This window comes from Pagrus major, chromosome 21, assembly GCF_040436345.1.
Source record: "Pagrus major chromosome 21, Pma_NU_1.0".
Lineage (NCBI taxonomy): Eukaryota > Metazoa > Chordata > Actinopteri > Spariformes > Sparidae > Pagrus > Pagrus major.
Genome location: NC_133235.1, coordinates 432,417 through 504,505, shown reverse-complemented (window position 1 = coordinate 504,505; position 72,089 = coordinate 432,417). Strand labels below are relative to the sequence as shown.

At 40.2% G+C, this 72,089-nt stretch overlaps 1 protein-coding gene and 2 long non-coding RNA genes across 3 annotated transcripts; all 3 read left to right on the top strand.

Moving 5' to 3' along the window:
* The first annotated feature begins 10,634 nt into the window (after positions 1-10,634).
* On the top strand, positions 10,635-11,702 carry LOC141016332 (uncharacterized). The gene is made up of 4 exons (XR_012180601.1): positions 10,635-10,705; positions 11,046-11,159; positions 11,273-11,493; positions 11,618-11,702. It is a non-coding gene; the product is annotated as an uncharacterized lncRNA (long non-coding RNA).
* Positions 11,703-35,224: 23,522 nt separating this feature from the next.
* Positions 35,225-35,609, top strand: LOC141016289 (uncharacterized). Its single transcript, XR_012180595.1, has 3 exons — positions 35,225-35,273; positions 35,354-35,424; positions 35,504-35,609. It is a non-coding gene; the product is annotated as an uncharacterized lncRNA (long non-coding RNA).
* A 23,677-nt stretch (positions 35,610-59,286) lies between these two features.
* On the top strand, positions 59,287-60,600 carry LOC141016422 (general transcription factor II-I repeat domain-containing protein 2-like). Its single transcript, XM_073490777.1, has one exon. The coding sequence runs from the start codon at positions 59,287-59,289 to the stop codon at positions 60,598-60,600; it is 1,314 nt and encodes a 437-aa protein (XP_073346878.1).
* The last annotated feature ends 11,489 nt before the right edge of the window (positions 60,601-72,089 follow it).

The window sequence follows — 72,089 nt, the reverse complement described above, 5'->3', positions numbered from 1 at the left end:
TGGCAACATAAAGCACAAAAATAGACACAAAAAAACAATCTCTCTCTATGAACCACATGTTGCATGCATTCGCCAATCACAATCCTCTTCAGAATCATGTCAGTTTACAGTTATCATATTGCCTCACCTCTTGTACTTCGAAGAGGGCTGGCCATTTTTCCTGGACCTCATGGATCAAGGGTGTGTTACGAACAATTTCTTGTCTTCTGTAAGCAAATGTCTTCTCCATTTTCATTCTTATCACCTCCCTGCTATTCCTCCTCTTAACGTCAGAAGTAAGTTCCGCTCTAAGCTTCTCAAGGGACACATCATTTTCCCCTGTAGGATAAGCAGGGAAGTAGTTCACCTCGGATCTCTTTGGTTTTTTTATTCCAAGAGCAGGACTTGTTTTGATCCCAGGTGTCCGCTCAACAGAGTTGATCATCACCTCAGGACACCCCAGTTTCCTCAAGCGAGAACGGTAGAGTGCCAGTTTATTCTTCAAGCTACTTTTCCACCCAGCATATCCAGTGAAAGAACTTTCTTCAGTTAGGCAAGGGTGCCTGGAAATGAGGGCCTTCCCAACCATGCTAAACTGCTTGTCAGTGACATAAAGACCATACTTGACTATTTCTTGAGTTAGTCCATGGAGAATGTCTGATTTCAGTTTAGGGTCTGCATCTGCACAAAGCAAGGTACCTTTCTCCTTGTAAGCTGCATTTGCCCTCTGAAGTTTCAATTCTGCATTATAAGAAAACATAGGGCATTGGAAGGTGGGAGGCCAAAGTGACCTTGACCCAGATGGCTCAGACTCTGGTGAAGAGATGATGTCAGTGTCGACACTGTTAACAGATGGGGATGAAGGTCCTTCAAAATTCGAAGTGGTGGAAGGAGCAGCAGTTGAGATGGAGGGGCTACTAGCATTCATGGGAGTTAAGGCATCTGGAATTACCCTAATTGTCCCTCTATCCTGTAATTCGTCCATGGAAGTCAGGTTCATAAAGTCATTTCCAAACAGCGAGTCCATGAACTGCAGTCTAAAATTTGACATTAAGCCACACTGTCTCTGTACTTCACAAATCAGGTCATCAAGGGCTGTAGGTAGTCCTCTTGGGAACGTCAATCTTTGACACGTGTTGTCTGTCAGGACGATTTTCAGTATGGCTGGGGAACTCATGATCACATCAGTCTATAAAGAGGATAAAGAAGAAAGTATTAATACAGTTGAATAGAGACACATTATGCTTGTTTATAAGGTAAGTGTTAACACAATCCATATTGCACAAAAATTCAACTAGAATGTGAAGTTTAGTTGCAACATAAAAAGATAAAGAAAAAAAGAGACATTTATATAACCAAGCAGATTGTTAAGAAAGTTGACTAACCTTTAATGTGGATATGCCTTTTTAAAGTAACCATGCGACTCGATCCAACTAAGTAATCAGCCAATGGATAAGGGTCACAGAGTTCAGTGATGGCCACAAGCTTTAATTCTCTAGCTGGTGACACACTCAGTTCAAAAGCTCTGTAGTGCTCATTATACCACCCACAAAGCAATTTCAGAAAGAGGAACAGCTCTTCATTTTCAACACACATCTGAGTGATTTCAGCAAACTCTGTCAATCCACTGACTGATCCATAAGTTACAATCATCCCTTTGTTATAGTGTATGCCACTACTGGATGCCTTATTGGCAAGATGCACCACAGATGTACTGGGAAATTTTGACCTAAAAGCCTGTACCACTTCCTCCTTCAGGACATTAACTGGTACAGTGGACACATGGGATACATCAAGGGTAGATTTACCATATGAAGGTGAATTCATGTGAAAAGCAAGCATAAACTGTTGATGTTTCGAAGCCAAAGTCAGTGGTACATTCTTAAAGCAACTTGTGTGCTTTACAGCCTGCTTAAAGTAGCCATGTTTCGCTTCAAATCGAAGCGTCCAGAGTGCGACTAGAGGGCCGAAATTCCTCATCATGATGGGATAATGCTCAATTAAATGGTGCTTTGGAAGGAGTTGGAGATCAGGGAACAATTCCTTGTATCTGGTCCTGTGCTCAACTATTTTGCTGCGAAGGTACGAAATTGATTCATCAGTGTGCACTGGGCCAACAACGAGCTCAACAATATCCTTTAAATCCATTAATACAAGCCATGCTGGCTCATCTTCTGGAACTATGGAGCCAATCAAAAATGGCAGGAGCCGTAAGAGGCACCAGTTCTCGTGAGCATTTCCCCCTATACTTGTCCGACTACATGTATTCTGTGGCAGCACATGGGGTTTGTTCGTTTTATCTGACCACTTGTAAGGGAAAGACAAGATGGCTTTATTCAAATCATGCAGTGTAAAGAGCTTCTTTGAAATCATTGACCTCAAGCAGTATGCAAGCTCCACTGGAACAATCCCTTCAAGAAGATCATGTGCAACATCTGGAGGAAATCCAGACACAACATGAAAATGAGATAGGGTTTTCGTCAAAACACACTCTCTTTTCACTCCACAGCAATGCACATTAGCCTCAAGAGCAGCTGTAACATGAGTCGCATAACCCTCTTTCGATCTGAGGCTGAAAGCACCAGATGCCACAAAGTCAGATTGTGTTTCAGAACGTTTTGCAGTGCAAAATCGACAGAAGTATTCGCCAGAAAAACTCTCAATGAAGCCTGCAATACTATGTGCACCCAAGTTATCTGCCACAACACAATGCACTGTGCCTTTAAGACACTTGCCTAACAAAGGCACATACACACCAAAGTCTTCTAGTATTTTCACATCTCGAAGGAGAGGTTCCAACACTTTGTCAAAACCATAGGTTTTTACATCAACAATTTTGCAAAGTACCGTCAGAAATATTGATGACAATGATGAGTGGGAGCCAGGTGGTAGGTTGCCTAGAACCCAATAAACACCACAAAGCTTATGTTTGTTTCGAGAGGTCCCCAACGGATTGCAAGTCTCAAAATCGTCAACATAAAGACGCAGTGATAATCTTAATTCATCAGAATTCAGAAAAGCATTACTCTTAAAATACACACCGTCTTCAGGGGACCTTAACTCAAAGAAAGGCTCAAGCTCAGTATCCTGCTGTCCTCTATGGTTGTCAATGACCTTATCAAGAATGACTCTGCAATTCAGTGTGTTCTGCAAAGACTTCAAAAGTGGGACATACTGGAAAGTGTGTTTTTTCTTGTGATCTAGTGTGTAGGTAACTGGTTCAACAACGCCAAATTCTTCCTTATAGTATTTTTTACGTTGGTATGTAGTACTGAGTGTGCCACCCTTTTCAATTGCTTGATGAACTGGGTTAGATATCGCTGCTGTGACTATTTCAGTTATCACTGAGTCATCAACCTGGAGGTTGTGACATTCAAAGATTGTGCTTAACGATCCCCGAAAGAGTGAGGCTGATGCAGTGTTTAGTAAGAAGTGAAGTTCCTGTAAAAAATCATCAATAGCTGTACCTGGTACATGCACCAAATGCTCCAACTTCAATAAAGCTGCAGCAAGCTGCTTCTGAATTGCACTTGGCACTTCACTGTGCGTGACAGTGTGATCTACAGGTGGAAGACCCTCTTCCACACTCTCCTCCACCTGACAATCAAACAAATCAGATGATGAATGTGAAGGTACAATAGTATTCTTCACAATTTCAGGTCTAAAATCAGCTAAGGTGTGTGGATTATGTTGACGACTCTTGTGAGACTTAAAGGTGCCATAAACACTTGTTTGAAAATTACAGTCAGTGAACATGCAAGCTCATTTTTCCTCAGATGTGTGTTGATGTGAATGAAGTACTCCCTTTCATTGGGCAAATTGCAACAGTTACATATGTGACAAGAGAAAGTGGCCAAATCATCTAGAGTCTGACCAACTTGTGTGGAATGCAATCTACTTTGATGAACAATCAAAGCATTCCATGTTTTAAATGTACACGGGCAATCTGAATATGTGCAGGGGTAGTTAATGGTACGGCCAAAGTGGGGATGATGGAGTTTGTAATGGGCAAGCAGGTCAGACCTGCTTTCAACAGCTGCTGGACACGCCTTGCACTGCCACATTTACTGTGAGAAAGAGAGAAAGAGAAGGGTATTACAACAAATGAACACAGACACACTCATAATATAATACTAGTAACATAACAAACACTTAAAAATGTATAAACTCAATCAGCAATTAATTTACTATGCCTTGTTCCATCTAATAATGCAGGCACTGTTGAGTTACTGATAGGCAATAAATAACTTTCACCCAGTGTTTATTGAAGATACAAGAGCTAAAAATGTCAATTTAATACAACTGCCTCATTTTCACAGCAATCTGTGCATTCGCGGTGCAAAGTTTTTGTCAGTTTTCGTTTAACATGCAAGTAATGCATGCAAATGTAACAGATTAGATGATGTACATAGCACACGTATTCAGCGCAGCTTCCATGTGACAAAGCTGTCCAACGGAGTTCTTGTTTTCCATGCCTGCTGTTGCGCGTGTTCACTTGAGAGCAAGAGCTGCAGGTTTGGTTCACACTGGAGAAAATTTACACTGACCTATTTTTTTTTTACAAAACCGAAATGTGTAGAGCACAAACCTGAGCAAGTTAAACTTTTACACTCACTTATTTCACAAAATAAAAGCATATTTCAGAGATTTTAATGAGTTTTCAATGTGGACTTTCCCCTCTTGGTAGCCAGTAGACATGCCTTGGCGCCTTCATCAACTGGTTAGCTAGCTTAGCAACGTTTGCACTTGCTAGGTTTTAAATTAGCCTAACTGTTTCGCAAGAAACAAATACATTCGCCATAAAACACACGACATGATAAAATGCACACGAAATGCACACAGTCGGCAGTTACACCACGACAACGACCGCCGAGCAGAGTTATCCCTTAAATTCCAATGTTATATCCTATTATCCTAAAGTATGTGAAAAAGTGACGTTAGCTATAATGTTACTTGAGATAGGGCAAGTAACTAGCAGGCTAACGTTAACGCTAACTGTTATCTGCTTGCAAAGAACACATTGACTTGGTCGGTGAGCTAACCTTACTTAACTGAATCCAAGATTAAGAATCAAGTGCTTTTACCTTGTACTGTAGGAACAACTCTTCAAATCACACCGCCGAAGTACCACATTTGAAAAGAGACGAGAGAAAATGGCGGATAACGTTCCTTCGTCGTTGTCGTTGTCTCAGCTCTGACATCTGCTCTTCTCGCACGTCCACAGGGCGGAGCTACCAGACTAAACAAAACATAACTTTTTTCTTCTCTCCCAACATGACAAAAACTTATGAATTTGATATGCTCTAAGAATCACTTGGGTACACATGATTTATTTATGTTCACAGGGAAACAGGAATAAATCATGTGATGTACATTCATTGAATTTATGCAAGTTCCAAAACCCCCATTTTGCCTGTTTTTCAGTGCACGTGTGTTTTACTCTGAATTGAGTCGTGTACATTGATGGTTTTTTCCTGCTGTCAGTGAGCAAGCACGTGGTTAGCAAGCATGCGTGTTTTGTTTCACCTGCTATTTGGTTAAGAAGCATGCATGTTTTGTTTCACCTGCTATTTGGTTAGCAAGCATGTTTTATTTTGAATTGAGTCGTGTACATTGACCGTCTTCAGTCAGTCAGAAAACTTTAATTTTCCATGCTATTGCACACGCGTTTTACTTTAGAGTCCTTTGTATACTATTTTTATCTGCAGCTGGGTTAGCAAGTACATGGCTCTGACGGTCGTTCTAGTCCCAGTGTGATAAATTGGCATTATACAAGCTCTGCATTGCACTAACGTTATGGATATGGCATGTACTTAATTTGTTGCTGCTATGTAGAGTTTGCCATTATTTTTGTTAATATGGCTTTACACAATCAGAGCAGCATAGTCAACATCACGAGATTGTAAAATACACATTGAATAAGTCAAGGTGGACAATGGATTATATGTTAAGGCTTTGTGAATAATTGTAGAAATGATATTAAAAATAACCTTCTTGTGTCATGAAGGATGCAGGCTGTGCGTGTAAAGTCAGGGAAAGACAGAAGTACCTCTGTTTTGAGGGCCAAGTGACCTACACATCGTTTTTGGAATGTGGTGAGTGGAAAACTTAACGAGTTTCATGCAATCTATTAAACATATGAAAATAGTCAATTTTGGGGGATGGTGCAGATATCAATAAATGATTACTAAAGATGAGATATACCTGTAAGAGGCCAATTATTATCCAGCTGCTATACTAACCATTTAGGTTTATACATCTCAATTTATTAAATTTCACTGTTTCCCTTGTTCTGGTGTTTATTTTAAATAGTGCGATTTTATTGTGTTCACAGCTGCCAAGAAGTTCAGCATCCCAACTTCGGACTTAAAAGTCTTTGACGACTCAAAGACTGAGGTTGATGAGTAGGAGGTTTGCCTTTTATTGACAGGATAGTGTAGAGTGGATAGTAAAGGGGAGAGAGACTGGGGGAATGACACACTGTACAGATCAGCACAGTCAGGAATCGATCCGGCCATCACTGCATTGGGCATTGCCAACATGGGACAGGTGCTTAACCACTCAGCCACTGAGCATCCCAGTGTCATTCATTCTTTGAGTCTTGGCTAGCCTAACATGTTCTGTGTAAGACAAGCAGATAAATCTGCTAAATTGTTAGTTTGCTATATTTCAAATAATCTTTTTGTATGGTATTTTTTGGTAGTTACTATAATACTCTATACTAATACAATTATAGTAATTGTATGGTGTTAGTGTTAATCACACCAACTAAATGTTCCCCACAATCCCCACTGGAGCATTCCAGTGGGGATTGTGGTTGCAGAGGACTCTGATAACACAATAATATTGCAGCACAGTCCTGCCACAAGACGGAGAGCTGACAACACCTCTCTTGCCCAAGTAAGCTATGCTGATTGCTATACATCCTTTCAGAAAATTTACACAAATTTTAATGTATTATCCATTGAAGCACAAGGTTGTGCTGTCTTACCTTAGACACAGCTCTGCATATTGTTGACAGTATCTCCAACATACAAGTGTAGTGTGCTTGCAGACAAGTGTTAACATTGATTTTATATTATTGTATTTTTTACTGTCACTTAGATGATTGAAAATGTTCTAAAGAACAAACCTGGAGGAGAGAGGATCATCAATGAGTATGCTCGGACAAAAAGCCTAACAGATAGCAGACGGCGTGACATGGTCAAGATATTGGTTGCACATATGACAAGTGAACATGGGTATGTTGAAATATTTATTTCATTCACAACTAAAATGTTTTTTTATGCACCATCCACGGCTAGTTTGCTGAAGGTGTCATTTACACTCCAATTAGAGCTGGGCGATATGGGAAAAAGTCATATCACAATATTTTTTTTTATATCAGACGATATCGATATATATCACGATATAAAACAATTCACTATTTTGTGAATTTTAAATGTTCCCTGCTACTCTTAATTGAGATATGAAGATATCAGAAGGTTAATTTTTAATTAAATATTTATTTTCTGTCAAAGGTGAACATGACATGTAACACACATCTTAAATCTTTCAAGTTTAAAGGAGAACATAAACAAAACAGACATTATTTTGTCAATGTCAAATGAATAAAGTAGTATCAAAATATAATTAAATTTTCAGAAACTCTCCTTTGTATACATTGTTTTAAATATTGTTTTTTTAAGAACAAACAATAAAATAGAACAATAAATAGCCAAAAAAATGTCTTATACTCTCAGTGCAATTTCAAGCAGCTTTCAAAGACAACATAAATAAAATAGACATTGGCTCAAGTGTTATCAGATGCTCAGAAAAAAGGCACAAGAAATCCCAATGAGTGCAGTACTGTCTCTCAGTGCTGTCAATGTTTTGGGTCAGACAGACATAAGCCAACACTAGATTGCGGGTGAGGAAGACAAGTCTATCCACTGCTTCCGGTTTTAAAGCTGCCCTGTTGCAGGTCACAATATTACCCCCTGTGCTAAATACCCTCTCAGAGGGGGTGCTGGTCGCCGGGATGCACAAGTAGCGCTTTGCCAGGCAGCTCACTCTTGGGAAGTTTTTTTCATGGATTTTCCACCACTGCAGTGGGTCCATTTCACTGTCCGCATCTGGTGCCAGCAAGTACTTGTCAAGCTCACTTTCCACTGTCTCTTTGTCAGTAAGTCCTGTGCTGGTGGTGGGACATGATTTCTTAAAGAAACTGCCCAATGATTTTCGCTGTTTCTTCTGGGTGGGTAGCACTGCAGCAGCTTCTGCCCCTTCTTCTCCTGGTCCCTCTGTTCTGGCTGAAGTGGACGGGTCCTGGTTTCCCTCCAACATCTCAGACACTGCTCTCATTTTGATGGCATCAATCTTTTCTGGCTTGGTGTATTGTACCTTAAAACGTGGATCCACCAAGGTTGCAACATCAAGCAGGTCATCTGTTTTCTGGTCAGCATACTTTTCGTCCAGGTATGCCATGACTGTCATCTTCATGTCCTTTGTGAGTTGTGATTCATCGTCAGAAGTTTTCAGAATCTGTGTTTTGAAGAGATGCAGCATTGGCTTCAGGTATGACACACTCACATAACATTCACCAGAGAGTGAATCAGTGAACTCCAGTAGAGGATTCAGGGCCTCATGCATAGCCTCCAGCACTTCTAGGTCTTGCCAGGAGGGAACCAAGTGCCTGGTCTTCTTATCTGCACCCAGTACCTGAGAGATGGCTTTCTGTTGTTCCAACACCCTCTCAATCATTTTCTGACGTGAGCCCCACCTGGTGGGTGACTCTGTCACCAGCTTGTGTTGGGGTAGGTGAAACTCTTCCTGAGCAGCAGCCAAGTCTCTCTTCTTCTTCCACGAGAAAGAGAAGGAAGCCACCACTTTCTTACAAACACCCACAGCTCGCTCCACCCTCTTGTCTTTTCCTGCTCTCTCTGAGGAAAAAAGATAAACAGCATAAATTAAACTGTTGTTATTTTACAGTATATATTGTTCCTGTTTTTGTGTCTCTTGTTTAAATTGATATTTTACATATCCTTGTTTTTTTATACTTCTTGTTTACTATTTGTTATTTCCTTATTCTCTCTATTTTTGCTATCACTTTGTTGCTGTATGCTAATGTGGGATTTCAAGCTCATTCCTCCTTATTTATTTGAGCTGGACATTTCTAAACATTTCCTTAACAGTTCCTAGTTTCTAAAGTAATTAGGAACTTAAATAAAACAATTTAGGAATTGAAATTTACATAAATATTCAATTAATCAAAAAAAAAAGATTACTTACAGTAATGTGAAAACATCCAACAGTACAATAAGTTAAATGCTAAGTTAACATGCCAGAATTTAATCACCCTGTCCAGATTTTGTTATTGTTTGCATATTGCAACACTGTACATACATTTATTTTTTATATATGATATTGATGAAATTACAAATTATTTCAGCAGAGGCAGGGATATATACAGCAGAGGGGGGCTTACCAACAGCTGAGTGAAGTCGATGCCCAAAGCATTGCAGCCGAGTCCAGTTGTTGAGGGATGTGGCCTTGACTATATTCGTCCCACTGTCTGTTGTGATGCAGACTTGTTTGTCTTCACTCAAGCCCCAGGATGCAAGTGCTTCTGACAGTCCTGCAGCAATTATTTCACCTGTATGGTCTTCCGGAAAGTACACCGTTTGAAGGCATTTGCTTATCAGATTCCAGTCTTTGTCTATGAAGTGGGCAGTGAGGCTCATGTATGGCTCAGATGTGCGACTGGACCACATATCTGACGTGGTAGCAAAGTGTGCTACATTTTGCAGTTCTTTCTCGACTCTCTCTCTACACTCATTATACATCTGTGGGAGTGTGGTGTGGGAGAAATGTTTACGCCCAGGTAGTTTGTAACGAGGGTCCACAACTTTTAGCATCCACTTGAACCCCTTATTTTCCACTGTGCTTATTGGTAGCATGTCTTTTGCAATACAATAAGCTACTGCATTTGTTATATCACGGTGTCTCTTCGATTTTTTGTCATAAGGTATGACACTGGATAAAGGAGACTCTATGGTCTTCTGTTGCTGCTGCACAGGCGTTGTTTTGGGGGGAAGACTAGTACTTGTTCCGGGCTGTGTTTGTAAAAGTTCTCCGTGCTCAAGCGGGTGGCGCTGCTTCAGGTGATGGAAAAGATTAGTGGTATTCCCCGTCTTTGTCGGAACATGTGCTTGACATAATTTGCAGTGCACACTGCTCTGTTTCGTGTCGGACTTTAAAAAACCAAAATGCCTCCACACCACCGAACTTTTCGGGCCCTTCTTGTCAACGATGTCATCCCTTACGTCTTGGGCTTCCGTCATTTCCTTCGTCGGAGCACTCATTTTCTTTTTTTTAAACTGCTGCAGCAGCACAAACAAACACACCGCGACTAGCTGCTGGCATGGCTCTATTCCAGCCACGTGATTGGTTCAGTGCGGCGCAACTCTCGTTGTCATTGGCTATTCGTATTGTCTGTCAAAATATGGACGAATGTAATCTATCGAAAATTATATCGACCATGTTTCATATCTCTATCGAGGAAAAGTTTTCATTGATAATTATCGTTATCGTTTTATCGCCCAGCCCTAACTCCAATACTTCCAACGGTGCTCATAGTGTCTATCTGTGTAGGACAAGTCCTTCAAGGCGTGTCAAAGAGGATTACGCAAAGGGGATCATCAGCTTGTTTCCATACCTGGCTGATCCAAGGAGCAAGTTGGGTTATGTAAGTACAGAAAACAATAAATTCAGCATTTACTCTTCACTTCTAAACTCAAGACATTTTTCAGGCATGATGTATATCTAGATTTTTTTGCTTGGCTATGGTTTGAGTAAAACTAAAGATACTAACATTTATGCATGTCCACCATCTCTGCCATCTTTCCCTAACTCTTACTTTAAAACCCTTTCCTGACTTTGAGTTTAAAACCCTTTTTTAGTTTAGTACTCCAGTCCTGAGCAAGTTCAGCTCAGCTGCTGAAGTTTTAAGATTAAAAGTGTGAAGATATTTTCTCCTGCTGATTTAAACATATTCAAAATATTTCATTTTGAATAACACCTTTTAGGAGCATTATTACAATGCAGAAGATGGGAGTATCTGGCTTGGAGACTGAAGTTTGTCCAAAAGGAAGCTTCTGGTGGACAAAAGAAGGCCATGAGACTGTCAAAAACACAAACAGGTATGTGTTATTGTTACCTGGAACCAAACTGTACACATGAAAAACCTGGCAGAGTTCCCAAGCCTTATTTATTAAATCCTAGGACACTGTCATGTCCATATCCACTGTTACAGGGTGCCCAACAGCTGATCGAGACTTGAGAGAGGACAGTCACCTAATGACAGACATCTTGTGCTCTGAGGCCTTTGCACTGATGAAGCATACAGCTGATGAAGGAATTGTTATGACTAAGATGAGGCAGACCTTCAACTATCGCCAAAATATCATTCATGATCCAGTGAAGTCCTCTGACATCTTTCTGGCCTTCCCGAGATTCCTGGACATAGAAGTATTAGTACGTTGATCTTAAACTACCTTCATTGTAACTTGTAAAAATTGACTTGCATGTTGGAAAAAAGTGACTATTAAAATTGTATGAGTTAAGGAGATTTAACAACTTGACCTCATCTATTCTACAGATTGAGCAAGATTTTACTTTGCTGTTTGATGATGCCATCTCTGCAAAGTTCCTGGAGAAGTGGCCCACTACATACAAGAAAAAAGTCCTCGAGCAAAGCTGTAGTCTCACACAGTCAGATGACCTTCAGTACCTCATTCAGAATGCGGAATCCACAGCAGAAGTGGAAAGTGGTGAGGCAAAAATAAATGCATTATATTGTTGTTGTTCTGGTTTGGTTGTGATAAGATTTAATGTTTTAGGAAAGAGCACTTGATGTAGTTAATTTCATTGTATTTTGTATAAATGGGAGCATAAGAAGTGCAACACTGCCACCTGCTTACCATTTTCGGTACAGCAAGTAGTGATTTGTTTTTTGTATTAAACTTTATTATGGAAGTGTTTTTTTGTTTTTTTCTTTATTACTTGTTCTTTCAGGATGGGACCTGATCCTTGTACACCTGCTGCCACCGTCACCTCATGGCCGCAAGAGACCAGGAAAGCTCTCCGCCAGACAAGCATGTGAGAATCTTGTGAAGTTCATCAAGGTAAGGCTGCAATACAGGAAACATCACTAGCTATATCACGCTACATGTTGTATTTTTGTAGTTTTTTACTGGATGAACAATCATAATTTGCATATATCAACATTTCTCTCTCTTCCTATAGCCAACACTTATTTTTTCTTCAGTTCTAAACTTTGACCTTTTCTCACTTAAGTTGACACAACACTAATGCCACCTTGTGGTCTGAATGTGCAACATTACAAATGAAAACTTGTGTAATACATTAACTTTATTTTTAAACACTTCCATATGAATTGTGAATCATGAACTATTATAGTGAATAAAAGATACAAAAGTCATTCCAAACGTTCATTTTATTGCAACTAGAAATGCAACTAGCTAGTAGTTTTGTCCCTAATCCTAACAAGTCTAATCATGTCATGTTATCTGTATGTTTTTTTTTTTTTTAGATGTTTTTTCCAACTATTTTCAGATGGTTCATTTTAACAGCAGACTAATGAAACTCTTTGTGTCACAGACGGGGACCAGCATCCAGGGGCATCTCGATGGCATCACAGAAAGCCTTCAACCATACCTGCTTGCAGTGGGAACTCAGAGGAGTGTGATTCACAAGTACTTTATTGTCATTGACAAACATGCAATACCTTGTAAATCATCCGGCTCTCTTGCCTGTTTTGATGAGCTTTTCAAAGCTCACTTTGTCTTTGGTACTTCATACAACCACGATCTGGTCAATGTGTACAACTTCCTGCAGACAACCATTTATGAAATCGATATTGATACAACCAAGGTGAATCCTAGAGTTGCAGAGTTGAGGGCTCGGATGCTGCGTTGAGTAGATTGTCTTTTTTTTCTGTGAGGGCTTCACTACAGAATTAAGGTGATCTGAAATGTTCTGTTTTATTTGTAAGAGCTCTCAGGCAAATGCTAATTCCCTGACAAAGCACTTGAAAGTGATCCACGGTCTTTGCTCTGGTTTCTGATCTATTTATTTTACCTTTAAAAACCTTGCAGTGTATAATGACTGAGTGTAAGAAGTTATATAGTGAGTGAAATTCAGTTATATTTATAATAAAGTTAAATTCTATTTAGAGTCAAATTCAATTCATCATAAATTTTATTTGGAGTAAAGTTCAGTTCTATTTATAGTAAAATTTAACTCTATTTTGAATAAAATTCAATTCTATTTATGATAAAATTTAATTCTATTTTTTTTGTGACAAACTTTTTTTTGAACATTATATTACAAACATAGTGCCATCGCCCTGTCATTAAAGATTCTTTAAAGGAAAAGAAAAAGAAAAAAAAATATATACATATATATTGTACACATAAGTAAACAGAAAGAGGGGAAGTAAGGGACAGGAGATAAGTCGACCTACAAAGATAAAGTAAGCAAGAAAAAATAAAAAATAAAAATTTCCTGACCCACCAGTGGGAAAAATTTAATTCTATTTTGAATAAAATTCAGTTCTATTTATAATAAAATTTAATTCTATTTTGAGTAAAATTCACTTCCGTAAAGAGTAAAATTCAGTTCTATACTAGGGTAGAGGAGTTTTTATTTTATACTAAATGGAGTGAATTATTATGTAAAGTATTTGCACTAAATAGAGTAAATTTAACTCTGAAAGTTTAACTCTGCCATGAGAGTAAATTTTACTCCATTCAGACTGGGACCAAATGTTGTCTTTTTTAGAGTAAAATTTTATTCAATTTGAGTAAAATTTACTCAACCAATTTTACTGTGTACCAAATTATGTAATTAACTTCATAAATGTGTATACTGTAGTTTTGTCTAACCTGTGGCAAGGTGAAAGGTTCTGCTCTCTGCTCTTCTCTTTGGCTGGCATCTTCATTACTTTCTTGAGAATAACACAAGTCCATTATTCATCAAAAACATAAGATAAAGAGGGGGAGAGATGGGGTAGGGACAGAGACAGAGAGATAGTAGTTGTTACAATAATATTGTAAAGTTAGTGAGAGAAAGGGAGAGAACATTTAGCTTAACAAGTTCAACTCAAATATACATACATGCATAGGATACTGTATACAATACATATCAATCTTAATGTTGTATTAATGTTCATATTACTGTTATTGTGTACTGTCCAAATATTTGGACAACTTGTATTTTGATGCTTTGGCAACATTGTTGTTGAAACGTTCATGCCAGTAAAGCCTTTTGAATTGAACTGAATTCACTTCACAAGGTGAATAGTTAGCTAATTAACAGTAGTTGCTGTAAATGCTGTAATGTTACCGATCGTTTCAACATGATGTTACATCAGCCTTAAGGTCTTTAAACACCAGGTACGTTATGAATAAACAACACGAAAAACACCCGTGCCAGCTGTGCACATTTTGGTGAAGCTATCCTTTCAGATTCATAACTGTTGCAGTATGTCCACAAATGTCAGGACTTGAATGATATTGGGTATGGCAGTCTATAAGTAATATAGTATCTTATACATAACTGTTAAACAGTATACCTTAAGCTCGTAAGACAGAGGACAAGAACCGGGCTTATGGCGTTATATTTGAGTCAAAAGTCGCGCGAGCGATAACACATCTGCACACGCGCAGATTTCAACTGCCACGCGCACTTGTTTGATCTTTGCGCGCATATTCAGCAACAGAGTGAAGCAGAGGCAGGTGCGAGCGAGTAAAAAACGACAGCGACATGCACAACAACACTGTGCAGCTGCTTTGCGTGCGCTGGCTCGCTCTCTCTCTCCCCTGTGCTCTGCTGTGGAGCTCTGCTCACTGGAAGCAAGGACTTTTGACACTTTGGGGGTTGAGACCAAGGCTGACCCCGGCCCTCTTATAATTGGTCATTTTCCAGCCCCCCACGTGGGTGCCTTTTCAGTTTTCTGCTGATGACAGCTTCCGTCACAGACAGGAAGCTCAGTGGTAGCAGAGGCAAATTGGAAGAAGAAGAAGGAGAAGAAGAAGAAGAAGAAGAAGAAGAGCAGTAATGGCGACACCTGAAGATTTACCGGTAAGTAACAACCTTGCTTATTAGTGATGTTGAGTCAGAAGGGTTCCATTCGTTCTCTCTTGGTATTTCTCTATCCACCTTTCTCCCAACTTCACACAATGGAAGCCGTTTTTTATCATCAGGTGGAACTGTATGTTTACGTTTCGATGGTTTCAGTAGCTGTCATAGTGGTGGCAAACCCATGGATCTAACGCTGGCTTTTAACTATGTATCAATCCCCAGTCAATTCATGTTTTTTTGCTTTACAAGTATTGATGAGGCGCCGTTAGTTTTCAGCTCTTTTAATATATCGTTCCATCGTCCTTGCCAACATCAACACCGTAAGAGCTGTTACGTGAACACAAAATATATACAAATCAATAAATGTAGCTATATACAAATTCATAACAATACAATAACAATAACAATACAATAACTTTACAGTCACTATCACTAAAATATCAGAAGACACAACAAACGATACCTTGTTGCCATTTTGGCGGGGAGCTCACAAGATATTGAAATATATGTAGCAAAGCACACTCCTTGCTTCCTTTTCGTGTACTCTCTATGACAGTTAACTTTCTCCCATTATATCTGTAGTTATGACAACAAAGTTATATGATAAAGATTCGAAACAACAAAATAGAATAATGATACTACTACTACTACTACTACTAATAATAATATGGATTAGAATATATAATTAATTGTAAATAAAAACATGCACTGTTTTATATGTCTTTTACAATGAACATCATACAAATGATCATACAGTAGTTAAAAGTCAGCGTTAGATCCATGGGTTTGCCGCGACACGGAGCAGAGACCTGCAGTCCGGTGGTGCAGTCTGTCTCTCTGAAGCAGAGGATGGTGGTCGTCTTCATTTCCGTCATTTATTGAGGAAATACGGTAACTAACCATCACAATTAATGATGTAACATTAAATAAAACCAACATAGCGGTCGGAAATACTAATATTATTTATTGTTATTTACTAGTAAGCCATGTTCTAAGCGAGATAATATATAGTGAATTGGCCGAAAAACAACTCCCTGAAACCCCATTACATATGTGTGTTTACAGGGCATGTGTTGTCTGATATGAACTTCTGTCTTTTTTATATGTATGAAATGTTTTATGTGAATAAGGATCATAATTTTTAATGCGATCTTTAAAGTTCTGCTTTCCATGTCAACAGGGCATCCTAAGACATGAGATGATTTCGAGGCTCAAAAAAAAGTTAGAGTCAGCTCTCTCAAGAGCACCTCTTGACTTGGACTTCCTGCTGTTCACATGTCGACAATAGCTCTATCTATTTGAAGCACTGTCAAGGCATGTAAATATCTCCCCAGAACTTGTACTGCCCTTACAGGAATTGCTCAGGCATTGCAGAATTACTGGGTGTTTCAGCCAGTATGGTCAAGACTTTACAGACCAGGAGCTGGATGAGACAGTCCAACAAATAAAAGCTGAAATGCCAGCAGCAGGCTACCACATGGTGAAAGGGAGGCTGAAGTCACTTGGAATACATGTGCAGTGGAGGAGAGTTGCTGCATCAATGCACCGAGGAGACTCACTTGGGATTCTTTCCAGTTCCTATAATATCTGCAACACATTGTTGCTCATGTCAGAAAATGCTTGCTTCCCCATATTAATATTTGACTATTTAAAATAAGTCAGTTTGTAATACAACTTCAGCATTAAATACTGGTACCAAGCATGAATAATTAAAATTAAATTCATTTCAATCAAATGCAAGGGTGTTTTCCATGTTGCTCATACTGAAGACATGAAGAACATGTTCACATACGATGATAGCAAAGTAGAGAGTGAATGAGGGGAGATATCAGATGAGTCAACATGATTTCATTCATTTTGTTGCCCCAGTCCACACTGCCTTTGATTCCTGTTTCCAGATAAACCAGGATGTTTGTTGTGGGCTATTACTAGACAGAATTTCAACATGGAATCTGGGATTGTAGTGTTAAAGGTTTAGTAATGTAATTTCTTATACTCTGTCACTTCTTGGGCTGTAATTTTGTAGACCAGGTGCAAGCTTATCCAGGCGCACTTTGCAAGTTTTGTGCGCTAGAGTTCTGTGCATTATTCCTTACTGACAGATTGCTACACATTTTAATCATCTTTGTGCTTGCACCTCAGGTTAAGAAGTGATCAAGGCGTGGAGAATGTGGAAATTGCACGACACATGTTCACCATCCGTGGAACTGGCCGAAGAAGTTTCCTGTCTGGAAAAAGTGTCCACAATGAAAGGTATTTTCAAATTCTGCACGCCTGTCCTGGTGTTGGGATTGGTCTGAGATTCTCAGGCTGTTACCTGTCCAAACTCGAGTTGGTGCTGACCGAATTGACCTGATGATCAACACTCATCTGACCTGACTGAGCCCCGGTATAAGCAGAAGTGCAAGATACAGCAAAATAAGATGATAATGCCATGCTTGCACTAAAGCCAAAAACAAGTCATTTCTGACATGAAATATGCCATAATTTATTACACATGGCACCAATAAAAATGGAAATCCCAGCTCTGAGTAAATAAAAGGTGTGAAAAAACAAAAACACACTGCTAAATCTGAACAGCGCACCCATCACTGTAATATTTAAGCTTCAATTAAGAGGTTGAAATAATGTTAATTTCTGTCTTTGAAGGATTGAACGCTTGTGCCGTGATGTGTCACATCAAAATATTACCGTGATCTCCATAACCTTGAAACTGATCATCTTCTTAATGTGTCCTCCAAAGGTAAGGGTCATTTGGAGTAAAAAACAGATGATGCTAGTCCTTGTAAAATTGGTAAGTTTCAACAGGATTAGATTGGTTGACAAATGTCAGGGCTACTGTAATGAACATTAATGGAATCACGGTTCATTGCAGATCTCTAACTTTTGAATTATCAAAATGTTACAAAAACACTAGAAAAACCATCATGGATTAATTAATAATTTCAAAAGGCAACCCTGTACTTAATGTTAAATTGTATAGGCTGTGTTTGATGTGCACCTATAAACGTAGTGATTTACTACTACCCTGTCCTCAACAGAAGATCTTCTTGCTGTGCACATGACCTTCTTTCCAAAACTGAAGGCAGACCTGGAGGCTTTTGTCGAGGCCTGGAACAACCACCCTCTCAGAAGTGAAGGGAACAAAACTCCTGAACAGCTCTGGCATGCAGGAAGGATGCTCAGACCAGTTGACCAGCCGGAGAATCCTGAGGTTACCTTTTCCTTTTTAAATGACTGCAATTCTCCAGTGTACCATTCAAATTATTTTAAATTACTTAACCGTTATTTTCAGGTGAAAAGTTACAGAAATTTGCTTTAAGTACTTCACTTGGGTACAGCATTTTCATTTGCTTTATTTATATGGCACCAAATCACAACATATATCATCTCAAGGCACTTTTCATCGTTATAATGGAGTATTTCAATTTTCTGCCTCATGACTTCAAGTCCACTACAACTTTGGGGATAAAATATGCAGTTTCATTTAAAAAAAATTGTTTGCATATTACAAGCTGTATCTATTAAAGCCCATTTCTGAGAGTTAAAGTAATGAGTATTGAGTTATAAGATAAAAAGACAAAAGTGTGAGATACGTATATGTAGTTTTTGCTTCCAATTTGTAACCTTTTCTCATAATTTGGGGTTACTGTACATGTTCAAATAAAGTTATAACATGGACTTAATTATCTTATAAGTATGACTTTGACCTATTTTTTTTTACATTTAAATCATAATAATGATTGTGAATCTATGTTTTTCTATTAATTCTCATAATTTTAAGTCTCATCAACCTTCTATATCAATTAGCCAGCCTAGCACATCTTTAAAATAATTTCATTCATCAGCCATCAGATTAGTAACAAAAGTGTTTTGTATCATTTAACTTTACCTTAAACTATAACGTTTATTCCCAGAAAATTAGTTTTGCACTAGGTACTTTTAATAGCCAACATTACAAAACTTTTACTCAAGTAATTTTTGCTTATGTGACTGTCAGAAACTTGATATCTCAATTTGTTCAAGTATGCTTTTTTGTTACTTTATACAAAACTGCCACTAAAGCCAAAACATTTAGGATAACTCATTGCATGTGTTGCTGTAGATATGGAATGAGACATGGTGTGTTACTCTGTCTTCTACAATTTCCAGGATATTCAGGAACCAGACTACGGACGACAGACCATTGACTGGGATGTAGCCACAGACTTCGGAGAGGATGTAGATGGTGCGGTAGTGGTCCCTGAAATTGACTGTCCACTGAATGATCGGCAGCTAGAGGAGATGCAGATGCTGCTCCATGAAAATGGAGACACTGACAGCCGAAATCTTTACCGCCTGTGTCGAGAGTATGTGGTTGCTGCTTTGTCTGCAAACTGACCGCTGACTGCCATAGCTTAACGTTACGATGCTGCTCCCTTACTGCTGTAGCAGTGTTTTCCATACCCCCTCCACCTTGGAAATCTGTTGAAAATGTTTGTCATTTGGATATTAATGAGATACAATGAAACTGAATTAAATGCCTTTTTGGTCTTAATCAGAATGTTTTGAGTGTTTAACTGTCAAGTGCCGTCTCCTGTCCTCAGCGCTGTTGCAGCCAACAAACCAAACATTAGCAAATTTTGGGGTTTTAGTAAAAACAGTTGTGAAACATTGAAAGCAGATCTGGATTAAAAATTCAATGAAGAAGAAATCCAAAAAATGAGCCATGATGGAAAACTCGTGAGAACTCGTGTCCTCCTCTGAGGTAAAACACACCTCAAGTAAAAGAGGCTGATAGGCTATTTTAGTGCCTACTGAAGTCAAATCCAAAATGGATGGCTGTTGTGAGGTTTTTCTCAAAATCCTCAAAGGTTTCAATGTGCTGTGTGGGAAATGTAAGCCCTGTTGCACAAACGTTTTCTGTGGTGAAGCAAAGGCTGTGTTCCCCGTAGTGGGTTTGACAGTCATGGGTAAAGCTGATTGAAATTTTGAACGTCTCACTTTTGGTTTCTATCAGTGGCAGATGTTCTTGTCCCGTCACCCACTGTAAGAAACTCCTCACAGTTAAAAGCTCCCCCCTGCCTGTTGTTCCAGGCACAGCTGACAGGTGGCTTTCCTGGCAGGAGATCCCCTCTTCTTCATCGTTTTCTTTGCTCTCCTCCTCTTCTCATATATATAAATACAAAGATATAAATTAAAACATTGCCATTGGCACAGTGCCCTTCATCATAAAGAAGGAAGGTTTACCAAACTGAGAAATTCTCAAGTATGCAAACTGCTTAAGAAGTCTGACTGAATTATACTATTATTATTAAGTGTATAATCCTAGAACTAGTGGGAAAACAATAAAAATACTTATTGACAGACAAATATCATCAAAGAAAATGTTTCTATCCAGCTTGTTACCTCTGTCTTCCAGCTTTTGAAAGAAATCCTGCAGGAAGTTTATTATTTTCATCTCCCGATGCCTTCTTGTCGTGCCTTCCTCACTGAATGAGGGAGACATAGCATTCATGATGAAGTCTGAATTCACCTAAATTAAGGAAACAGATTAAATACAGAAACGTGATAAATCCGAAAAGATAAGAATCACACATGCTCCACTCACAAGTGCAGTAAGGTTTGTAGATCACATGTTTGAACATCTATGTGTATGGGATAATATATTGATAACTAATGTTAATGATACTAATGTAAACTGATTGTTCCCCAGTCTTGGGCTGTGGTTGCTATGCTATAGCTTCCCTAGCAATGGAGCAGCAGTGATTAATATTTGCATCGGTCATCTGTCCAGAAATAACCACCGCAGAATTTTGGTGATTGAACAATCAGAATCGAGTGTCATGCTCTAATTCATTGTATGTTGCTGCCCGTGTTGTTCTTTTAACACCAATGGAAGGTGGAAGTAAAAGATGTGAAATGGGCACAATGTTAAAGGGATAGTTTGGATTTTTGGACAGTAAGTTGTATGAAATACAGACAGTGGATGCAAAGGTGTCACATTGTTTAACTAATCTCCTGCTCCGAGTTATCGCCCGTTTCTTACCAGAAAAATAGCACAGGAGACATGAGGGGGACATGAAACCGAGGGTCTGACATATGCGATGATGTTTGTTGATAAAATAGTGTAACATAACACACGCATGTTACTTTGTAGAGCAAAACTTGTTGGTATGGTGACCCCATCATGAGGGGAACATGAAATTGTTGGTTTTGTGACCCCCTCATATCTCCTGTACTATTTTTTTGGTAAGAAAACGTGAACACGTAACACCTTTGCATCCACTATACTACTGGCATGCATTTCATACAACTTAATGTGTAAAAATCCATCTGTCCCATATTATGAAAAACTCACTTTTTCTGGGATTTGGGGTGTTATTTTGGGTCTATGGTGCTGCCACATGCATAAAAACTTTGAAAAAAAACATCTGTGCTTTTTTGAGTGAGATACAGATTTTCTGACGGTGTCTTGCCTGCAGTTTCCAGATGACCGAGTCAAATTCGGCATCGGTCACCGACGTCATTGACTGATCATTTGAATATTCCCACCCACAGTGTCCACCCACCAGGTACAGCATTACCGTCTCGGAGATCTGCCATTACGCTATCGAAAGCACCATATCGAAGCGCAACGAGAAGTGTTCTGTTGTTGGTTGTGAAAATCAACATAAGTGCTTATATTCTGTCCCAGCTACAAAATAACATGTAATGTATTGCTGAAAGAACCACACAGGAGCATAGAGCTGAACTGTGTTGTACTTCCGTGCTGCGAGCATACATAAGTCATGACGTCACACGGCTACTGCAGGCACAGTTATCAACACTGGTGCTTATGAACACAATATGTTACATCTCCCCTCCTTAGAAAAAATAGACACATTAAACAAACTTTACTGCATTTCACTCAACTTCAAACCAACTCAGTACTGCTCATTTGTTACCTGAAATTCTGTAACTCGGACATTAAACATGCATTGTTCAGTATATGCAGTAATATCAGCTTTTAAGAAAAATAACAAGGAAGAAATAAACAGAACAGAAATACAATTACTTCTTGTATCTTTTTTTTTTTCACATAACCAGGAGGAAAGTTCACTTGCTCTTACTTTCTCAGTATGAACATAACTTGTCAAGCTTTAGTCAGCTACAGGGTCAGTCTATCCAGGGGCTTCACAACTCTACCCAGCCTAGTGGTGCGCTGTGGCTGAGCTTGAGTGGGGCCCACAGGCACTTTGGGGGGTGAGTGGGGCAGTTCAGGGGGGCAGGAAGGATGTGTCTCCTTCTCAGGCAGACTTGGGGGTTCAGTCCATTGTTCATCGCACACGTAGTGGTGGGAACTGTTAGCTGCCGCTGTGCTTCTGTGCAGATGTTGGCTGTTGTGGCAGTACTGCTTGCCTCCACACTCCACCACGTAGGACTGAGGAGCACTGTATGGCAGCTGGTAGCTTATTGTGAGGTCTCTTGCCCATTAACAGCTGTGCAGGTGACAGACCTACTGACTCATGTGGAGTAGTTCTGTAGTCCATCAGTGCAAGGTGTTTGTCTGTTGCTTTACTCCAAAGTTTCTTCACTGTTTGCACTGCGCGCTCTGCTTCACCATCTGAGTGCGGCGTGTGTGGTGAAGATGTTTTGTGTGCTATTCCATAGCTTTCACAGAAGTCTTTGAGCTCCTCTAAGGAGTACTGAATGAGTTTCAGCATACGCTCCCGCATGGTGGGGGGAACCACAATGCGTAATCCTTTGTAAATGAGTCCATCAGACGAAGCCAGTTGACTTCTTGAGTCCCAGTACGGCTGTACAGGCACGGGTGCATCTCATCTGCATTCAGGCCAGCCACTTTGAATTGTCTGTAGGAGAAGGCTTAGCTCCTCTTATGTGCACTCCTTCAGTTCTGTGTATTTTTGGTCGCTGACTGAGACAAAGCTGAGCATGGAGACACATTCTACTCCATCGATCTCTGGCGTGCACTCTGAAAGCTGTGCTCTGGACAGCATGTCGGGCAACTCCATGTCTTTTCCTCTCCTGTACTTAACTGTCAGGTCGTACCACTGCAGACGAAGACGCATCCTCTGGATGCGCATTGGAGTGGACAGAAGTGATTTTTTTGTAGATGTCTTCGAGAGGTTTGTGGTCGTTGAAAACTGTGATATGCGTGCTGAATATGTAGTTGTGAAACTTTGCACAGGCATGGACAATAGAGAGCATCTCTTTTTCAATTTGCGCATAGCGCGTTTCTGCATCAGTCAGTGACCTGGACGAGAAGGCTATGGGCTGCCCATTCTGCAGGAGAACAGCTCCTAATCCATTACTGCTGGCATCACAGAATATTTCCACGGGTTTTGCGGGGTCGAAAAACTGTAGCACTGGTGGATCCATGCACAACTCCTTGAGTCTGGCGAAGGCTTTCTGCTGCGGTGGTTGCCACGCGAACTCCACATCACTCTTTAGAAGTTGACGTAGTGGAGCGTCCACTTCACTGAGGTTCGGTATGAACTTTGAGAGGTAGGTGACGAAGCCCAGAAAACGGCGAGCACCTTGTTTGTCAGTTGGTTGCGACATGTGCTGCACTGCTTTGATTTTAGCTGGGTCTGGCTTGAGCCCATCAGCAGTTATCAGATGACCCACATATGGCACCGTTGGTTGGCTCTCAACTACTTTGCGCAATATTGTGTCATGCTCCTCCACTGAGGGGGCTGCCACTAGGATGTCATCCATGACACTTATGACTCATCTATGATGCGTTGAAAGATTTCAGGGGCGCATTTAAGTCCAAATGGGAGCCTCAGCCATCGGTACCTCCCGATTGGTGTGTTGAAGGTCATGAGGTGGGATGAAGCCTCATCCAGTTTTATCTGGAGAAATCCTGATTTGGCATCCAGAACTGAAAACACTTTAGCACCAGGCATTGTTGACACAACCTCTTCTATGGTGCGCATCGGGTGGTGCTCTCTCTTTATGACCTTTTTTAAGTCACTTGGATCAATGCAAATTCTTATCTTGCCATTACGTACTACAGCTACCATTGAACTCACCCACTCAGTAGGTTGACCAACTTTTGTAATGTAGCCGTCTTCCACCATCTCACGCAGCCTCTCTATAATCTTTGCTTTAAGTGCGGCGGGTTGGCGGCGGACAGGATGGACCACACCCCTGGCGTCCAGATCGATCTTGATGGCGTATGTACCTGGCAAGGTTCCGGTGGTGCGTGTCAGCTCTGGAAACTCATTCAGACCTGTAGATACACTCTGTGTTGGAGTAAAGGCATTAACGCTGTACATTTTGTCTCTTTCAACAGTCTTTTGCACTGAATGAAGACGAGCAATCAGGCCCAGAGCCTCCACTGTAGCACAACTGAGCACATTGTCCTGAGCAATGTCCATGATTTCAAACTCTGCACTCACTTCACACTTTTTGTACTTTAGCAGAAGATCAACTGCAGCAACAGGCTTTAGCTTGTGATTTGAGTATGAGCGTAGGACAGTATTGGAATGTTTCAGCTCACCTTCATGCATGAGCAACTGGTACCTGTCCAGAGTTAGGGTGTTGCACTTGGCGCCCGTGTCAATCCTAAACAATACTTCCTGTGACAGGATATCCAAGTTTACTGTCCATTTATCATCCCCAGATCTCTCATCTTGTGTAAGGTTGATGTTCAGTATCTGCTCCTCTGAAGAATCCTGGTCTGGTTCAATATTCACTGTGCTGACAGCACGCTTGCGACATACAGCTACCCAGTGATTTGGTTTGTGGCAGTATGAACACACTGATCCCTTTGCTGGGCATTTTCCTTTGCTCCATTTATGCTCTGGATCTTTCCCACAGCTTGTGCAGCTCCTCTGCCTGTTATCTGGTGTTTGTTTCTGGTGCGTGGGTTTTGTCTGTCCTTTGTGCATATACTTATTAGGTGTTGCATGTTTGGGTCTCACAGTCACTACAGACACCTTTGCTTCTTTGAAAATTTTCATTTGTGACATTTCAAACTGCTGGGAAATTTCAATAGCTTTCGGCAGTGTCAGCTCCTCACCTCTATCCAGCAGCCTTTCTTGCACTCTTTTTTCTCTCACACCTGCAATGATTGCATCAATTAATATATCATCCGGATCAGGATATTCACAGTCCATTTTTTTTTCCTTTTTGACACCCTCCCCTCTGGCAGGAGGCTGCGGTCCATCAGGACCAAAACCTCCCGCCATATGAACAGTTTCTTCCCCTTTGCAGTTGGGATCCTCAACAAGTCCCGGGACCCCCACCCCCACTGACACTGACACTGACTCTTGCACTCTGGCACTCAAACCCATCACCGCCCTTGAAATCTTTGCATTACATTAATGCAGAATTTGTACATCTTTTATTTTTCATAATTTTTTAAAAATATTTTTTCTTTTTTATATTTATTATAGTCACTGTTTGTTTATTGTTTATTGTCTTCAATGTATGCACCTTATTCACCTAGACAAATTCCTTGTTGGTGTAAAATTCTTCTTGGCAATAAATCTGTTTCTGATTCTGATTTCTGATTCTGATTCTGATGAGTCTCAAATCCTTCAAAAAGTTGTCAAAACTTTCAGTCTGACCTTTTTTCCTCTGCTTGAAGTGATGTCTTGCAATCCTTTTATTCTTTCTTGGTCTGATGTAGCTTGCAAACTTATCCAGCACTTTAGAGGGATCCTCTTTTTCACCCACAGCCCAGGTGAATGTCTTGTACACTTCCCTGCCCTGCTCCCCAAGCCACGTACCTAGCCAGCCGGCTTGTTGTTTAGCTGCTAGCTCCGAGAGCGGACCATCAAAGACGAACGTGACATGACTTCGGAATCTTTCAAACTCGGTAAACTTGGTATAAGTCGGCAGCATCCCAGTCGATCCTCGGGTGCTCAAACTGTGAGGACGCCATCACAAATGTTTATTTTCTGCACTTCAGACTTCTGACACCATGTAATGTATTGCTGAAAGAACCGCACACGAACATAGAGCTGAACTGTGTTGTTTTACTTCTGTGCTGCGAGCATACATGAGTCATGACGTCACACAGCTACTGCAGGCGCAGTTATCATCACTGGTGCTTACGAACACAATATGTTACAGAACAGAAGAGACAGTGGTTGCGTTTCATTTTTAAAGACAACGTGCCAGCTACGGTTCCTGTAAGTTTGTCTGTGTGTGCTAACCACTTCACATCGGACTGCTTCAGTAACGAGGGTCAGTACAAAGCTGGCTTTGCCTCGACACTGACCCTGGTAAAAGTATCAGTCCCAACCATACGGGACCCAGCAACTGCACCTGAGCCACAGGTAAGTGTCGCCACGTTTTGATAGTATTTACAGTTGCTTAAGAGTAATGTGAAGTCAGTTTGAAATTGGCTAACTAGTTAGCTCCGCTTCGGTCCGCTATGCAACAGCGTTTGGAGCGAGTTTAATGTTAATAATATTACGAAGGAGCTTGGTTGTCACAGTGAAAAGTCTGGAAACGTGCAGACTGGAGACAGACTATGCGAACAGTGTCCAAGAGTTTGGAGACTGTGTTGGAGACAAACACAGCTTTCGCTAGCTGTCAGTGTGTTTTTCAGTGTCAGTCAAAGTTCTGTTGATTTTCCTAAGGAAACAGTCGAAAGTAACTAGGAAAGAATCACTGTAATTATAACCTGCATTAAGAAACAGATGTAGCACAAACCTTTTTTTCCATCTTGTCAAAGTACATCTAGGAACATTTTCTCTCAACCAATCTTTTTCTTTCGTGTTGGGAGTAACGTTGTGTTTTCTTTTCGACATAGCTATTACCGTTACTGTCTTGTAGGGTAGCTAATGTAAGTCAACTCGACTGGGGAAGCAACGCTATCTAACGTGAATCAATGAATGAATTTCAATGAAGACGAATGGCGGCCACCAGATTTTGCTATCATACAGTTGGGTGAATTTAGAGGTAAGTGAATTAACATATGTATTTCAATGTTTTAGCTTAAATTTGACATACATTTATTCATGTAACAATTGATTTTCTGTCTGGCTAAAGTTAATTCATTTTCAGCGTTCACTTAGCTAGCTAGCTTAACAGTCATTTTTAGCTAACGTTACCCAAAGTGGCGCATTTTTAGAAGGTAACGTAACATTAACATAAATTAGCTTTAATACGATTTCTATGATAGGCCAATAACACAAGTGGAACCCGCAACCCTCATATTATGTTTGCAGGGACAGATACGTTAACTCATGTAGCCTAGTAATTAACGTTAGACTACAGGGATTAAAGAATTCCGTCATTGAAGAGCGAAAATGATAATTTCTTAGATCAATGCAGATCTGATGAGAAACAAAATAGAGCGGCTGGTAGGGGGTCTCTCGTCTAGCTACAGGTGAGTCATATAGCCTGCATGCAAGTTAAGTTTTGTCACTAGAGCATTGTGAGATGTATAAAGCATAGCCACATGTGTTTGTTTATAAACATGGGTAAGGTAGCAGGTGATCAGGACTGCACAGCTGTTAACTAGATCCATTTTTCCCATGGAATTATCAATTTACAAGACAGAAACATGGGGAATGAATAGATTACAATGGGTAGGCTTAACGTTTTGAGCATATAATACATAATATTATTCTATTTGCTGCAATATTACAGAATATTTGTTTTTGATTCTAAACTTTAAATGTATCCCTTTAAATCAGTAAATAGAATAATTATTTATATTATATATGTACTATATTTGGTTGCACAGCCTTTGGCCAAAATAACCATGATCAAAAACATCTTGTAGCCAGTGATGTGCTTCCTGCATCTCTCTACTGTCTGTTTATAGCAAACACCAGACCCACACACTCTCTTATCCACACACTCTCTGGTTTGCACTAATTGGACAATTTTTTAATACCCATATTTATTATTTAATGTTTGTAAATAAAATACAAAACTGCTTATACTTACACTGTTCATATTATAAATACTATGTCATATTGTAAATACCAAGTTCATATTGTAAATACTATGTATATACGAGTTAATTCTATTTCTTATCTCTATTATATTGTTTATTTTTTACTTTTTATTATTGTTTAAGTGTGATACTGTCCTTTGGCTGCTGTGACTAAGGAATTTCCCCATTTGCGGGACAAATAAAGGATTTCTGATTCTGATTCTGATTCTGACCTGACCCTCTCTGGTTGGTTGTAAGTAAAAATCACAATAATCATCAGGACTTTTTCTCAATAGCGATATACTGTACATCACAATATGTGCTCATCTATTTGTAATCAAGACTTGCGTGGTAATGTAAAGTGTGATATAAAACCAAAAATGCAATTTTCAATTATATTCCTTCAAATATTTCGGATCAAATTTAGGAAGAAATTTGGGTTAATATGTGCTTGGTGTTATCAATTTAGACAACAGAATTGTATATCACGATATATGTGACATTTGTCTTAAATTTCATTCTGAGCGGCATCAAAAAAATCCTAAATCTAACTGGCCTAAACCTGCAGATACCTGAAGTGGTTTTTGTCCAAAAAAGGATGTTTAGCTTAGTCATATTTTCTGTCTACTCTATTTATTGATTGCTAAGCTTAGCAAAGATTTGATTTATTTGATCTCTTCAGGACACATGAAGAGGAAGTTTGCCGTGGTGCAGTGGAGTGAAGGGGAGGATTTTGGGAAGCTCAGCGAGATAAAAACTACTCAGCTGTTATTGAATGGCGCCATGGGAAGAAACAACGAGGAGGGTGGCCTCACTACAGAGGCACTGTCATCTTTGTTAGTAGTAAGATAGAGTTACTATGGCTTTAATTGCAGATTGTCCTCTTTAATTTACAGCATTTCAAAATAATTTGTTAGTTGTTCAACTATGAATAGGGTGAGATTCAGCCTGTTTTAGCTTATGTGTTAACTTTCATTGCCAACTGACAAAAGACTTTCTCGCATTTGTTGTGTTGTATAAATGATAAAATAGTTTGGAATGTTCTTGGTGGAATGTGTTCACAGCAATAAAACTGTTAAAGTAGAAACTTTAAACATTTAAACAAGTCAACTCTAGTTTTAAAGTGTAACTTGTTTAAACAGAGCTCATACTTTTGTTTTAACAGTTTTGTCACCATTTCATCATGTATACCGCACTACAAATGCTAGAAAGTTGTTAGTTGGCAGTGAAACCTTGTTTCAGAAACATGCACCCATCTACACAAGTTAACTTGACTAAAAGTTAATGCATAAGCACAACTTATACATGCTTAATCCCTTAGTTACAACCAGTGTACTGCTGAAAGTGTCCTAACATATCAGTATATCAACTGACAACCATGTCACTTGACATAGCCTCTGTCAATTTGACATTGAAAGTGACATAATAACACTTTGACAGTTGACACCAGGTGGAACAAACCTTTTTGAATGGTTACGTAAGCAGAGAATGCTATATTGAAGGAGATGGTTCTTCAAGGTATCATTATATCAATCATTGAACCATTAGACAACTATTACACTTTTTTGTCTAAATGACTGTAGGCTGAATTGACTGTGTTGTACGCTACTTTGGCCTAAAGAAGAGTGTTATGACTGTGGTCATAGTTTGTGTCGTTTGCTGTGTGTTTTGCTGTGTGTGTGTGTTTTGATTTTATATGCAAATAGGAGTGTGCCATCCCCAAGAGGTGATTGGTGTAGAGAGATCCGATCCTAACCTGTGATTGGCTGCAGCTGATGACACCCAATATATAAGGAGCCAAGATGGCGGCTGTCAAGAAGAGACAGCACTTCCTCATCCTCCTCCTCTTCTAACCAACCACATGTCCGTTTGGAAAAGCCTTGGGTGGAGATCAACAAGCTTTTCTTTTGTTTGTTTAAATAGTAAGTGTAGGAGATACACTAATAATAAATGTAATTTATTAATCACTGGCGATTAATAAAACACTCGTTAATGGGGCACCACCTCCGTTATTTTGTCCATTTGAATAAACCGGAGGTAATTAATCAAATTCGACTGGACAAGTTTAACTTGTATCAATTTTAATCAATTTCAGATCAATTTATTCAATCTCATAAATGAAGTAGTGAATTCTACACATATCCATCGGTTCTCCACATTAAAAACAAACCTGCACAGACAACGACATACGGTTAAATATGTTTATTGACTAAATAATTCAGGTTAAATAAATGAAATGGCAATTTAAATGAATAACAACAGGTAACAGGAAAAGTGAAATAACTAAGTAATGGGTTATTAGTGGAATATGGGCTGATGGTGAGATTACGATTTAGGTTGAAGCATTTAAAGATTACGTGAGTAATTTTAATACTAACGAGACCCTAAACGAATTTCTCTTAAGCTAAAAGATATTAATCAGAGCCATATACACCATCTCATGTATCATGTGTGAATCCAGCTGTTGTGAGTGATGGAGAGCCTACTTTCTCAGCAGAGCTGCGGAGTCCGCGGCAGCGGATTCCCTCGGGTGATTTGCGGCTCTAGCTGGCAGTCCCGGTCCAATGGCCGAGGGTCAGCTCGTCCGGTATCAGTCGGTTGGGCACCTCGGTCCTTTGTCTTAGGAAGAGGGCAGCTGGTCCCGTACCGATCCGGTGCAGATCTTGGCTCAATGCCCAGCGGGATGGTACCGCTAGCGAGCGCTGGGGGCTTGTCAGAGTCTTTCGTTGGAAACCGCTTGCACGGTCTCGGACACAGCAAGTTGCTGTAGTGTCGTGATGATGATTGTGATAAAGATGTTCTTCTTCGTTTCTTCGAGTGGTTTTCAGGCTCTGACTTTGTAAACTAAATTTAACTTCTTGAATAAAATAACTGAGGATGATACGTTGATCAGGCGGATCTTCCGTTGTTAGTTAATGCAAGATAATCTAAATTAAGTTCACTTCTTCAAAAGCAGGTTACGATACTTAACTGTATAAAACAAATTAAAACAGAACTTCGTTCTGGTACAAACTTAATAAAAGAAGCTAATCAATACTGCGAAAAATATAAAGTGAGAAAAATCAACGTGTGAGCACTTCTGTTGAGATCGCTGTCTTGGAGCGTGTTTCAAAGTAAAGTAAAGAGCTTCAAAATAAGTTACAAAAGAAACTTTAAAACAAAACTTAAACTAAAACAAAAATTCAAACTAAAAACTGAACCTTAAAAACTGAAAAACTGAACTCGAGAGACGTGATCTCTCCGTTTTATTATTTGCAAATCGAGGCGTGTCTAGGCGGGGCTTACCGGCTTTGTCTCCAAGATTTAGTGGAGGTGTGAAGATTCACAGAAACTCACTAAACTAAACTTATAGTTTTAAACGTTTCAAAACCGTGCTTCACCTTTCACAGTTTCTCACCATGGCTCAATAGATGTACTTTGTCTATCATGAAAAGGATTATGACGTGATTAAACATTAATTATACATATTCAGCTTAATACTTGTTAAAACAAAGACATATCAGAGTCATTTACTGGTTATAACCATGAACATATTAAACAGAATATTTCTCGTCCAACTGTACCAGGACTCACCACTGGAGGGCACTGTGGTTCCACCAAACACAAGACACATTTAAACATTAAATTTGATTTCAGTCAAATTTCATCACAGAGAAACGGGAGAAAGATCAGTTTTATGAGCTTCTCTTACTGATCCTTAATCTGTTGGAATTAAGAGAATGAGATCCTAACTTAATGGTTAATTAGAAATGGTCTGAAATCTGGAGGAACACAGAGACCATTTGGTTGGAATGCGACCACAGATAAGGGTCGTAAATAACAGAAGACAGAGTAACAGCATAGAACAACTCAGCAGAAGGTGTCTGGTGTCCACTCTGGAGAGTGTTTGTGGATCAGAAGTCATAGAGACAGGGAGAGAAATAGGTAGAAAGAGATCAGGCGTGTTACTTAATCTGCAAATGTAAAGACATTGTATTAACACAGTCTCTGATAACCAGATGGCTTCGGTCCCTCCTGATGTGGAGAGAGTAGGTAACTTCATGTTTCCTCAGACTGACCTGTGAGGGCAGGATTTATCTGTTTTGAGGGGAAAGAGAGTTCAGAAATGGGAGAGAAAGTTCATCCAAAGGCTTTGGGTTGTAAATTAATTAAAACTGTCCTCATTTGAAGTCTTTATGGTCCAGGAGAACACTATCCTCTCTGCCAGGAGATAAGATGTCAGCCTGAAAGGTGCCTCCTTCATGTAAATAATCTTCATCCAGATGAAAAGGGTTAACAAGAACAACAGGGCCTCAATGTAATGCAGAGGCGATGGACAGATATGTTCCTACATAAGGGTGGACTGCCCTTTCATTTGAACGTGTTTTCTCCTGTTTTTTCGTTAGTGAGGGAGGTAAGTTTATTGTGATTTTGGTTTTTGAGCTAAGAGATTTATTTTCCCAGATAGAGGTGTTTTGGTTATTGTTTTGGCCTTGGTCCACCCCGAAGTTGCTTCCTTAGTTATATTTATAGTTGTTGATCCATTAAGTTATTGTAAATAAACTATTCTGTTGTATATAAAAACTTGTGAGTGGCTGTTTGGGACTCGGGGAAGATTGGGGACCCGTTTTCATATTGCGCTCTAGGCACCCCTAGACTGGGGCGTAACAAGAGTGATGATAACTAATTGTTTGTTTTTGATATACTATGTCTAGATGTGCCAGGACTCCTACAGAGCATGAGGAATTTAATTGATTCGGCTGCATCTCCTAAGAGATCCAGGTTGGAGCGTACCACACCACCGCTGGCCCTCCCAGGTTGTCCGCAGTCCAGGTCCAGTTCTCCATCTGCCGCTTCACTGCTGTCCATGCCAAGATCTACGCTGACCAGTTCCACGTCTGCATCTGTCACTCCATCACTGACTGTCTCCCAGTCTTCTAAAGTAATGTTTTTGTAAAGAATAAATAAATACAGCACATAAAATAGACCTTTTAATGAGTATGGCAGATCTAATGTGCTTTAATGTCTAAAATCTGTTGGTCTGAACAAATCATATATATTCTAACTTTAAATGTTCACCTTGAGTCCTTGTCTAAACAGGTTGAGATCCATCCTGGGACTGGAGTCATGGTTGAGAAACTGCATGGGCCTATGCCCTCAATGCAAATTTGGCCACAGTATTTGTAAGACAGATGCTCGTCTACCACTGGACAAAAATAAATTGGATGCCATTTACAGTACGTTTTCAGCTTTTCAAGGTCATTTATTTGTCATTTTACAACACAGGGTTGCAAAACAAAATGAGTTGTAGCCCCTTCATACATAGTACAAATATACAGATAATTGAATTTGGAATGAAAATAAATTAAAACAATATATACAGTTAATTATATAGCCTATATCTACATATACACGTATACACCTCGGATTCAATAGGTGTTTCCTCAATAGTCTCCGCTTTTGTGTATTTCCTGATTTCAGCCTACTGTACTAAGGTTTTGCATTCTTGTTTTTTGTTTTTCTGTTTTGTTTTTTGTTTATTTTTGTTCATATGTAGGTGCAACTCTTGAGAGGTGGCCAGGGACCCAGCTCTCCAGCATTGGAAGCACGATCAACGCCAAGATTACTGAGCTCTGGTCAAAAAGTAAAAACGTTACTGTGTCCACAGCCCTCCATTAAACTGTTTTGTTTGCTCTAAGTTTTACACAAGTGTATCACACAGTCCTTGGCCCTGAGCAAATACTTGTACTGACTACTGTCTGCTGGAAGTATGTACAGCATTTTAACCATACTATGCACTGCTTAGTGCCTGTTTATTGTGAGATATGCAGTGTGCAGGAAAAAAAAAATCACCATACTCGTAATGCGTACTGTAGATGTGCTGGTAGATTACATCAGTGAAGCATGCTACACAGTAGGCAGTACTAGCATTTGCTCAGAGATCTTTGCCGATTTTCAACCTTACCTCTATCTATCTGAGTTAGGGGTATAGTGTGAAAAATGCCTGCAGTTGTTGCAAATGTTCTCTGTCTCTGGGGCCAGCGCCGTCATTTGACGTCACTGGAGGCGGAAGAACAACAGATTTTGCAGCTGCGCACCAGAGACACGGAGAACATCGTCAACAACTGCAGATGTTTTTCACATTATATCCCTAACTCGGATAGATAGAGGGAAAGTTTGAAAATCAACAAAATTTCCCTTTAAGCCTTTAATTTCCTTTCTTTGGATGTGAAGAGGCAAATCAGTTAGGTGTGTACACCAGTTTGTAATGACAACAATTAGTTGATGGTGACGCCGTTCCCATATTAGAGAAGGAGTAGAATAAGCATGTGCTCTTCATGTCTATATCCAGGCATGACACGTGTGTGAAAATATCAAAAGAAATTGTGAAACATATTCCTATCTTGCCACTAGTTCATTCAAAGGATATCTTTGAAAACACGATCTTCTCTAAGATTAGAGTTTACTGCTGTTTGTTTACTGCTGTCGGCACTGTAATCCCAGCAATGTTCCACTGTTAATAAAGACTACTGACTTGAAAGTTTGCAGCCATGTTTTCAACATAACAGATCTATACAGACTGCATTTATATCACTGTATGGTGAAATTAGTTGTTCTGGGCGATGACCAGGCAAACCATGTCTTGACAGTTTTAAACTTGTTTGATCCAAGACAGTATCAGTATAGGAACAAATGAAGTCATGTCATTTTAATATGTGATTCATATGTTTTTGACTATAGAAACTTGTGTTAAACGTTATAAATTAATACATAAAAAGCATATATTTTTTAAACTGTAATGGTAATTTGCATTGGCTGACATATAAGAATCTTATTTAAAAAAAACAAAAAAAGCATAGTTTACATAACATTAACATACAAAAAGCTATATATAATTGTATATATTCATATATAAAAAGTATATGCTTTTTATACTGATATGGTCATTTTAATTGGCTGACATATAACAGTCTTATAAAAAACATGAAGAAATTATAGTTTCCCTTTAAATTAAATACACTTTACACACAAAAATATATGTATATAAAAAAGCATATGTCTTTATAACTGAGACGTGTGACAGGTCGTCTCCCTCCCTGCCACTATATGGCACTGTGCCAACTTATTGGGCATCCTGATCGAGGGGCGGCACAATGCGCCCTTACATATAGAGGTGCAGACACACCTGTCTCATCCTTTTCCTCCGCTTCTCTCTGGTGGCTGTGGCTTGTCTATCGCGGTGGTTCGGCGTGGCCGTTGCGGGTGTACAATCCTCTTCATTCAGGTAATGCTCTCTGCTAGTCTTCCATTGTTCATGTGTGCGTAACACGGGCACTTTGGTGACGCGATCTCCGCTATTTGTAGCGCAATCGGCTGTGGGGGGACGCATCGCTCCGCCAGAAGCCCTTCCTGGATGCGCTTGCCTGTCCCTTTCAGTAAGTCCACAATTGTCTGCCGTCCCGCGGCTCTGTCACTCAGTTCCCAGCTGATTATTTCTTTGTGTGTCTGATGTAGCTGGGTGATTAAATCGCGGCGCAGGCCGTTGTTCCGCCGCCTCTCTTGGCCTTCACCGTAGCTTTGCGGAGTGGTATGTATGAGTTCATTTTCCAAAAATGTTGGTTTTAATATTTATTTGTGCAGCGCCGCCCCTCCCTACACGCAGAACACGCGCTGTGCGTAGGGCCCCACGATCCATGGGGGGCCCCATTTTGCGCAAGGGGACACATTCTCTGCAAATGCGCAAAGGATGCGCATCGCTGCCGTGAGGCGCGCGTAGAGCACCAAGTCAGCCCGAGGCAGGAGAGAAAAAAAAAAAAACGAGTAATCTGACACCGCACACGTTGGCGCAATGATTGACAGCACGCAGCATCTGACCAATCAGCGGTCAGATGCGCCGACAGGCAGTTGGATGCAGGTGGAGAGATGGCCTCCAAACGGCAATATGAATCGGGAGAAAGCAAAAGAAAGACAAAGTCAAAACAAGAGGAGGAACACCCCAGCTGCTAGCCTGCTAATCATGAGACAGAAGAGAGGATAATTCTGGACTGGAGATTAAATTTTCCAGCGGCCCTGATTATCATTTATTGAATGTCTTGTTAACTGCATATACATTCACCTCTGTTGAAAAAGGAGTGGTTAATTGACCAGTTGGTGGTCGTATGTTGGCTCAGGTTTATAGCCTATCAATCTATGCTATCAATAGAAGTTTTGGGCTATTTTTATGGAGGTAAAATGTCGCCATCTCTTGGTGAATTTAAGATAATCCTTTATTTGACCCACAATGGAGAAATTTAAAGCGTTGCAGCAGCAAACAGCAGTATAGGAATATAGAACCTAAGTACAAAATGTAAAAATAAGTATATAAAAATATTTAAATATAGAGGTATCAAATAGCGGCAATAGCTCAGTCCGTAGGGACTTGGCTTGGGGGCTCAGATGTGGCCGGTTCAAGTCCCGCTCAGACAAAAAAAAAAAAAGTATGATGTGAACTAGTAATGGAGAATACTAGTTCACATCCTGGGCATTGCCGAGGTACCCTTGAGCAAGGCACCGACCCCTAACAATGCTCATTGGGCGCCGCCTTGTGGGATTAAAATAGTATAATAAAATAAAATCATAATGAATATAATTATTATTTGCATTAATTTTAATCTTCGTGAGGCTAGTGTTTACATTAATTTCATTGTGTAATTTACCATTAAGACCAAAACAAATCTTAATAATCTGCTTGTATGATGGATTTCTTGTCATAACAGGGTCAATGCTTAAGTTTGTTACTAAGGGTGACACGGAGCCAGCGCCCAGTACGTCACAAGGGCCATCAAGCACCATGTCTACTGAAGCAGCCTGCATCTGTAAAAGGCTTGTTCCATTGTTGAAAGAGGCTGTTCATTTGATTTGTTCCTACTAATAAAGGTTGTAAACCTAAATGGCCTTTCATGATACAGTCATTTTGTAATGGGGGGGGGGACTCAAAATAAAATTCTGCTTAGGGCCCCAATTTGGCCAGGGGCGGCCCTGTTTGAAGGCCAATTACGTCACAACGCTGCGTGAAGGCTGTCCAAATTCGAAGGCTCCTTCAAATGCGGCCCACAAATGCAGCCTGCCCTTCCCTCTTTTTGGAGGACGCACCGCTACTATCCTTCGCGGCCTGCTATATCCCAAGATCCTTTGTGCACCGCTGCTCAGTCCCGAAACAGAAGAGGAAGCAAGAGAAAATGGCGACATCAAGTGGCGCAGACATGACATTCAAATTTAAGTAATGGGTTTATACTCGGCTTTTAGTCATTTGAACATCCAACGCCAGATATGTTAAACTTCAAGGGACTATAAAACCTCCAAATTTCAACTTTCAGTTAAAATACGTGACACTGGTAATGCTAAGGTAAATATAGTTGTTATTCACCAATGGGTTAATGTTTATTTTGTAATGTTGATAATTCAATTTAGATTTGACACATTGTACACACACAAATAAATGTACACGTTTGATAGATTTGAACCAAAACAGACTTTAATGCATGAACACCTGGTGATGCAACCAGGAAATACTCCGAAGGCTAGACCGTCCCATTTAACAATGGTGGACGCGGCCTTCAAGGTCTCTCCGAAGGACCCGGCCTTCGTGGGCCGCAAAGGCTGCGTCCTTGAAGGATGCAGCCCCTGAATTTGGACACAGCCTTGGTGTTTAGGCATTCTGTGAAGAAAGTTAGTTGAAATATTTAATCTTGTCTAGATACTTTTTGTGTTAGTTGTTGTGAGACCATTGAAGTGAAGTAGCTATCAAGTGAGTTTCTGCCAAGTCAGGTGTGTTGAATAGGCTTGATTGCAATGAATGAGGAGCAAAGGACTCTTTGTGCTCAGTGAAGAAGAGGAGACACCGCAGGGTGCAGAGGGGAGGTGGTTATGCTTATGATTTATTTGACATTTAAGCTGACTCTTTTTTGATGTGTTAAATCTACATTTCCTATATGAACCTGTGATGCATGTCAGCTCTCAGAGGAAGGAGGAGTCCTGGTCTGAGCACCAGGGTCTGCTGGAGGAGGCCAAAGAATGGATCGAGGAAGCTTGCCGTAAGCTGCAAAGTAGCGAGCAGTTATCGGAGAAGCGCATGACGATTTACCGGTACTTTTGCATGGCGACCCTGATGATTACGCACCGGAAATCGGAACACACAGTTGTGGATTTCAAGGTAAGCGTGCGCTTATTCTAATGTTGGCTCAGTTTCCCTGCACCTTTGACTCCCGTACATTGAAAGTTGTTTGTGTGCCTACAAAAATAATCCCCCATCACAGGTGACTGACTGGAACGACAGGCAGGTGGGCGTCGGTGCCGGGGTGTTGCTCCAGTTCAAGGAAAGACACAGTGGTAATCAGTGCAGAAGAGGATAGGGTGAGTTGAGCGTTTTTATTTTAACATTAGAGTCAAAAAAACATTTCCACAAGATGGCAGACTTGAAAAACCAGCTTGGCATTTCCTTTCCCACCAACAGTGGTTTGATGCCTACTTCACGGGCATCAGGCCACTCTGCCTGAAGAGGCAAGCTCAAGCGCAGGGTGACAAGGGCTGCTTTTTCATTGGTAAGAAGGGAGGTCCCGTGGCCAATGCCAGGTCCAACTTGGACCACCTCTGGAATCAGTGAGTGTACATTTCTTAAACCGGGTTGAGGCAATTTCACTCATTAAGTGACCGGAACTAGCAGGTTGCTTATGTAACCTGTAACTGGTAATTATTAGTCCTAGTATTGTTAGTTAACTTGTTCTTACACGTCAGACAAGGCATATTGCAACCATTGAACATGAACAACTCTGACTTAAAACTTCCTTTTCTCTCCCTCTCTCTCTGTTTTCCTTTTCCCCCTCTCTTCTACGACACAGCTGTAAGAAAATCAGGGAGTAAGCGGGCCGAAATCTGCCGTCTGGTACATGCCAGGCCGCGGGGACGTCCTCCAGAGACCAAAGGTAAACATTGCCAGTTTCGGTGCTGTAGCAACTCATAATGTAATAACGGCTCATAATGTAATAATTTAAATGTAATAAAAGTTCATAATGTAATAATCGGCTCATAATGTAATGAAACCCTAACCCTAACCCGTATAACGTAATAAGGGCTTTGCGCATAATGTAATAATGTAATAACTTATTACATTAAGAGCCTTATTGATACCGCTCATAATGTAATAACAGCTCATACTGTAATAATAGCTCATATAGTGAGAAAAGTGTTGCATTATCATCATTTTACCTCTCAAATAAAGCTGCAAGTAAAGCAAAAGGCATGGGCTTCAGTGCATTAGTAAACTAAATTAGTGAAACCAAGTATTTAATAGTAATTGCATTCTGACATTTTATTGATGTATAAAGTTGAGCCACTAGGTGGCACCCATGAGAGTTATTTTGGGCCTTTGAGAATGCCGTGCTCACTTCTACTGTGACTATTGCAGGTAAGCAGCACTATTTGTGACCTTTAAAGTTCAATTAATATCTTTGTTAAACCAAGCCATCCACCTTATCTGTTTAAATATTCTGTGTATTAAGATGTTTGTTGGGATAATGTTGTATGTTTTAGCTAGCGGCTAAGCTCCATCACCTATATTATTTATATTTTTCGTGTGTCAACACAAAATGTTTTCAGCCATTTTTGTAGTATAAAGAGCCAAAAGTCTGGGATAGGCGGATTGGTCGGGGCCAATGGTGGGCATACACCTTATCATGAAGCAAGTTTTCTCTGCTCTACCTTTTCAGTTTGCCATCTGCCATCAACCAGCAACACTTAGAGGTACATCAAGGACCTTTGAAGCAGAGGGTGCTTCTTTATAATACTGGCTCTGATGCTATCCCTGACTCTGACCACCATTCAAACCCTGACTCTGACCATCACTCTGACCCCAACAATGACCCTCATGGTGATTCCAGTGATGTCTTTCATGGTGACTCATGTGATGTCCCTTATGGTGACCCCAGTGATGTCCCACATGGTGACCCCAACACCGTCCGTCACACTGACCCTGATATTGTTCCTTCTGCATGTCCTACAGTGCCAAAACATATCTTTCATGCTGACCCTGACACTCCCTTCATTGCTAGCCCTAATTTGCCTTTGCGCGTCCTGTCACCCATTATCCAGTATTGCCCGTTGATGGATATGACTATGCTGGGCACCTTCAACAGAGTTTCCAACTTGTTCAGAGAGCTAACACTGCCATTCCTATCAAGAATTTATATACGTGATTCTTTGGTGGAATGTTTAAATATTGTGATGGATGAAGACTGCTGCAGTAGGGTTATATAAATCAGCTGGAATAGTAATAGTGGCCTTGCATGCAACATCAGGCAGCTCTTCAGCCAAAATGCCATGTTTGTGATTCGACACATATCCTTTGGATGGTTCCATATTAAAGACATTCATTGGTGCCAGTCCGACATCACAACTACCTGATGGCGACACGTGCTTTTCTTTTCTTGCAGTTCTCCATCTGTGAAAGTCCCACCTAAGGACCAATGGGAAGCTTTCATCAAATACTTCCCCTTAACAACCGGAGCCCTCCCCATTTTATTTCAAGTGGAGGTGTATGCAACTTGAACAGCGTGTGCTACATGTCTCAGGTAGGCACCGGCATTGTCTTTGGTACAGGTACTGTATGCTGTCTGTAAAAAATGCTTAGTGTCTTACTTTGATTGCACTCACTCATTGTTTGCAGAGAGGATGCTGCCTTAGCACAAATTATTCACATGTTTGAAAGTGGGATCGACACTGAGACAATGGATATGAGAACTGAGAGGCCGGAGGTAGCCCTACTCTTACGAGAGCGATCAAAACTACCCTTGATGGATGGCGTGTTGTGCCGCAGGGTTCTCAACCAAAGAGGTGAAGCTTTTCATCAACTTGTCATACCTAGCAGTCACAAGGTGTTCATGATGAAGTGGGGCATATGGGCATTGAAAGAACTTTGGAACTAGCCAGAGCTAGATTCTATTGGCCGATAATGGCTAGGTACATTGAGACAAAATGTAAAAGCTGTGAAAGATGTGTTAGACGGAAAGCTAGTGCAAAAGGCATCAAAACTGGTTAACATCAAAGTCAGTGGTCCCCTCGAGTTGATTTGTATAGATTTTCTGTCAATAGAACCTGACTCAAGAGACACTAGAAATGTACTGGTCATAACTGATCACTATACAAAATATGCACAGGCATATCCAACAAGAGACCAGACATCCAAAACTGTTGCCACAGTGTTATGGGAGAACTTCATCAGTCACTATGGTTTTCCCTGCAGACTACATAGTGATCAAGGAGCCTGTTTTGAGTCAGAAGTTGTAGCAAAACTTTGTAGGCATGCTGGAATCTCCAAGTCTCGCACAACACCCTACCACCCAAGAGGGAATCCGGTAGAACGATTCAACAGAACGATTGATCTCTTTGGAACTCTGGATGGGAAAAAGAAGGGGGAATGGAGGAAATATGTTAGGCCCCTAGTACACGCGTATAATTGTACAAGAAATGATGTGACTGGGGAAGCTCCTTTTCTTCTCATGTTCGGCAGAGAGCCGCGTCTTCCCATTGACCTATGTTTGGGCATCAGCCCTCAAGGCCACAACCCCAAAACGCACTCACAATATGTGCGTGACCTGAAGAAAAGACTGAGACATGCATATGAGCTAGCTTCAAGAAATGCTGAGAAAAGGCAGCTGTTGAACAAATGGCACTGGGATGCTAAAGTGACCGCTCTGCCTTTGGAAGTGGGGGACAGGGTCCTTGTAAGGACCCTGAGTCTCAGAAAGAAGCACAAAATCTCAGACAAGTGGGAGTCCACTGTTCATGTTGTTGTCAAACAGCCAGATGAGAGTATCCCTGTCTATGTGGTCAAGCCTGAGGATGGAGAGGGCAGAGAACGGGTCCTGCATCGTGACATGCTCCTTCCCTGTGGGTTCTTACCTACAATCTTGGAAGCGGATCGTGAAAATACTGATGATTCCTTTCATTTTGAGTTGAAGACCGTCCGGTGTTGAATTGTTCAGAAATGTAAACAATCATTTGTTTCCACAAAGAAAGAAAGAGGGAACTATATTTTGTGTTTTTATTTTTATTTCAATCTAGTGATAAAGAGTTAAGGTCATGCAGTTGTGGTTGTGTGTTGATGAAGTGTTGTGAAGATGAAGTTGATGCATTTCAGTCCAGAAATTAATAGTTGTGAATAAACTGGATAGGTAGTATACTGCTACCATAACCCTGGTAAATCCACTTATTGGTTACATAAACAGTGCGGAATGCAATATGTTGGTGAAACAGGTAATACAATGCTTACCAGGTTCATCCAACACAGATATAATATTTCTAAAAAGAAAAACGCACACACTCTTTTGGTAAAACACTTTGTAGAACACAACTGGTCTTCACTTACCGCCACAGTAGTGTAATCCAAGATGGTCCACAGCCCAGAGAAGGAAAATAGATACAACATAAATATTTATTTTAAGAGCATAAATATGGTTATTTTGTTAAGAAGCATAAATGTGTTTTTGGATTAAAATGCATACATTTCATTAAGAGCCACTTAACACAGATTTGGCAATAATTTAATGGAAATGATTTAAAAAATGCCTTTAAGAAATGTGATGATGCTTCCCCTTTAAGGCACTCGTTGCCCTGTGTTTACGCATGCTCCTGGCAGAGCTGAGCAGCAGAGCCATAGACATATATACATAGACGCCTCATTGAGCGCTGGACCGTACGTCGACGTCGCCGCCATATTGGAGGAGGCAGATCTGCCCCGTGAACTAATACAAGTGAATGGAGTGAACTTTAGAAAGCTCCTTCCACAATGTGCTATAAGTTAATGTCTCTCATTTACACATTCACACACGTACGAATATATTCAGGAAACAGATAGGAACCAAAAACAACATCTGTAACGTTCTCTGATGATTATAAACGTTAACTACTCCTTACATGTTCAGTATACAGGTAGGCACCAAACCACCGGATGTACTTTTATAATGTTTTTATTAGTGTTTACAGCTGCCAACGTATGTAACGCTGCTACTGTGATGATACATGACGGTTAAATATTGAATCTTTGTCTATAATAACCAGATCCTGACACGTAAATGTGATTGAAACGTCGCCCTTGCCAGATGCAGACCTGACGGCCAGCCCCCTAGACCGATCCTTGCTCGTTTCCTGAGATTCCAGGACAGGGAACGGATCGCTGAAGCTGCGCGGAAGATGGGAAAGGTGCACTGGGACAAGCATCACATCATGGTCTTTCCTGACTACTCCAAACTTGTCACCGAGAAACAGGCTGCTTTTAATCAATGCAAATGCCTGCTTCACGAGCGTCGGATCAAGTTCTCCGTGATGTATCCAGCTGTGCTCTCCCCGAGGACGGTGGACGGTAGACGTGAGTTCACAGACCCCAAAAAAGCACTGGAATTCATTCGCTCTCTGCTCCCGTGAAAGCATATTCATATTCTGCCCTTAAGTTACCTAGAACCATCCAGTTGAACTGTACACGTCTCTCATTTACACTGTTAAACACATCTGAATATGAAAGAGATATTTCATTTACTATTTTGGATGGAGGCATTATGGCTTTTATTATACCTATCATTTTTGGTTGTGCTCTGATTCAGATTGTTATTTGTCTATACTGTTGGCATTAGAGTTGCTATAGTAGGGGGAGCATATCTGTAATGTATGTCACTCCCTGAACTTACTGGTGTACCTTTATTTTATTACTCACCCACTTATTATTTCACCTGTTTTTGGGGTGGAGAAATACATTTGTTTTGTTTTGTCTTCTTCCGTTCCTTCCCACCATTTCCATTAGCACTATAGACCAACCCAGAGCTGATAAGGGCTTAATGGGGAGACATATGCCTCAGATAGACATTACTAGATGAGTGGAGAGATACTTAAAACTAACTTGTTCAAGTATTTTGGTTATATTTGACTGTTTATTGCTTATGACCCTTACACAGCTCTTGTACTGATGTAGCCCTTACTAATTTTTAGCTACATAATTGTAGCTGCATGACTGCCCTCTTCGCGAGCTGTTAGACTGTTCAAAGTCACGGACCAAGTTTTTTGTGTGTTCGGTTTGGTGCTTTTTGAGCACCTGCAGGTGACGGCAGTTCACGGGCACCATGTATCAATATGTATACACATCTTTTTTTCCTGTCATATTGTTTTTTTTTCTTTTTCCCCAATTCTTTTCCTGCCCATGTACATGATGCTTGTTGCTCAGCGATGGTGGTTCCTAATGATAGGTTACATCCCCTACATGCATCGGTTACTAGACCTACTCCAATATAATGATGCTGGCTGATAAAGGAAGGACCTTGAAACTAATGACATGGAACGTGCAAGGTCTTAACCACCCTATCAAAAGGAAAAAAGTCATAACATTTATTAAGTCGAAAAGATGTGATATAGCATTTCTGCAGGAGACTCACTTATTAACTCAGGAATCTAGAAAGCTTTGCAGAGATTGGGTTGGTCATGTCTCCGCCTCATGCTGGAATGGTCATAGCAGGGGGGTAGCAATTCTAGTCCACAAACAAATGCAATTCAAATGTATTAGGGAAAGTATTGATGATGCTGGACGGGTTTTGTTACTTCTCGCTGAGATTCAGGGCCATAAAGTAATATTAGCTAATGTTTACGCCCCTAATATTGATGATCTCACAGTCTTTGGGCAACTAAAGTGTAAACTCAACGATATGGGAGACTACCCGATTTTGATGGGGGGTGACTTTAATCAGGTTATGGATAACATATTGGATCGTAGCACCCCATCACAGCGTCAATGCAAATCAGCCTCCATTATGCACAAAATGGACAAAGCTTCTGGTCTAGTTGATGTCTGGCGGTTATTAACCACAAGAGATTATACTTTCTATTCCCCGCGTCACAATACATTTTCTAGGACCGATTATTTTTTTGTTTCTGGATTTGGTATCTCCTCCATAGTATCTAGCTCTATCGGTAGCATTCTTCTCTCAGATCATGCTCCTGTGTTTCTTTGTGTAACCCCTTTTTGCAATACCCCTAAATCCCCCAGGTGGAGGCTCAATTCCAGCCTTTTGCTTGACCTAAGTTTCAAAGAATCTTTAAGGACTCAAATTAATCTTTTTATAGAAACTAATTTGGCGTCAGCACCATCTGCTGGTGTGGAATGGGAAGCGTTCAAGGCCTTTATTAGAGGTCATATAACACAACATGCTTCTTTCAAAAAGAAATCTAACATAATAAAACAATTTGGAGAAGAAGTTTTATGCCGCTGAAGCTGTATTTAAGCAAAATATGACCCCCTCAAATCTCACTAATCTGACCAGACTAAAATATGAACTTAACTCCATTCTGACTCAGAAGGCAGAGTTCTCTCTTTTCAGAGCTAGGCAAGAATACTTAGAAGAGGGCGACAAAGCAGGAAGATTGCTGGCTAGATACATTAAACAGAGAGAGGCTCAGAGCACAATAGCAGCAATTAGGACAGAAGGTGGTGCTGTTACGCGGGATCCCAAAGAGATAAATAAGATATTCAGAGAGTTTTATGCAACGCTTTACTCGTCAGAAACGCAAGTTGACCAGCAAGAGATGCATGCATTTCTGACCTCCCTCACTCTCCCCACCTTATCAGTGGACCAGGTAGATTTGCTTGACGCGCCAATCACTAGGGAGGAGATTGTGGATGTTATTAGAGGCCTTCCATCTAGCAAGGCGCCAGACCCGGATGGCTTCACAGCAGAATTTTTTAAGGTGTATGCTGAGGAACTCTCCCCTCTACTTCTGCAAATGTATAGTGAGGCACTGGATAAGGGCACTAATTTCTCTCATTTTAAAGAAGGATAAGGATCCGCTAGACTGTAGAAGCTATAGACCAATCAGTTTGATTGGCTGTGACAGTAAAATTCTTGCTAAGATTCTAGCTGTAAGGTTAGATAAGGTGATAACCAACCTGATTCACCCCGAACAGGCTTTTTTCGCACTCGGAGCTCAGCTGATAATATTAGACGTTTGATTGACATCATGTGGACCTCTCAAAATGCGCCTCCCCTGCTGCTGCCCTCTCTTTGGATGCTGAAAAGGCATTTGACAGGGTGGAGTGGCAATATTTGTTCTCCACCCTGGAAGCTTTTGGTTTTGGCAGGATATTTATTAGCTGGGTCAAATCTTCTATACACCAAGCCTAAGGCCTCAGTGACAACGAATAGCATAATCTCACAGTCCTTTGAGCTCCATAGAGGCCCTAGGCAGGGCTGCCCTTTGAGCACTTTACTTTTTGCACTGGCGTTGGAGCCTCTAGCAGCGGCTATTCGTAAAGACCCTGACTTTCCAGGTATCCAAGTAGGCAGTAGTAGTCATAAACTGATGCTTTACGCGGATGATGCCTTGGTCCTGATAACAGAGCCAGAACGCTCTCTCCCTGCTCTGTTCAAAACCATTAAATTGTTTTCTAAATTATCTGGATATAAAGTGAACTGGGCCAAATCAGAGGCTCTTCCTCTGACTCCCTACTGCCCCAAGACCTTATTCCAACCTGGTGATTTCACTTAGCCCCAATCAGGTATTGAATATTTAGGCATCCTTTTCCCCCCGTCGTTGAATGATTTGGTCCAGGTTAATTTTGAGCCCCTTCTGAACAAATTTAAGATTGATATAGAACAGTGGTCTCGACTATTACTTTTACCTCTGGGGCAAGGTCAATGTGATAAAAATGAACTGCACCTACAAATTTAATTACCTATTACAGGCACTACCAATGAAGATCCCCCAAAATATTTTAAGTAGTTTAATAGGCTGTGCAACACATTCCTATGGAACAATAAGCGACCCAGATTAAGCTTGAAAAAATTACCGAGGCCAGTGGATCAAGGTGGACTGGGGGTCCCGAATTTGCTTTTCTATCATTATGCATTCAGCCTGAGACACTTGGCGCACTTGGCGCTACCTCCTGAGAGAGCACCCCCGTGGTTTGGTCTAGAAAGCCCTTTGTGTAATCCACTCCCTCCTATGCATTATATCACCACTAAGCTTTCATTAGAGGCACAGAGTCATCCTATTATTTCACACTTACAGTGGGTATGGAAAAGAATGGCGTTCATATTCGATTTTGATGCAAACCTCCACACTGCAGCCTCCATGTGGACCAACCCTAAACTCTGCATAGGGAAATCACCTTTTCTCTGGAAGTCATGGGTCGACAGGGGAATCCTGGCCCTTGGAGACCTATATGCTGGGGTCAACTCAAGTCCTATTCTGATATCAAGACACAACTCCACCTACCCCAGAATCAGTTTTCGAGTACTTACAACTCAGACACCTGCTGTTGCACACATTCGGGTCTCTTTCAACACCTCCCCCCACTGTAAGCTTCCTCACACAAATAATGAAAATTTTTGGTAGAGGTCATGAAGCTTCAGTGTATTACTTAATGGTTTTGAAATGCTGAAATGCTGCACTTAGCCAGACTGGCTGCACTGGAGGGCCTATCATACAGGCTAATAAACAGAGTGGAAGGCTTCAATTTGAAATGGGAATGATACTTGTCCAATATGAAAGAACCTGTGTAGGAGATATGGTAGCCAATCTGAACATGACACCTAGCATCGCTGAGCATGTTACACGTTATGATCTGTTATTATTCTTAGTCCCCCCCCCCCCCCTTTTTAAAAAAAATTAATTAATTAATTAATTTTATTGTATTGCTGTTGTGCTGTCCTGTTTTATCCTTCGTTAGATTGCTCGTCTCGCTTTTTTTGGTTGTTTTTCTCCTTTTCCTGGAGTGCAAGCATTGTATAACATAGTTATTTGTTTACTTGCTGTATACAAGTCTCAACATTGTTTCGTAACCAACATTTTCCACATGTGTACTTGTAATGTGTGATATTCAAAAATCCCAATAAAATATTAATCATAAAAGTCTTCAAAATCTAAAAATAACAGCACCTACTGATAACATAGATGTCAAATGTACTATTATAATCATCTTTGTTTAAAAATATACTTTTTGTTAAAAAATGTTGGCCCTTTAAAGTTGTGTCTCAGATCTTTGTCAACTCCAGATTTCTACAAAAGCATAATTTAATCAGGCATAAAAACGGTCAGCTATATCCTAAGGACCCCTGTTTCACTTCCTGGTTTCAAAAAAAGGCGGGAATGCTGTTTAGGCACTATTTTCTGATAAATTCATGAAATAATATTGCTATCAGGTGTGTCTCAACCATAACAGGTCAACTCAGTTGCCCTTCTAAATCAAAACAGAATATGAATTGTGGTTTAAAAAGGTGTATTTTGATTAGCATTAAGAGAACTCTTAGCATCTTTCAAAAATAAAATGGCTACTCACTACAACTATGCTGTGAAGTGAAAAAAAGTGACATTTCGTCAACACCGTAAGACGTCAACTCCGTCAGATATTGCATCTTATGGAGTTGACATCTGTGCTGACGGAGGTGACATAACTCTCAGTTCTCTTTAATAATTGAATAATGTGTTTGAAATCAGTACTTTATTTTCAATTAAATTACGAGCGAAGCATGCATCCGAATGTGTCATAAACTCTCCACAAACCATGACTGAGAAGATGATTAGCGGAAGTGACTTGAGAAATCCCTCAATTAAGAGTACCCTTTTTTTCCACCATGCTTTGGTAAATGAGTTCTCCGTAAGCAAACACAAAACTCCACCCAGGAAACAAGCATTAACCTTATCAGGAAAAATTCTGACAAAATATCGCATTTTCCACAAGATCCAACAGTTTGGAATATCTTGTAAATCTCTGAACAAAAAACAAACCAAGGCAAAACAAGCAAGATACCTCCAGGTCATCACCAAAGACGTTCAAGACTTCTTCCACAACTCTGCCCGGATTACAACAGACGAACAAGACACCATAACAAGGAACAAAGTAAAGCATCAGAGGATGATCTTGATGGACAGCATGATAAACCTACACAAGGAATTCACCACAAGCAACCCTACAGTAAAACTCAGCTGCTCATCCTTTTGTGCCTTAAGGCCCTTTCATACATGCCTATGTAAACTTCATGAGAATGCAGCTTTAATGTTGGAGGTGCTGAAATAGTCGGGGGTTGTGGATTCAGCAAAACTGGAGGATAGTTTTAAATTGGTGTGTTGCACACCAGCGACTGAGTCCTGCCTCCTTTGAAAATGTACACGCTGTGTAAACAAGCAGACATTGCTGCTCCCAGAACATGAAGCAACTAATGTTCACTGGAGACAATGGGAAAGAGTGCGACAGTCAACAGCAGATGAAACATACACCTCAACAATAATGATAACTCATGAAGGCAAGCTCTCAGAGCTCATACAATTATATGAGGAAAAACTCAAAAGTAAAACCACAACACGTGTGTCTTGTCCGGAACCAGTCACAAGAATACCGCAACCTGATTCAAATGTGCAAAGAGAACGAAGTCATCGTACACACTGATTTTTCAGAGGCATGGAAATGCGAGTACCATGCTGAAGTCCAGGCATGCCATTTCGGACAGAACTTACCTCTGTTAAATTTACATACTGGTATGTATTACACAAAGGAAGCAAAGTCAGGATTCAGCACAATCTCTGACTCTAAACGCCAAGATGCTGCATCCATTTGGGCCTACATGGATCCTGTACTGAGAGAGATACAGAGGGCACATCCATCAGTTGATACAGTACATTTCTGGTCAGATGGTCCAAGCAAGCAATACAAGAATAAGAAAAATTTCATCCTCCTCAGTGACATTCCTCTGAAATTGAGGTTTAAAAGGGCAACGTGGAACTTTTTTCCAACTTCACACGGAAAGGGCGCTCCAGATGGAATTAGAGGGGCAGTGAAGAGGGCAGCTGACAGTCTGGTTTTAAGAGGACATGACATTGTCAATGCCAAGCAGTTCCATGACAAGTTTTCCAACAGCCTTAACAATGTACTACTCTACCTCACTGATGGACAAGAAATGGAGAGGTTCGACAAAGTCCTTCCTCCTAACCTGAAACCTTTGCCTGCAACAAGAAAGATTCACCAGGTCATCCCAAATCAAAAGAGTCTCTGGTACAGAGAATTGACATGTTTCTGCAGTAAACCAAGAATGTGTCACTGTTTCAGTCCAGTTTGTTTTGCTTTAGGCACTGAGAGAGGCAGCATGAATAACCAGAGATATTCTGCAGCCCCCAAAGAAAATGTCAGTCCTTCCAGAAAAATGCGGAGTTTTTTTGTGATTGTTGCGGGCAAAAATCTTTGATTATGCGGCATGTTTGCGATGGAATATGCAGGATATTTATGCAATTTTATGCGATGAAATTGCGGGAATTTGCAAAAATTGCGGGAACTTGCAAAAACTGCGGTTTGATGAATAAGAAGAAAAAAAGTGATTCCCCCAACACTCTGTTACTAGGCTCACTAGGCTACTACCTTAATGTAAAGAGTCATTTCTAATGACTTCCTATGATAAGCAAGCATACTACATCACAGAAAGTGCTGGGAGTAATTAAGTTCTCAGCTTTCTGATGACTTCACTTCATAACGTTCCCAAGGCAACAGGAGGAAAATGGCTGCTCTTGTGTGAAGTAAACGCAACATTTTTCAACTTTCTGCGAAGATATATGTGACTTTTTTGCAACGAAAATGCGGGGATTATGAAATCATGCAAGCCCTGCATATTTTGCGCATTTTGCGCGGAAATCGGAGATTTATGCGGCCAAAGTGTGGCGTCTTTGAAAAAAATGCGGCCCCTGCATAAATGTGCGGACTTTGGCTGATTATGCGTTGAATTATGCAATCGCATAATCATGTTTTTCTGGAGGAAGAAGAGCCACCATCAGGCCCTGAGGGCACATCCACAGGAATAACTGCTGAGAGTATTAAACCTGGGGACTGGATGGCAGTAGTTTATGAAGAGCACTGGTGGTTGGCCAGAGCTGTTTCTGTGGATGGTGAAAACCAGGATGTGAGAGTGGAATTCCTGCATCCCCATGGCCCCAATGAGAAATTCACACCTCAACATGGCAGGGGAGATGAATGCCTTTGCCCAGTTAAAGATGTTCTTGTTAACCTGGTGGGAAATGCAGCTCCTATGCGTCTCAGTCGAACAAGGGAAATGTATAGCATTTCTCCAGATGTAATGGACTTCATAGAATGTGAACACATTAGCCATCTGCTTCCTGGTGACTAAACAGCAACAGTTTTGTTACACAGGCCAATGTCCAATGTCAATGTCAGATATGTTTCTTTATTTCTGAGCCACAAATCTTTCAAGCAATGGCATTGTCTTGCTACAATGTACACAATTTCAAAATGTCATTACAAAGTATAAATCATATAATTTGCATGGAGGGCTTCTTAAATTATGATAGTCAAATGTCCCATTTATGGTTACTGGCGCAGAAAATCACAGATACTATCCCCATCCAATTTTCTGACCTATATATGTCCTTACATTTTTGTATTGCAATATTGAATTTAGATATGTCGTCCCATCCCTAGTTGTAATAAATGGTGGCTGTTTAATTCAGGGGAAAATAGGTCTTTCACAGTTATTGTTATTTAGTTTGAAAGTTGATCAGTTTGGTTACAAAGTTTCTCAATCATGTTCTCAATCATGTTTGGAATGGCTTTCTGTGTGCTTCCAGTTTTTAAGGTTTGTATACTATTATGTTTCATATGCGTCAACTCCGTCAGTTGGCTGTCAACTCCGTCATAGAGAAGTCACCTCCGTCAGACGGACTTTTTCTGTGATATTCATGAAATATATGTTCATAATGGTTTATAAAATGAGTTCATGTCAATAAAAAGTGTCTTTGGTACACCTAATGTGTGTCCTTTGTGTTAAAAAATTATATGTTGTTTATCGCGAAGACAAATGACATTATCAACAAAAATTGTAAGTTGGCAACATTATAATGGTATTTATTTCTTGAATAAGAAAATATTAAACATTTTTATTATACAGCTAATTAAATCATCTTGTATTTAATACAACAAAAATCATTAAACATTTCCTTAATGTTTTATATTATAATACTATGACTTTTTGTGTGCCTGACGGAGTTGACAAAGTTCAAGTCCTCAGCTGCAAAAAATGCTATTTAAGAAAAAATTAAATCACTGGGTGGTTGGCCCATTAAAAGGTTTAATAGCCAAGACTTTGATCTTTTAAATATATCTTCCAAGCATGATTGAAGGTTAAAAATAAAAAAAAACAAAATAAGGTTTTGTCACAATTCTCAAGAATGGGTGATTTATTATTTATATGGCTTATTATACTCAACATGGAACAGAGTGCTACAAAAAATATTTTTTTAAGTACATAGCCTTTTGCACAAACTGTCTTATAGAGCTCTGGGTTGTGGTGGTGTAGTGTAGACACTGTGTAACCACTAAGTGGAATTTAACCAGGGTTATGGTAGCAGTTTACTACCTATCCAGTTTTATTCACAATTTTCAATTTCTGAACTGAAATGCTACAAATGCTAGAAGTGGAAACCATAGAAATATACATTACCATCAACATACAACCACAACTGTATGACCTTAACTCTTTATCAACAGATTAAAATAAAAATAAAACACAAATATATTTCCCTCTTTCTTTCTTTTCTGAAAACAAATGATTGTTTACGTTCTCTATAAACAATGTAATTATTATTTTTACTCTTTACAAAGGCACCGGACAAGATGCTCCTTGTCTGTTTGAATTGGGAGTCCCTTTCTCAACCCACGAGAATAATTCAATACCGGACGGTCTTCAATTCAAAATGAAAGGAAGCCTTTGTTTTTCCTTTTAATTGTCGTTAGCAAAACAAAATATGTTTAGTACTGGCCAGCAAAAAAATAAAAGTTATATAGAGATCTATATGTGAAGTGCAGTGTGATGTTTTGCCTGAAAATATCAGACGGGGTCCAAGAGGTGGCAGGCGGCAGCTGTTCTCCCAGTAGCCACAGGAAAAGCACAGTCTCTGCTCCAATGACGACCCACTAGCAAGGAAACATCGTATTTATAAATGAAATGAAGGCAGGCTAATACAGAGCACTGACGAGCAGGACACACGGCAATACACAGCAATAATGATCTTCTGAGCCCGCGATCCCTACCAGAAGCACCATACTATTGGCTGTCGTAACACTGTCGTAATATGACACCGTCTAAAGGGCACTACACAAAACGATACTAACTGAAAACATCAGCTGACTGAAACTACAGCTGGGTTACAACTGCAGCAGCAGCAATAGATGCAGCAGACAAACTGGCACTTTCATTAGTAGCAGGTTCACTTCCAACTGATCTGATGAATGTACAGTTCTAATGTGCCTGTGCAGGTTAATGTAGAGCCTGCTCGATATGAGATTTTAACCTTGCATACTCTGTTCATACTTACCATAAAAGTTAAAAACAACAATTCATACTTACCTTAAAAAGTTAAAACAACAATTCATTAGTGGTGGGTATCGTTAACAGTGTGTGCACGCCTGACCAATTATCAATTAGTTTTTGAGTTTAGTCAACACGTGAGAACTCGTCTGACATGGAGAGTCTCCTGTTGTGTGCTACATGTGTGAAATAACAACTATAGTCTGGACTTTGTCTGCAGTGTATCTGTGTAAACGGCTTCATTCAGCGTCTCTCCCTCCCCTCTGGCACCGTGAGTTACCATGGTTACAGGAACGCTGCCTGATTGTAGCTCAATGCTGAAATCTTGTATTATAACATATAACAAAGCCTCAGAGCTTCTTTGATTACTAACAGTATGTTAGTGATGACAGAAAGGTGATAACTCACCATCAGACTGACAAGGCTGCAAAAGTTGCTGCTTGTATGATGTATTTTTCTGTTAAACAATAAGAGGCTCACTTTAAACAATATTATTATTATTAGTAGTAGTAGTAATAATAATAATAATAATTATAATTAATGATAATGATGATGATGAGAAGAAGAAGTAGAAAAATAGCGTACTGAAAAGCTCTGTAGATGGTTGATTATTCGGAAGAGTAAAGACAGTTTGATTTCATAGATTGAAAATTACATTGAAAAGACAAAAAACATTTTAAGTGTGAATGGAACAGCTGTTCAGATCATCCTCCTGTAACACACTGTTGGTCAAATATTTAAACTTTATGTCTGCATTAGAGAACATGGTGTGGGGTGAGGCTGTAAATCTTATCTTATTTTTTTAGCACGTGTCAAGTAACGTGCCCTGTAACATGTTTCACAAATTACAAATTGGGAATATGACTTGGCTACAGCTCGAAAATACATTTCAGTCAAAAGATTTTTTTTTGCTTTAATCCATGCATAGCTGTATTTTGCACAGATGATTATTGCTTTTATTTACTCCTTGCTGTATTTATTTTATTTACTTACTTATTTTCTTTTTACTATTAGTATTGTAGTTCACTTCAATATCTTAGTATGATCTGGACGTGTAAGAACTTTTTAATTTTTAAGTTGGATGATGTGTGATATGTGTCTGTTTTTTCCATATGTGTGTATGAGGACTCTACTGCAAACAAAATCTACCTCTGGGTACTAATAAAGTAACTTGAACTTGAACTTGAAATAATGATGAGGTGATAGATCCAACATATGGAACACATGCTACTTCTTCCTCTGAAGAAGCCCCCACATCGCCTGCTGCAGAAATGGAAGAAGGGTATGAAGTGAAGGAAATGATGAACATGATGATGAGGTAGAATCTGAAGCTGAAATGGAAGAAGTGTCAGAAGTGGAGGACTGCACTTGTGATGATGAAGAGGAAAAATCAACTGATGAGAAAGAATCTGAGGGGGAGGACCCAGCTGAGATAGAAGAATATTTCCAGTCAAAGGATGAAACATTGATCTGGTCTTCCATCCCTCCCAGTGACGGAGGACGCATGTTGACAGCAGAGAGAGAGAGAGAGAGAGAGAGAGAGAGAGAGAGAGAGAGAGAGAGAGAGAGAGAGAGAGAGAGAGAGAGAGAGAGAGAGAGAGAGAGAGAGAGAGAGAGAGAGAGAGAGAGAGAGAGAGAGAGAGAGAGAGAGAGAGAGAGAGAGAGAACTACCATGGTCCAACCGCATATGCAAGGTCTCGTATTGAAGACATAAAGCCCACTTTTGACCTGTTTCTGCCCAAGCCTATTGAAGAGGTGGTGCTGAACATGACAAACAAGGAGGGGCAACGTGTGTATGGCAACAAGTGGAGAAAGATGGATCGAATGATCCTGCAGGCATGTGGGTATGTTGATTCTCGCTGGCAGAGTTGTGGACTCGAGTCACGTGACTTGGAATCGAGTCAGACTCGAGTCATGAATTTGATGACTTTAGACTCGACTCGAAAAAATCTAAAAAGACTTGCAACTCGACTTGGACTTTAACATCAGTGACTCGTGATTTCACTTGGACTTGACCCTCTTGACTTGAAAAGACTTGCTACTTTCCCCGAAAAAAAAGATTAAAAAGTATGTTGACATGGACCGCTCTCTCTCTCTTTGCACCTGTGTTCGTGATGTGTGTGCGGCACGACATCCAATCAAATTAGATCCACGTTGTTTCGAGCTGACAGCATCGAACCAATCAGAGTACTGGAAAACCATGAAGGGGAACATACTACAACGCGCCAGTAGGCAAAAATGATACCAAATGTAGTTTCATTTGGCTTTAAAAACTATGAAGTGGTCTACAAAAACGAATTGCAGTCTGTAAAACATGCGGGTCGAAGATTACAGACGGAGACGCGACAACCTCCAACTTCGTTCGACATTTGAAGTTGCACAAAGAACAGTAAGTTTTGAATGAAAGCCAACACTAGCTTATTGGCTAAGTAAAATCTTGCTTGCTAGCTAGCTCAACGAGACTGTAACGTCACCTTGGCTTACAAACACGGCAAACTGTATCTCCAGTGGGTTCATTAATGGATAAGTTCATTATTTTGCACTTTGAGCTCCCTTTCTGTGTAGCTGCTAGTCTTGGATGAAATAGAGTGACACGGAAATGTTGACAATTGGTCTAGTCTCAAGCGTTTGGCTAGAATCACCCCCTACTTCAGAATTTTTCGCTACAGGCACGACAGAAACTGTATTTCGTTAAAAAGACACTCGTTTTGGAACATTAACGAATACCATTAGCAGTTAACCACTCTGTGAGTTGCACGTCTTTTGAAAACGAACGTTTAGGGTTGATTTAAGGACCGCTGAATGCCCATATCTGAAGCATGGGGGTGATTCTAAATTAACTAAATGCTCGAGACTGGACCAATCGTCAAAATGTCTGTCAAACATACTATTTCATCCCATACAAACCAGAAATTGGGCTCAAAGTGCAAAATAGTGAACTTCTCCTTACTTATATGGTAAAAGGATAGTTTAAGATTTTTTTGAAGTGAGATTGTATGTGCTTAGCAGCTAGTCAGTGGATCATACACAGTAAACTGCTGCCAGCAGCAAAACTTAAGCAAGCCTAATCAAATCAAGGTCAGTTTAGCTGCTAATGTACTTTATTTTAAGAATATGTGTACCATTTTAGCTTGCTGCCAGACAATAGGAAAACTAAGTATATCTCATTCTCTCCATTTCATTCCATTGACAAAAATGGCCATTTTACTTTGCAGCACACAGGAGTTGCTAGCTGCTAGTCTACTGCTGCCTCATTAGGTCATGTTATTTAGGTAAATCACAACTAAGCTGAACTATCATGAAGACATAGAATAGCCAGCAGTAAACCAGCCATTTCTGTGTGATGCAGGTAAAATTGCTGTTTTTGCCAATGGAATCTGGTGTGCTGTAGAGAGTGAATTAACTAGCATACTTAAGTTTCCTGTCGGAAAGGGCTGTTTCATGGCAAGGTAAAGCAGTAAAATATTATTATTATAGTAAGTGTACACTGATAATGAAATTTATTTTATCAATGTAATGTTAAAACATTGTTATAATTGATATATGAGGAGATAGTTTCAATGCAATTTATGTGTGGCTAAAAGGGATTTTCTGACATCTGTTTGATATGCTTACCATTTACAGATTTGAAGAATACCAGATGAATAAAAGCATCATAGATGAACCACAACAGCCTTCAATCTCACAATTCTTGGACATTCGTGTAGGGCACTACAGCATGAGTCATCCACAACAGAAGGCTATTACCAATGCAATACTGTCCGACTTAATCATTGATTGCAACTTTCCCCTGTCTATTGTGGAAAACAAGAGCTTTTGGCACTTTCTGACAGTAGTTGACAGTAAGTACAGCCCAGTGTGTCGCAGAACATTGACATCAAAAACGAGAGCCTCGCTGAGAAGAGACGTTCAAGATTGAAAACTCAATTGAGCAACGCTGAGCATGTTTCAGTCACTGTGGACATCTGGTCTGATCGTAAGATGAGGGGATTCCTTGGTGTCACTGTCCACTGGATAGAGAGAGAGACAACGAGGATACAGCTAAAAACGAATCTCTTGGCCTGCAATCACTTCAAAGGCTCACACACAGCCGAAAGAATCTGTGACCAACCTGCCCCCTTTTCAGACCAAGTCTACCTCAAAGCAGCCACCTTGGATCCAGCCTTTTCTCTGCTGTGGGTGGAGCCCCATGTTCTGGTCAATCGTGACATCAAGGCAGAGGTGGCACAAAGAGTTAAAGGTAAATATTATTGACTTCAATGCAACTCTTTTCCTCATAGTCTAATCTAATTAACAGCATCAATAATTGCATTTTTCAGTCTAACACTGTATCACCAACACCAATGGTATTAAGGGTTCTTTTGTTTCTGCTGTTGTTGTTAAATGTTTTTGCAGAATTGATCCTGCAAGATGCAGCAGAGACTGAGCAACCCGTGTCTCTGGTTGACGAAGAAGAGCAAGAAGACCTTGGAGAAGGAGAAGGGCTGTTTGCTGCATACCATAAGAGGCAGAAGAAGGATGTTGGGACCACTCCAGCACTACAGCTAAGTCACTACCTAGACATAGCCGAAGGACAGAACGCACTTTTGTTCTGGGCACTGAACATGAAGAATCTTCCTTCACTCTTCCGAGTGGCCATCAGAGTCTTGGCAGTGCCTGCCTCTAGTGCTCCAGTGGAGCGAGTTTTCAGCCACGGTGGCATCATACTACGTCCCCATCGTGCACAAATGACTGACAACCTTTTGGCCAATTTGATCTTCTGCAAATGCAATGCAGCATAGGGCCCTGACATAGAAAAGCACAACTCTGTTCATTGCCATGTTCATGACACTTCCAATCCAGTCCCCTTCCAATCTCACTCACTCACACTCACACTCTCACAAATACACTCACTCTCACACACATATACACACACACACATACACTCACTAGATTATTAAGATCATTTTTTTTGAGTGAGGATATCTTTTATAAAGTGGTGACATGTTTGAAAAGGTTAAGGTTACACTTAGCTTTTGAAATGAGTCAAAAATATGTTTTAGAAAGTGGTGACATATTTGGAAAAGTAACATTTAACTGTTTTTGTGATGCTCACTTCATCCAAATACCTGTTTGAGGGTGAAGACATGGTTTTTAGTTTAAGGCTAAATTTAAGTTTTAAGTTGAAGAGTGTTTTACAAAAATGAGGGTCTTTTGAGACAGAAACAAACACTTTTGGAAAGTCAGGACACTTGAATCTTGAGGAAATCTTTTTTTTTTTTTTTTTCTTTTTTAAGTGATGCCATGTTTGGAAAAGGTTAAGGCTATATTTAAAGCACCTGTCTAGTTGAAGGTGAAAACTGTTATGCAAAATTATATGCGTTCAATACAATACAGGGCGGAAACTGCTGTGCAGCTAATTATAGTGCAATAAGCTATGGAAATACAATGTCAGTGCTTTCTGTGGAAATTGCATTTGCATTTGTTTATTTCAAATGTGTTTGAACAATGTTCCTGCAAAAAAAGGTTTGATAAATATATACAGATTTTAAAAGCATACATGATCTGTGTAAATCTCTGTTGTTTCTCTGTTGTTAAAAGGACTCGAAAAGACTCGAAACTCAAACGGTAGGACTTGGGACTTGACTTGAGACTTATTGGTCTTGACTTTGGACTTGACTCGGGACTTGCCTGTCTTGACTCGGGACTTGACTCGGCACTTGAAGGCAAAGACTTTAGACTAACTTGTGACTTGCAAAACAATGACTTGGTCTCACCTCTGCTCGCTGGTGTGTACCGATCCAGTTAAGAAGCTACAGCTAGTTTATGGCAAACTGAGTCTGGCATGGAAATTTTCCGTGCTACCATGACACTCAAGATCAGGGGTCCCCAAACTACGGCCCGTGGGCCGACTACGGGCCAAGAGAAGACCGGATTCGGAGGATGAAAGGCGGACTGGCTGCACAACAGAACGTATTCCTTCGCCAAACCCAGATCAACCAGGCTGCTGTCCGAGCTAGTTATAAGGTAGCTCAACTACTAGCTACCCACGGAAAGCCATTTACTGATGGGGACTTTGTTAAAGAATGCATGCTTGCTGTGGCCGAAGAGGTGTGTCCCGACAATAAGGATGCGCTCAACGCGGTGAGTCTTTCCGCAAATACTATGACCAGGCGAACAGAAGATTTGGGGGACAACGTATATGACCAGCTGCATGAGAAAGCGTCAGAATTAGATTTTTTTGCTTTGGCCATCGACGAGAGTAATGACGTGCAGGACACAGCACAACTTCTAATTTTTATTCGAGGCGTTAGCGCGAGCTTCGAAGTGTCTGAGGAGCTGGCATCACTAAAAAGTCTCAAAGGAACAACGACAGGAGAGGATATTTATGTCCAAGTGAGCAGAACGATGGATGACCTCAATCTACACTGGTCTAAATTGGCCAGCATCACCACTGATGGCGCACCTAGCATGGTTGGTACAACGAGGGGGCTAGTAGGGCGCTTGAACAGCGTATTCAAGGAACGAGGTCTCACCCCCCCACTACAAGTCCACTGTCTAATTCACCAGCAAGCACTATGCTGCAAAGTTCTGAGGTGGGCGTCTGTCATGAAAGTGGTTGTGCACTGTGTCAACTACATCCGGAAAAATGCGCTGAAACACAGACAGTTCCAGGCCTTTCTCTCCAAACTTGAGTCTGCTTACGGAGATGTTCTGTACTACACAGAAATCCGATGGTTAAGTCGAGGCAGAGTGTTGCGCCGTTTCTACGACCTGCTACCTGAAATCAACACCTTCCTCCAGTCTAAAGGTGAAATGGTACAAGAGCTGACCGATCAGGAATGGAAATGGCATCTCGCATTTTTAACTGATGTGACCGAGATGCTGAACCACCTTAACGTGCAGCTCCAAGGCAAAGGGAAGCTAATTAGTGACATGTATTCCCCCATCAAAGCATTCGAGGTCAAACTAGTGCTGCTTGTGCAACAGGTCCAAAAGTTGGACTTCACGCATCTCCCTGCCACCCAAAGCTTCTGCGCTGAGAAACCAGCTTTCCCGTTCCCAGTCGAAAAGTGCAAGGATGTGCTGGAAATGCTGCAGGGAGAGTTCAGAGCGCGGTTCTGCGAGCTTCATGTCAACGGTAAAGGAATACGCTTGTTCCAGAACCCTTTTACTGCCGACATAAATGATGTCCTTCCCTCTCTTCAGTTTGAACTAGCCGAGTTGCAGAATTGTGATATCCTTAAAGACGCGTGACCGTCTTATTGAGTTCTATGGAGCGCTCCCTGAGGAAAACTACCCAAACATCAAACAACATGCAATGAAGATGTCCACGGTTTTTGGCAGCACCTACATCTGTGAGCAAACCTTTTCCCATATGAAGCAAACAAAGAATCCAACAAGGAGCAGACTCACAGATGAACACTTGCATCAGACCTTGAGACTGGCTACCACTAGACTGCAACCAGACATTGAACTTCTCACCAGTCAGAAGCAAGCACACAGCTCACACTGATAAGGTAAGCACACTGATTTTGATAATTACTGATTTTAATTTGAATAAATAATACATATGAAATATGAATGCTACATATTTTGTAAAATTCTGTCAGAGAAAAACTGATAGCAGTATGTCTTGTCTTTTACTGAATATGGTGCTTCTTGTGCTCATGCCAGGGCTCCAGAAGGCAGAAGGAGTGAGAGGAGACTGCTGTTGCTGACTCCTTTCCAAAGACAGCACAATTCATTAAGTACAAATCCAGCTCACCTATAGGCTACTACTGATTTTGATTCCCATTATTCTGTATTATTGTTGTCCTTTAGTTTTGACTTGTGAATGGCCTACTGCTCATTTAATTTTCACCTTGACTTAAAAAAATGTTTACAGAACATATTCACCTGGATAGGCATAAGAGCTGGCTATCTATCATTCATATTATGATTTCACTGTTTTGTACATTCATTTTATAGGCCTCTTTATTTGACCTAGTGCTGCACAGTTATTATTGTTAATATTAATAATATCAATAGGCCTACCTACAAAATATAATTTTTTCACTCACCTTTGCCAGTGTCAATCACCTCAACTAGGCAGCTGTTTCTTACCTTTGATGTTATTTTTATTTAAAAATAAAATAAATGGAATATCTGTGGTATTTCAAATTAAAACAATGTGTGAAGACTTGATTACTAGTGGGTTGCAAAAGTAGTAAAGATATGTGCCAGGAATCAAGTGTTGATATAGTAGTGTGCATGGCTGTGCCAGGCTAGTAATCTGTACTAGGCTACACAATGAGGCCTGCTGATGATGATTTTTGTCTGGGTCATACAATTCTATGTAAGCCGACCCGATCCCGGCCCCCCATCACAGTCAGGAACGACAATGTGGCCCCCAGAGAAAAAAGTTTGGGGACCCCTGCTCAAGATGTTTCATAAAATCTCAAGAGTGATTCGATTTGATGATAAAGACACAAGAGAAGATCGCCGTGCACGAGACAAACTTGCTCCCATTCGAGACGTATGGGACAAGTGGGTGTCTCTCTTGCCGTTGATGTACGATCCATACACTGATGTGACTGTGGATGAGCGCCTGGTCGCCCTTCAGAGGTCGTTGTCCATTCAAACAGTACATCCCGAGTAAACCAGGGAAATATGGGATAAAAATATGGGCAGCATGCCATGCCAGGTACAGCTATGCATGGAACATGCAGGTATTTGCTGGCAAACCTACTGGTGCGCAATCAGAAATCAGGGCATGCGAATTGTCCTTAACATGACAGAAGGGCTCCAGGGGAAAACAATCACCTGTGACAACTTCTTTACTTCACGTCCTTGGCCTGCAGCTGCTGAAAAGAAAGCTGTACATGTTGGGAACAGTACTGAGGAATAAGCCCAAGCTACCCCCTGCACTGGTGTCAAAAACGGACAGGGCTCGGTTCTCATCGAAGTTTGCCTTCACCGAGACCCATGCTCTGGTGTCCTATCGCCCCAAAAAACAGAAAAATGTTCTTCTGATGAGCACTCTGCTTCGGGATGCTGCTGTGAGCAACAGGGATGACAAAAGGCCAAAAATCATCGAAGATTACAATCACAACAAAGGGAGTGTCGATAACCTTGACAAGGTAATGCACATTTATTATTCATAATATTTATATTATATATAGAAAGGAATAATGCATTGAATTTGTGTGTAGGGAAATAAACTTCCTTTCCTGAATATTTTTTGGTTTGTTTCAGGTTACCAGTATGTATACGTGCACAAGATTGACAGCCCGTTGGCCCCTCGTTGTCTTCTACAACATTCTTGACGTGTCTGCATACAACAGGAGGAGACTGCTCTTGGAGGAGCTCGGGCGACAGCTGGTGATACCTCACATCATGCGACGCAAGGTGAGCATTAAGCTACATTTCTGTTGCTCTTTCTTCTCCCTATTCTGAAAAGTTAATTTTGAAAAGTTAAATGTTTTGGAAATGAATGTTTATGTTTTATATGTCAGGTAATGAGTTGGAATAAAGTTGACTAAAAAGTTGAAACACAGAGGTGGGTGATAATTTATACTTTGTTTTATAAACAGTCAAACCAGACGGGGTCAATTTTGACCCCAGAGGACAGCAGGTGTGATTATGTGCTGCCATTAAAAAAAATTCAAATGATTCAAAAATGGAATCCTCACTAAACTTTGACATATACCACTCTGTGATAAGTCAAATAGTCAAAATGATATAAAGTCAAAATAATTGTTTCATTTTATTTTCACTCAAAAACATGGTATACTTTTATGTAAACAAGGTATATTGGCCCTAAATACCTTAAAAAGTTAGTCTTTAATTAGATAATTTCATAAATACATAAATTCATACTTTCTTCAAAAACCTACATTCAGATTATTTCATGTACAAAAAAGTTTAAATCTGTAGGGGAACTATAGTATTGCTTCCTAACGTAGAAAGGGGGCGGGACCATTGAAACACAAGAGTAGAGGGATATAAAATGATACGCTCAGGAGAAGGAGCTCACCTTTGCTCAGACCACTGAAAGGGAACCATCTCTCCACAAGTCAGTCAGACAGTTAGCATTTGTTTGCAGGCCTGAAGAAAACCCAGACAGGGTCGAAACAATGCCCCAGGCACTCGTATTTTTTGTTTAAAACATTTAAAAACAATTTCATTTCTTTAGTTTATATCAAAATTTGAGTTTAAAAATATTAATTCAGATAAAACAGTTCATTTCATAAATGAATAACAAACATCTACGTTATTACATATATACCAAAAGGCTACACCAGAATTAAAAAACAATTGAAAAATATTTACCCACAAGGATGGGAAATTTTGATGGAGGGTGGACTGTGGTCCGATACAGCAAGAGACGCCGATGCACCAACCAACCCTATTGGAACTATTGGGACCGGGGGGTCGAGTACGACCGGGGGAACGACTGTGCACCACCTGTCCCCTTCAGGGGGCAGGCTCAGTTCCCTCAGCCTAACCCTATCTAATTTATTTTGAAAGTATGGTTTCACATAGACAGGACATGGAGCTCGGTGGGATGGTTATTTGGCCGGATTTCCCCCTCACGGTCCTTGGACCTGGCATGCTTTGACTTATTACACCATTTTATCGCACTGGTTTTGTGTGCCTACCTGTTTTATTCGATAATTATTTGCATTCTTATTCATTAACCCTTTCTCATCTCAGGGGGCTGCAACCCACGCCATCCCCCACCCTACCGATGCTCCATTCCTCTTTTTACAGATATTTTATATGAATTCTTATTTAACAAATGAATAGAAAACCCCCCCACTCCTATTACCCCTTTCCCCCTCTCTTTTTCTGTTTCCTCCACTTTAATCCGGCAATCATTTTACATGCCCCCACAGATTTAATGGCATCATCCCTCGATGGTGCAAGACATAACTTTCCACCTATCACACAGGGGGACCCGGGTTCACGTCCATCACTCAACCATGTATATAATCCTTACTGTATTTATATATTGCTCCTCCTGACCAGCACAAGGAGGAACACTCTTCCCAGAACGACACCCGGGTTCGAGTCCCACATCAACCTTCTGAGCACTCCTCCTTATGCTCACATTGACACACACCCACGCATTATAGCTGAGTGGACGGGGCTTCGCTCTTCCCTGCTGCCCGTGCAAACAAACCTCCCCAGGTAACTTAACAACACTATTTCCTCTACCTAACCCTAACCCCGCTTCCATGGAAAGACTATTGCCCTAATTATTAACTCTGCCAAGGAGGTTATGTTTTTGCCAGCATTTGTTTGTTTGTCTGTCTGACTGTTAGCAAGATTACTCAAAAAGTTATGGATGGATTTTGGTGAAATTTTCAGGACTGGTAGGTTATGTCCCAAGAAACAATCCATTACATTTTGGTGAAGAAGAGCATGGTTCACCAGTGAGTACACATTCACACAAACACCAAATTTCTGAGTAAAGCAGTCATACTTAACACAGTATAAGATGATAAACCTTCAACTTAAATCCATTCATACCGTTCAGATTGAAGCTGGGTCAACATTTACTGCATGCGAGGAGGAGTCAGAGTGTGAGGGTGCTGAGGTAAAATGCCACACAAGCAATTTTAGTGACTTTAGTATTTAACATGCACAAATTAAAATTGATGTGACATATACAGTAGTCCTTAAATATACAACAGAATGTGATTATATACTAAATCAAATGTCTGTCAGGCCTGGGCTAGGAAGGAGGACTCAGGAGCAGAATTAGGACAATTAGAGCAGGCTTTTATTGAGAAATTTGTTTTCTTCACTTGAACTCTTGAGCAAGGTGACAAACAAATACGCTATAAAGCACAATATCTAATCTGCTGGCTAAAAAAAACAAGCAACAGCACTACAACAAAATGAGGCAAAACAACCTCAAAGAAAAAGGAATAAGGGAACCGAAAATCACTCCTGAGGAGGCAAATAAAAGGACTAAGAACTAAACTACTCTGGCTCACTGGCTATGAAAACTTATAACAAAAAATCACTCCAATCGGAGGAAGAAGAAAAGGCTATAAACATAAACTACTCTCTCGACTGACTATGAAAAACAATGAAACAAATGAGGCACTCCACTGGAGGCAAACAAATGGCTATAAACTAGACCTGGAATTCACTGAGAAAAATTACAAACAAAAAGTCACTCACTTAAGAAGATCAAGAACAGAAATACAAACTTTGACTCTTGGCGTGATCAAGGCTGTGAATGAGGGCTGGGGTGCGTGACGAATATAACACTCTGGTACAGAACAAAGGGAGACGCAGACTATAAGACACATCAGGTGAGGGAACACAGGTGGAAACAATTAGGGATTAGAGGAGACATCAGACTGGTGGCACATGAGGAAGGGCAAGTGACCTGAAACGAGAGGAGAGTTACTTTTCAAAATAAAACAGGAAGTTCACGAGACACAAAACCCAGGACAGGACATTCCTCACCATGGTGTGACAATGTCCAAATTCTTAACAACTATATTCTGATTTACTGTGACATGGTAGAGTCAGCCAGATTGCTGCAATTGTAGTTCATTGAAGGAGGAGGAGGCTCACAGTTCCAGCAGTTCAGAGGACTTGCCAACATTGGCACCACTGCCTGTGAGTGAAACACACAAATTTATACAATGTCTTTAGCACAGCGATCATGGCTAGAAGTACTACAGATAAATAAATAATCCTTGTAGTGATTGTTATATAACAGTATTTTCTTTCTTTTCTCACACATAACATGTAATTATCCACAAAGGGAAAACGCAGAAGACTGACCTATCCGCCGGAGTTTGACAAGTTACTGCGACACCTGTTTGGGAAAGAACTGAAGTGCAAGGACCTCAGTTGCCAACGGGTAAGTTTTGTTGTTGTATGCTTTAACAACACTGTCTTGCTGCTTTGAAATGTGTCCCTTCCATTTTATTTACTTTCCACTGTAAAAAAGAAAACTGCCCTCTGAGCTTCGAGGCCTTGGCAGGATTACCTTCAAAACAATGCACATGACAGTGTTTATTTTCCCCCTTTTGTTTGTCCACCTTTTGGATCAAAGAAGATCTAAAGGAGTTTGCGGAGCTGGTTACAGCGGCAAAGGAGCTAAATCTGACATTGGACAACATCCGTGGAAGGCTGAGGAAACTGTTTGTATTTGCCAGACTTCTACCAGAAGGACAGCTGGAATTGAGGTACGTTGGGGAAAAAATGGCATAGCGTAATGCAATAAGCTCACATTACCAATTTTACTTTAAATTGCAAGGTGTAACCCTAACCCTAATCAGTCCCAATGTAGCATTCCTACTCATTGAAAATATTGCACAGAAATCACTACTGTAATTACAAGGATAACTCATATTCCAAAAGTGAAATCTTAGATGCTAACTCTAATTAAAAATGGGTGAATTTTGCTAATTAGCGATCAGCATTCCCAACAAGCGATCCTCCATGCCAAACTACTTCAAAAAAGAGACTTGAGTGACTACTGACAACACTCCCAGAATGCTTCTCGGTACACTATTGGGGAATGTAAACTCTTTCAGACATCAAAGGGTCACAGCCTTCAAAGGAGAATATAATAATCTCTCATTGAGGCATTGGCAGCCATTCAAATAAAAGATGATGATAAAAGCTTTCAAAAACTGTAATCACAGGCCTGATAGGTTGCCCATTAAGTAATCAGAAAGTGGCTGGTTTAGGATATAAATTCAGGAAGGGAGGCCAAGATGGCGGCGCTCTAGTAAGACGTGTTTTTCAAGCTCTCTCAGGTAATTTAGGAGGTTTGTGGTTAAACAACCAATGTGAAGTTTAAGATGCGCATTGGCCAACGCACAAGTAACTACTTTACACATTAAACTGAAATTAAGTCGAATGGGGAAAAAGGAAAGGCAGGAAAATATCGTTCACAACCACAGAGATGGAGGAAGCTAACGGCGACATACTTGGTACATCAAACGAGGCCGAGGCTAGCAACAAGCTAGTCTCCATCAAGGATTTGAAGGTTCCTAGTGGACATGAGTTAATGGAGGACAGTAACTGGTTTGAGGCTAACCAAGACCCTCAACATATCTGCCTCGCTGTCCCACTTCCAGACACTCCGATTAAACCTCCACCAAAGAAGATAAAGACAGGTGGCGGAGAGAACGCGGAAATACTGGAAGCAATTCGCGTGCTCTCTGGAAAGCATGATGAGACTTTACGTACTGTCTCCGCCATAAAGACAACAACGGAGTTAACTTTGAAGCACCTGGAGAAATTATCCGCAACCGTCCAGCAACTCACTCTCGACGTTAACCAACAAAAACAAACAGTGGACGGCTTGAAAAACGTGGTTAAAAAACTGCAAACTGAGAACAAAACACTGAAAGCGCACATCGCGGAGTGCCAGCGGTACAGCCGGAGATGGTCCCTGAAGGTGCACGGTGTGAAAGAGGAGGAGGGAGAGGACATACGGCACAAGATTATCAACATCCTGGGCAATACGGCTCCCCAAATCCACAACAATCTGGAAGAGGGCCTGGACATCGTACATCGCGTTGGGCAGCGGCGGCAGACAGATGGAGTAGATCGACCATCATCCTATTTGCATTGAGATGTCTTCGGGACGCGATATGGAGAGAGGCGAAAGGCTCCAAGTTTCTGCTCGACAAAAAACTGAGAATCTCCGAAGCACTGTCTCCAGAAGACAAGGCAGCGAGAGAGAAACTGTGGCCCCTGGTTAAGAACGCAAGAGAGGAGGGGAAGAAAGCCTCCTTCTGCGGCCCGTTATTTTTCTGTCTTATGGATTTTAAGTTTAACTCTCTTAATGTCATGTCGTTAAATGTCAGGGGTATTAGGGACATTACTAAGAGGAAAGCGATTTTTTTGCTTTGCAGGAGAAATGAGGCTGACTTAATTTTACTTCAAGAAACACATTCTTGTGAGTCAGATACAAAGTTTTGGAAAATACAATGGGGTAACGTAGTTCACTTTAGTCATGGCACTAATCACTCAGCTGGGGTGCTAATTTTTCTACACAAGTTTAAAGGGGATGTTCTTGAAACAGTGCCTTCTGATAATGGTAGATGGATTGCACTAATAATTAAACAAGACAATGCTCTCTTCATCGTTTGCAATATATATGGGTTTAATTCTCATGCTTCCAACAAGATTTTATTTAATGAAATAATAGCAAAACTGACAGAATTCCACAGGAAATACAATGGATCACATATAATTTTGTGTGGTGACTTTAATGAATGTCCAGATATGACAGATACCCTCCTAGATTAAATCAAACTTCTCAGAATAATAACCTCATTTCATTACTTTGTTCCAACCTCTCCTTGACTGATGCGTGGCGTTTTTTTTAATCCCTCTACAAAAGATTTCACCTGGTGTAATAGAGGACTATCCTTAAAATCTAGAATTGACTTATTTCTAATTTCATCTTCTTCCCTTCAATATGTAAAAGATGTTAGCCATCTATATGCCCCCTTATCGGATCATAAGCAAATCATTCTGAAGCTAGCCTCTAATCAGGAAACCTTTGGTATGCGAGGTTATTGGAAATTCAATAATTCTCTTCTAAAAGATGTCTTTCAATAATGCCGTTAAAAAACTTACAAGATACTCTTAGTGATGGCCTTAATGATAATTATAGGAAAAAATGGGAGTTCTTCAAATATAAAGTTAGGTATATTGCTATCAAAAGAAGTAAAGAATTAAAGAATGAAAAACACAAGCTAGAAACAGATCTGACGTACAATCTTAGCCTTTTACTCAATAAAGAACACATTTCTTTGGAAGAAGAGCTCGAAGTAAAGAACATCCAGTTACAACTGGATCAATTTTATCTAGATTTGGCAAAAGGTGCATTTGTTAGATCGAGGGCTAAATGGCTAGAGGAAGGAGAAAGGAATAATTACTTTTTTGCTCTAGAAAAAAGAAATGTGAAAAGAAAATCATTAACTGCCCTTAATATTAACCCTCGAAAGATCCGAATTTGATAAGTGAGTTTGTTTCTGATTTTTACGGAAAACTGCATAATTCTAACTTTAATGCAAAGGATTGTGCATGTTTTCTAGGAAAAATTCAGACTAATATTCCCTTAATTACTGAAGATTTCAAATCTATATGTGACTCTGACCTGTCAACTATTGAACTCAAAAATGCATTATTCTCAATGAAGAAAGGAAAGTCACCAGGTATTGACGGCTTATCTGTCGAATTCTATACTCACTTTTGGGAATCTATTCAAAACTCATTATTATTTATGTACAAGGAATGCATCAGTCAAGGAGAGATGATGGCTACAATGAAGCAGGGTATTATATCTCTTATTCCCAAGCCGGATAAAGACCCCATAATAATAGAGAATTGGCATCCTATTACTCTCCTAACAATTGATTATAAAATATTGGCCTTAGTGTATGCCAACAGGTTAAAAGTAGGGCTAGACATGATTATTGCAGAAACTCAAATAGGTTTTATGAAAAATCGACATATTAGCAGTAACATTAGACTCATTTTAAATTTATTAGACTATGCTAATGAAGTTAATGAAATTAAAAATCTCCCAACTGGCAGATGACACTACACTTTTTTTGAAAGACAAGAATCAACTCTCTAATGCTATTACTCTAATTAACCAATTTTCTAACGCCTCAGGTCTAAAACTTAATATGTCCAAATGTGAAATTTTGTCTTTGCATAATTCCAGTGATTCTACAATTGAAAATATCCCAGTAAAGACTTCTGTTAAATATTTAGGAATATTCATAACTAAAGATCTTACAGCTAGGCAACATTTAAATTTCTCAAACAGACTAAAAAAAACCAAATCTATTTTTAACATTTGGCTTCAAAGGGACTTGTCTGTTCTAGGTAGAGTTCTTCTCTCTTAAGCAGAAGGCTTGTCTCACTTCGTATATCCAGCATTATCCCTATTATTGCTAAGTTTATAGATGTTGATGATTCCTGTACTTTTTGTAATCATAATACAGAAACAATTTCACATCTGTTTTTTTATTGTGATATGTCTAAAAGGTTTTGGAGTGATCTTGAATCTCATTTTTCTGATGCTGCTAACTGTCTACTCTCTTACCCTCAAGGATGTTATTTGCTACTATGTTAACCCAGAAGATAATGCTTTTGAACACTTGATGAACTGTTATCCTATATGCAAAATGTTTTATTCACAAACAAAAATTTGCAAAATCCTTACCTAAATTTGCTCCTTTTCTCCTGGAACTGAGCTCTTTGCTCAAATCTCTAATTTTGATAAATAACAAAAAAAGTAATACCTTACCGAGTCATTATGAAAAGTTTTTCCCTGAAGCCCCTGCTTGAACCATGTATTTATTTATTTTTGTATTTATTTTTATATTTGTACTCTGTTTTATTTATTGTTTATGTCCCCAATGTGCTGTTTGTTATTGTGTACCTTGCTGTTTTGTACATTCAAATTGTTCGATAAAATTGTTTAAATTAAAAATAAATAAATAAATTCAGGAAGTGTCTTGTTCACTGTAGACAGGCCACCAGGATTCACGTCAGAAAACAGTAAGATGAAATGATACAGATAAAATCCCAATTAGTGCTGCTTTCAATTTTTGGATTTAAATCGAAAACACCGGGGTAAAATGAAAAGCAGTGATTGTTCCAATATTGGCATTATAGCCGCCAATGAAAGGACCCATATATTCCAAATATTGAATAGAAATCTCTAATGACATATTAATTATTATTGTTATAAAATATGGTATTTTCTCTATTTCAAGGACCGTGTTGGAATGTCTTTCTCACGACCCAATTCGCTACTTAGGGATGCAAGTACGGACTGTGAAGTGAATTTTGTGTTAAATGGTTTGCAACATGTAGCGTGTTGTCGGCTTTGCTGCATATGTACACGGTAGCACTGTTGGTAAAATTCACAAATGTATTTCCAGCAATCTTCAGATGAAGATGAAGATTCAGGACATTAAGAAGGGAGAGGAGGAGCTAGGCTCACAGTTGACTACACATGATATAATGCGCATGCACACACACACACGCAACCTTAATTTTTTTTTTTTTTTTTAAAGTACTTTATTAAAAGTCTGAATAAAGCAGGAAGAGTAAACAGAAGATGTGTAACTATTGACTGTTTAAATATTTTCTTTTTGTATTGCAAGGAGCCTGGTGAGGACAAAGAGCCTGTAAAGGGCGAGTGGACCGTCCAAGTACCTGGTATGTAACATTCCCCAAATGCCGTTTTGCTTCCTAGTGATTCCAGAGATGGAGACATATTACAAAAGCCTATCCAGCTCCCTAACCCACTCCAAAATGGAGATAGTAGTGTCTAATTTATTTGATTATTTTGTTACATGTAGTCTCTGCTTATATTCAGATGCCACAAACAACGATGCAAAGAACCTGGGCAGCAAGAGTCCTTGGCAGGGTGGCTGCCCCGCAAATCCCAGACACCCTTCATTGCCTTGTAAGACCAACATGTTCTTCATTTTCTTGTTAAAGTGTGCTGCATTTTAGACTCATGACATCAGTTGAAACTTAAACACTCTACATTCTCTTCCAGCCCACTGGTGATGTGCCTCCACCTCAAGCACAGGTTGTGGTTGTAAGGACTGGGGTGAGGGTAATACACAACAGCGTTCATGACTGTAGAGTCATACCGCTAGCTCTACGTAAGTATGTAGGGAGCAACCTTCTATTCGAATATTAGAAAGAGTATGGCCTTGACCTGCTTTATATGGAAAATG

Coding starts and splice junctions, on each gene's coding strand:
- LOC141016422 (XM_073490777.1), top strand. CDS start 59,287: ATGAAAGGCGGACTGGCTGCACAACAGAACGTATTCCTTCGCCAAACC.